Source organism: Sparus aurata, chromosome 22 (assembly GCF_900880675.1).
Source record: "Sparus aurata chromosome 22, fSpaAur1.1, whole genome shotgun sequence".
Lineage (NCBI taxonomy): Eukaryota > Metazoa > Chordata > Actinopteri > Spariformes > Sparidae > Sparus > Sparus aurata.
This window is the reverse complement of record NC_044208.1, coordinates 23,914,980-23,968,760: the sequence shown is the minus strand read 5'-3', so window position 1 is coordinate 23,968,760 and position 53,781 is coordinate 23,914,980. Positions and strand designations below refer to the sequence as shown.

The 53,781-nt window shown below is 43.6% G+C and overlaps 5 protein-coding genes across 9 annotated transcripts; 2 read left to right on the top strand and 3 right to left on the bottom strand.

Annotated features, from left to right (window-relative positions):
* Positions 1-5,438: 5,438 nt before the first annotated feature.
* Positions 5,439-7,937, bottom strand: pigh (phosphatidylinositol glycan anchor biosynthesis, class H). The gene is made up of 4 exons (XM_030404456.1): positions 7,244-7,937; positions 6,191-6,400; positions 6,029-6,112; positions 5,439-5,873 (listed from the first exon to the last, which is right to left on the bottom strand). Exons 1-4 carry the CDS (start codon positions 7,418-7,420, stop codon positions 5,802-5,804), a joined length of 543 nt encoding a protein of 180 aa, XP_030260316.1. The 5' UTR covers positions 7,421-7,937; the 3' UTR covers positions 5,439-5,801.
* A 278-nt stretch (positions 7,938-8,215) lies between these two features.
* Positions 8,216-15,379, top strand: zfyve1 (zinc finger, FYVE domain containing 1). Of its 2 annotated transcripts, none has more exons than XM_030404451.1 (13): positions 8,216-8,465; positions 8,880-9,408; positions 9,499-9,742; positions 9,850-10,110; positions 10,194-10,408; positions 10,519-10,625; positions 11,165-11,273; positions 11,371-11,468; positions 11,746-11,863; positions 12,336-12,506; positions 12,620-12,800; positions 12,903-13,016; positions 13,610-15,379. In XM_030404451.1, the coding sequence occupies exons 2-13, from the start codon at positions 8,920-8,922 to the stop codon at positions 13,840-13,842; spliced, it is 2,340 nt and encodes a 779-aa protein (XP_030260311.1). In that variant the 5' UTR covers positions 8,216-8,465; positions 8,880-8,919; the 3' UTR covers positions 13,843-15,379. The 2 variants fall into 2 exon arrangements, with proteins under 2 accessions (XP_030260311.1, XP_030260310.1); XM_030404450.1 differs by having other exon boundaries at positions 8,217-8,465; positions 9,499-9,748.
* wdr21 (WD repeat domain 21) lies at positions 15,318-21,786 on the bottom strand. The gene is made up of 13 exons (XM_030404452.1): positions 21,016-21,786; positions 20,724-20,884; positions 20,374-20,531; positions 20,023-20,105; positions 18,897-18,999; positions 18,606-18,749; positions 18,417-18,466; positions 18,230-18,309; positions 18,007-18,099; positions 17,600-17,697; positions 17,286-17,462; positions 16,884-16,998; positions 15,318-16,575 (listed from the first exon to the last, which is right to left on the bottom strand). The coding sequence occupies exons 1-13, from the start codon at positions 21,126-21,128 to the stop codon at positions 16,343-16,345; spliced, it is 1,608 nt and encodes a 535-aa protein (XP_030260312.1). The 5' UTR covers positions 21,129-21,786; the 3' UTR covers positions 15,318-16,342.
* Positions 21,787-21,971: 185 nt separating this feature from the next.
* dpf3 (double PHD fingers 3) lies at positions 21,972-46,708 on the top strand. 4 transcript variants are annotated; one of them, XR_003982310.1, is made up of 12 exons: positions 21,972-22,103; positions 31,516-31,676; positions 33,110-33,217; positions 35,846-35,979; positions 36,093-36,188; positions 36,483-36,555; positions 37,066-37,107; positions 38,762-38,899; positions 38,985-39,113; positions 40,829-41,415; positions 42,727-42,839; positions 43,790-43,808. XR_003982310.1 is itself a non-coding variant. In XM_030404453.1 (12 exons), the coding sequence occupies exons 1-12, from the start codon at positions 22,072-22,074 to the stop codon at positions 44,098-44,100; spliced, it is 1,176 nt and encodes a 391-aa protein (XP_030260313.1). In that variant the 5' UTR covers positions 21,973-22,071; the 3' UTR covers positions 44,101-46,708. The 4 variants fall into 4 exon arrangements, 3 of the variants coding, with proteins under 3 accessions (XP_030260315.1, XP_030260313.1, XP_030260314.1); XM_030404453.1 differs by lacking the exon at positions 40,829-41,415 and adding an exon at positions 44,033-46,708 and having other exon boundaries at positions 21,973-22,103; positions 43,790-43,871; XM_030404454.1 differs by lacking the exons at positions 37,066-37,107; positions 40,829-41,415 and adding an exon at positions 44,033-46,708 and having other exon boundaries at positions 21,973-22,103; positions 43,790-43,871.
* Positions 46,709-48,327: 1,619 nt separating this feature from the next.
* On the bottom strand, positions 48,328-52,131 carry LOC115573631 (protein LEG1 homolog). Its single transcript, XM_030404496.1, has 8 exons — positions 51,806-52,131; positions 51,565-51,651; positions 50,718-50,791; positions 49,785-49,889; positions 49,422-49,540; positions 48,988-49,129; positions 48,783-48,879; positions 48,328-48,685 (listed from the first exon to the last, which is right to left on the bottom strand). The coding sequence occupies exons 1-8, from the start codon at positions 52,101-52,103 to the stop codon at positions 48,534-48,536; spliced, it is 1,074 nt and encodes a 357-aa protein (XP_030260356.1). The 5' UTR covers positions 52,104-52,131; the 3' UTR covers positions 48,328-48,533.
* Positions 52,132-53,781: the final 1,650 nt, after the last annotated feature.

Here is a 53,781-nt window from a genome sequence, read left to right as displayed (position 1 = left end):
ACTTAAAAACAGGCCGATTAAAAGCACCAATATGACCAGAGGATTTGAATAGACCAGCCCTCGTAAACTCTTACAAAAACGCATGCTCGCACACACTCACAACAATGGTGTCAAGCGGAGAGAACGGATGTGTGCTTGCACTCTCTGCTGTCAGCTCCCCTGACAGACCTGTAGAGCCGGTCTCCACACTCTCATCTGCTGCCAGCTGGTCCGACGAGAAGTTCGTCTCACTTACCTCACACACACCAGGTGACGCTTTGCGAGGGCGTGGCCTGCCCGGCGTCGGTTTCGTTTGTTTCATTGTGCTTTTTGAAAAAATAATTTGCATTAAAACTGACTGGCAGGCTGACAATAACAAAGAATGGGTGAGGATCAACTTGGATTATTGAGGTAGTATTAACGATATCTTTGAAAGGATTCAGTGAGCAGCAGCAGCACCGGCAGGCCGAAGCTTAGGTAAACACATTTTTGGTTCAACACCGTCGGCTGTGAGAGGACGGAAGGAGGACAGCACTGGACTTTCCCGTCCAGGGAGTAAACTGGTCTCTGGGCAAATAGGAGCACGTCTTCCCCTGAAGGAAAACTATTAATCACACAGGTCGCAGACGTCTAAAGCAAATTAACGTCACTGCCTTTAGTTACAGAGTTCAATGGAAAAGATATATACACACCAGTAAATGGGACTGTGTGACAGCCACACCAGCCCCTCCATCACCTGTGACTTCAGAGTGAGGGCAGGATCACAAATAAGGTCCCCAGAACACTGTCTTAGGCTATAAAAGTGGCAGGGTCCAACACATATAAACAAAGTAAAACAGTGTGATGTTGTGTTGTCTGACAAAGGTCAGTTTGTTTATTCCATTTATTCAGTCATGCAAACACAGACAGTTTGCTTATTTAGTTTGTTTATGCATAAAATAATCAGTCAATGAAGATCTTCCTCTTCTTCATTAAAATGTCTTCCCAAAAAACTAAATAGTGAACCTTTAATCTATCAGGGAAGATTTAATGTAAAATGAATAAACCATATTGAACATCCCCGCCTGAGACACATTTTCTGATGTTTTTTGTTAAACAATGAAGACAACAACTTCCATGATCCCACGCTACACATGTCTTTTGTTTTGATTGGGTAATGACTACCGCCAGAAATGAACATTTAACAGACAGATACAAGTTTTCAACAGATGACATGTTTGTAGTTAGCGCCTACATTACGTCTGACACATTGTTACAGACCTGCGATTTGTATTCACGACAGTGTTGTTACACTCAGAAACTGTGGAAGGAGGGGCCGTATCTTACATAAAGCCAAATTCTACATAATGTTGCTTTAAAGGTGCACCATGTAAAAACTGGCCATACGTCGAACTCATACATACAAATACGAGTAACTGCTGCTGTTTGAACAAAGTGGCTCGGGGCTAGCTCATTAGCATGCTAACTTCAGCAGATATCTCTGCTTGACAATACTAAGAGATCTTTTACATATGGTAATGACGGTTTCTGTTCAAGTTTTTAATACATTCTTGAATGTTTTACATTAAAATGATTACATATTGCATCTTTAGAATGATCGTCTCAAAGGAAATATTTAGGATTTAGCTTTAATTTGAGAACACACGGCAGCAGATGTGCGATATGAGCATGAGGGTGTTTTGTAGTTGGTTGTAAATCACTCACAGACAGCATGATAATACCGTACGTGCAAGCCTGCAGCTAAAAAAAACAAACAAACTAGGGGCTTACAGATTGCAGACATTTGGTTTCCTGTCATAGACTTTTTTTCCATGATGACCTATAACAGCTGCAATCTACTTTTAGTGAGCGGATCATGTTACTAAAAAGGTTCCAAGCAGAGTTTGATAAATGTTCCTTTGTTGCCAAGACCGGTTTTGTCAGTGCCACCCAGCAGACCAGGCTTATCCTTCGAGAGCAGCTCAGTCTTATCTGCACCTGTGTAGTCGTTAACGCGAACGCGCTCTGGTTTAGTGTGGAGGAGGCTGCGCACCGTTGAATACAAATAGATTCTGTGATGTGTCAGTTAGTGAAGGTCTATAAAATGTGCATCTGAAATCAAATCTGAGTATTCTATTGTCATTAAAGGACTCATCCAGACATTTTCTCTATAGCTGCTCTCACAGGCTGCAACAGTATACAAAGAGAAGCGTTTGGACAAAGAGGTAATCGGGTACATTTTGAACGTCAATAGAGAATAACAATAAGGCCCTTCAGTTAGAGTCCCAAAGGTAAGCTCCAATGACAAACAGCCAGGGATCCTCACATTATTACATCCCAAAATGCAAAAAACTTCAGATGTTCTGCTCTAACTGACACAGTAAAGATCCCCATGGAGAAAACAGCTTGCAGGGTAATATGTAAATACACGTTCCTCCCACAGGAAGACACATGCGTTCAATGCTGGGAGAATGAAGTGACCGGTAAAAAAAAAAAAAACTCCCTCTGACGTTTGCCAGTGAGAGATTTTTTTTTGAGATTCAAATCCAAACAGACATCGAGTTACACCTGCCTGTATGGACCGGAAGGTAGAGCGGGGCACAGTTCAAACAACACCACAACACCACCAGGCTGTCGTTTCTTCTTTCTCAATACATAAGAATACAAAGACACAGTACACATACAGTCATGGCTTTATGTGATGACAAGACACTGAGCACTGTTGATATCTGTGAATTGTGTTGGTGTATGTATGTATTCTCAGTTGAGTTCACTGGACCTCTCATGTACCTTGAAGTAAAAGTTTTTTACAGTTCATGTGTGACTTTGATGGCTTTGGAAATACACTTATTCACTTTCTTTCTGGAAGTTTGACGAGAAGACTGATACCAATCCATGTCTGGATGGAAAATATGTGGAAGGGGCTAACAGCTAGTTAGCTTAGCTTAGCATACAGTTTGGAAACTTTGTAGGAACATGACAGAATCACACCTAGCTCATCTAAGCTCACTTATTAACATATTAAAACTTGTTTAAATGTCCATTTTATGTGTATTTAGCATATATCCTGATTGGCAGGCACTCGCTGAGAATCCAGGAAGTGATTGTTCCTGTGTCTGAGACAGTCATTCACAAATTCTCTTTGTATAATTTGTCATTTGTGAGCTTTAGAGGTCTAGGAAGGTGGAGTTTGTTCACTCTGGGCAGCTACACTAGCCAGTCTTTATGCTAAGTTAAAGGTGCAATAGGTAAGAATTCGCCGTCTGTTGAATTCATACTCAAAACAGTCAGAGGGCAGCATATCACAGCAACCACTAACTGCTGCTAGCTGTAGCTGCCAATAGCTAGGTAGCTCAGTTAGCCCTGCAGCTAGCAATCCAGACTAGGTCCGAGTCAGAGAGTGAGGGGGGAAGTCAGCAATGACTTAAAGTAACATGAATAAAACGTCTTGAACATCCCTGCCTGAGTCACACAGACAGATCTTTTCTTTATTGTCGATGGCTTTTGTTTAACAATGAAGACAACAACTCCCATGATCCCACGCTACTTATGTCTTTTGTTCTGTTTTGATTGGGCAATGACTACCGGCAGACATTAACATTTACCAGGCAGATATAAAAGTGGTTTCGATATCCCATGTTACTCTGAGCAAGGGAGAGTCTGTTAGCCTATATTTTAAAATGCTGAACTATTCCTTTAACTGACCTAACAACCTCTGAGTATGTCATTATTGTGCTTTCATGGGTGTGCACGTGCTCACTGCAGGTGGTAAAAGGGCAACTCCCCATCTCAGTAGGGCTCCAATCCCTCATCTCCCTTAGGTCCCTACACCCCAAAACACCATCGGATGCTTTCACACACTCACAAATTGATTAATAACTGCAATTAAAAAACCTAATATTTGATGAAAACCAGCTGTAAAAGAACAGACCGCAGGGGTTCCGTGTTTAGTCCTAAATTCAAATCATCCACAGAAACACTGGAGGTGAACAAAAGTTAATGTGCAATTACAGCCCCATTATAAACAGGGGTAATTAACAGTCCACACCTCTGCCTCAAGAAAGCCTCACTGTGTTTCCAGCCTGCCAAACCTCCACACTACCTATGATTTACACTCAGAGGGGTTTCTACTTTATGAGGCCTATTGAGGAGCCCCGAGGTGTCGCTCCCGGTCACTCCCTGGTTTTCTCCTCTGCCCGGTTCCTGGCTGTTTCGCACCTCCAGGAGGGACTATTATCCTGTCAGAGGGCCACTCTTCACAGCAGCGTAACGCTTCGCCCCGTGAAAATCACACCCTTCTGCTTGTTCTGTTGGCCTGCGGAGGACGGAGTTCACATGACCGGGAAGCTACAGATGGTCATCGAGGGTTAGAGTGGATGGAAAAAAACAAGGCCTGGAGGAGAAACGCAGAGAGGTTCTGAACTTTAAACTGTGGGCCGTGGAGACCCATTAAACCTTTCAACTATATTGTCATGGATTGGTGAAAACCAGGAAGCAGTTTGAGGAGGAAACATTAGGGGGAGGATTTGAGGAGGATCATTAGTTTCGATCACAGTCTCTATGTGTATATTCTCCTCAACTGAATACAGCACTTAGTTTAAAAGGTGAAACCAAGTGCTTTCCAGTAAGCACTGAGCACTTATGCTCCCAACTCAATACGCATTGCTTCTTTGCTTGGGTGTCACCAAAAAGTACTTTGTTCTGCCATCAATAGTGAGTAAAATCTAAACTTCTAAACACAATTATTCCACTTTTAACTTCACAAGAAGGCTGCAATAGAAGAGCAGTGTCAGAGACGAGCATACATTCTTTAACACTTCATAAAATCTAAACAGGACATATCAAACTGTTGGTAGCATCCTTTCACTGTAACATAAACTGTAATTACTGTCACCTGTGAGGCAGTGACATTTTAGAAAAACAGGTCCTGTACATCCACAAGTCACCAGTAAAAACAACTGAGGCACACGTGACCATCTGCATCTCGAGGATGGAGGTGTCTTCTAGTTATGAGGAAGTGAAAATACATTTGGGGAAGAAGGCGTTGATGTTTATTTACTAAAAATGTTCTGCACATGCAGAACATCCGACACTGCACGTATACGTCTCTTTTAATAACTCTGTTGTGAAGTTTGCAAATGTATTCGACACGGTGGGTTAAACAAAGAATAAGATATATTTGTCAGTATATGTGAAGGGTTCTTGTCTGAAGTCATTAATGAATCTAATTTGAAAGTGTGATTGATGTGAGATTTGGTAAGAGTGGTGCTGCCCCCTACTGGGGAAGAAAAGTAGAGCTACTCAAAAACATTACCCTCAAGAATTCAGCAAAACGGAAAACCATTGATATTGTTATGTTTTATTAAAAGTTATTTATATCAAAAATACATTGTGGGGAAGCTTATAAAATACACAAGTTGGCATAATTAGTTGATTTAAAGCTAAATGAATAAATAAGTTACAAAAAAGTTCAATTGTCAAAGGTAATTTCTATTCTTTAATACAAAGGTTTGACTATTAAGGTTTAAACTAGTAGTCTAATACGGTGCCATTAAAATAAGTTCAAGTAATTACACTATAAAGTGCAATATAAAGTCATTATGACGCCAATATTGGTCTTTTAAACATGGCAGCACTTTCTTTTGTATTCACATCATGAGTGTATTCATACAGGTGAGAAAAGGAAAGAAGTCATGAAAAAACAAACAAAACCGAACATACAATTAAATCAAGATGAACCAAAGTAAAACAAGTATTTCCTGCCTGAAAACATGTCTTAAGCAAAGACATTAAAACACATGAGCAAACACACTGCTAGTGTATGTGACATGACATGTGTTTAATCAGCACTTTGAAAGAATCTCCTGACAGCTTTTGTAAACTTTCACCAAGCAGTTCAGCCTTGGCTTGGAACTCTGAGAATTAACAGAAAAAAGGAGGGTTATTAGAAATGTGTTCCAGTGAAGGACACCGAGTGTATTAAAAGCCTTTAAACAGAAGCTAAAAAAGAACTAAACACCACGAGGAAGCTGCTTTATGAGATAAGAATACACTTTGCATCCATTCTCACCTGAAACAATGGCACCACACTTGACACTGCGTCAGGCTCTGAGGGGTCCTTCAACAGCACACAAAGGTAGTAGATGATTTGATGCTAAAAATAAAAGCATTAGTCATCAATCAACATATTTTACAAAAGCATAAACTGAACAATAGAAGGACACGAATGTACCATATAAATAGCTTCGTTGATGACAATATCCTTGATCTTGCTCATCTCAATGAACTTGGTGGTCTCGCGGCCTGAGGCGTAGCTGGAGGACACCTGAATGCCCAAGGAGCCGATGACGAGCAGCGACTCGTGGTCCACCTTCACGAAGTGGATGTGAAGCATCATGCCGAGCAGGGTGATCAGTATGGCGCTGGACAGGACGGCAGTGTTCTGCAAGGAATGGAGGACATTTACGTTTGTGAAAATCATGTGTATATGAAACATTATATCACATTAACAAATTATCCTTTCACAGATCCACAGGCATAACATCAACACTGTGTCCTCTAGAGGTCTCTTGGTCCAGTGGAAGAGTGTCAAGTATTGGCAAACAAAATACACCACAAGAATTCATAAAACTCATTAGATAGATAGATAGATAGATAGATAGATAGATAGATAGATAGATAGATAGATAGATAGATAGATAGATAGATAGAATTACTTTAATGATCCCAGACTGGGAAATTATTTAAATTATATGCCGAAAGGCCACTTTCATAATCATATATTGAATATTAGATACATTTCCATTAGATTATTGACGCACAAATGTGTACATCGCTTTAATGCTGGTAGGGGTAATTATAATTACTTTATATAGTGATGGGTATCTTACCCAGGTTATAAGGTTTTATATCTAATTAGTTCATTCATAATCTTTATAATTGATCTGAGCACTCAAAGTAACTAGTAGCTAAAGATGACAATAAATAGCTGTTTTAACAAACTTAAAATAATCTTGTGGTAGATATTATAACTATTGAAGCTGAAAAATACTGACAAAAAGGGGAAATATTTGACTGAATGCATCAACATGGGTAAGTCACACATACCTTTTGATATGTTCAAGTGCAGTTCAGAAAATTGTAAAAGTTGACTTTCCTACATGCTACCTGTATAGCCATTAAAAACAATCAAAGAAACTGTACATATTGATACTAGACGAAAAGATTACATTGACATTATTGTCTGGGCGTTACTTAGCAATACGTTCATATGACTGTGTCTGACCTCTGTGAAGAAGAACACGGTGTATGCCAGGAGCCAAACACAGCAGGTGTACACCATCACTTTGCCGACGGACACTTTGGGGGAGCTGACAGTGAACTCCCTGCACAGGCCGGAGTGACTCTGACAGTCCAGAGATATGGCTTTGCCATTAATGTCAGTGAAGGCTTCATCCTCCATTATGAACGCAACAAAAATAGGGAGAGTCGAAGAGACGCGAACATTAGCTAAGGGAACTCAAACAGTTAGCTAAGCTAGCTAGATAACACTGAAGACAGGTTAGCATTGAGCTATCTGACAACAGGCAAGGTCAGTCGCATAAAGTGGTTCTTTCTGAGGAGGGAAAAGGCAAATTATGCATCAATACGTATGATGCTAATCCTACCCAGTTAAATACAGAATAAGAAAAACGCGTTACGGCAAAAAAACTGAGATTATTCCCAGGACAAGTGCAGCATAACTGAACTGACGCCAAAATCAATTCTCACTGTAGATGCACTCGTTAAAAACACCGGGTTGTTCGGGTTAGATGTTGTTAGAGAAATATAGCTAAAATAAAACATGTAAGTTGACTGTTTGGCACCATCGAAACGCGTGCTTCACATCAACCAGAGGCTTTTAACTAATTAATACACTTAATAATTACACAAACATGATGAGGCAGTTAATCTGAAATCGTGTGTTCTAATATTAGTTGCTGTCTCCGTCTAACTGTGTAAGCTTCGGCGTACGCCGGTTATCACTAGAAGTGCACCCTATAGCAGCTGGAAGGTGCAAAGCATTATGGGAAGCGGTGAGTATTTTATCGATAACTCTGCTCCTTTTGTTTAAGTTGTCAGGTAGCTATTATCAAACTATGTCGAGAAACCGTGTCAGCAGTGTAGGTTGGTATCAGTTGTATAAAAATAAAGAATATTGTTCAAAACGCTGGTTTAAACTCGCGACTTCCTGTGTAACTCCCAAACACTTCATGTCCCACAATGCATCGTGTTTGAATGACTTTTGAACTCTGGATAAAAACAAGCCGATCAGCTGGTGTAAAAGCAACAACATCTTCAGGAGTCTGACACGAAATAGCTCCGCTAGCTAACTTTCTCACCAACGTTAGCCGTCCGTGGCGGTCGGCGCAATGGTGCCGTGGTGTGTACGTGTCCAGTTTTAGACCGTGATGAGGCAGCATTTCACTGAACGAGTCGTCGTCCGTCGGACTGGTAGCCGCTGCTAGGTCAGTCGATTTAAACGAAGGTTGTTTATGTCTCTTTGTGTCGCTGTAGGCTGTTTAAACTATTTATTTCTGAGTTTCATAACGTATTTTCTGGGGGGGATGTTGTGGTGAGCGCACTGGGGGAGTTTCAAACAGCAACTGAACAACAGAGGAGACGCGGGGCAGCTAATGTTAGCTAGCTAACTGTTGTGGCAAAAATAAAAGTAACTGTTTGTCGGGACAAGTGTTTTTAAACTCCTGCCCGGACAGACTGTATGTCCTCTTTAATGTCCGGTCCTCAGGTGGACATTTCTAGTACTTTCTGACTGTATTGTTCGTGAGTGAGTTGGCTGTTTGGACGGTTGCATCACATCTGGTGACAGATTTTCTCAACCGAGCCATAACTTTGTGTCCTCCGCTGCGTTGCCTTTGCAGTCCTCGTCACTCTGAGTCGTCCTGACTTGTCGGGGCTGAGATGAGCGGTCAGGGTCCTGCTGTAGATAAAGGAATGAACACGGTCCTCGGCTGTCAGGAGAGCTACGCCTGCGGGGGTTCAGACGAGGCCGCGTTCGAGTGCGATGAATGCGGCAGCCTGCAGTGCGCCCGCTGCGAGCTGGAGCTCCACCGCCAGGAGCGGATGAGGAACCACGACCGGGTTCGGATCGCACCGGGCCACGTTCCCTTCTGCGACTCGTGCAAGGGGGACAGCAGCGGCTCCGTCAACGGGGGACGCCTCAGAGCGGTGGTGCGCTGCCAGGGCTGTAAGATCAACCTGTGTTTGGACTGCCAGAAGCGCACCCACAGCGGCATCAACAAGAGGAAGCACCCTCTGACACCTTACCCACCTGCGAGAGCACCCCAGGATAACAGCCTGACTGCCGGGGAGTCCCAGATGGAGATCCTGAAGGCCGAGCTGGAGAAGGTGTGCAGCTTCCTTCTGGTGGACGAGAGAGAGGAGATGCAGGTAAGAGAGGATGTTTTCAGTCTTTAGATGGCAGCTCATTATTGTGATGTGATGTGGTGGTGATGGGGCTGATCCTGTGTGGATGCTCAGGTGAAGGATGAGGAGGACTTTGTGAGCAGACTGAGGTGCAGGCCAGATGAGCTCCTCAAGGTGGTCTCCATCTTTGGGAACACCGGGGAGGGCAAGTCCCACACCCTGAACCACACGTTTTTCCTCGGACGGGAGGTGTTCAAGACCTCGCCCACTCAAGAGTCTTGCACCGTGGGTGTGTGGGCAGCAATGGACCCCGTGCACCGGGTGGTAGTCATCGACACAGAGGGACTGCTCGGGGCTGGTAATGGTACAATAAATGGATTACTTGGCATCCAGTAAACACGGGATAGTGGGATAGGCAGTTTTACTCACTTAACTTTTACTCACTATGATGTTTTCCCTCATCAGGGGCCAATCAGGGTCAGAGAACCCGGCTGCTCCTCAAAGTCCTGGCTATCTCCGATGTGGTCATCTACCGAACCCACGCCGACCGTCTCCACGACGATCTCTTCAAGTTCCTCGGTGATGCATCAGATGCCTACCTGAAACATTTCACCAAGGAGCTGAAGGCGACCACAACCCGGTGTGGTCTGGACGTCCCGTTGTCCACTCTGGGTCCTGGGGTGATCATCTTCCACGAGACCGTCCACACCAAGCTGCTCGGATCAGGTACATGAAATGGATCCCTCTCTTTTGCTTTTTCGGCCGTATGAAGTAGGAATTCGATTAATCTATTCGCTCTCCATCTCTAGACAAACCGACTGAATCAGCCGAGCGTCTTCTCCAGGAGCGTTTCAGGAAGCTGGGTTTGTTCCCGGAGGCTTTCAGCTCCATCCAGTACCGGGGAACTCGGACCTACAATCCTCCCACAGACTTCAGCGGTCTGCTGCGCAGCCTGGAGCAACAGCTGGACAACAACACCACCCGCTCGCCACGCTCCGCCAGCGTCATCTACAAGGCTCTGCAGGTAGGGATGCTTGATTGACAGTCAGGCTCCTAGATATTCGGTGATGTAATGGAGGGAGAACACTTTAACTTAACGACTGTCCCTGTCCCTCCATCCCCTCCTGCCTTCAGGCCCTCAGCGAGAGCTTCAGTGGGGATATTCCAGACGAGCACATGACCAGTAACTCATTCTTTCCAGACGAGTACTTTACCTGCTCTAGCCTCTGCCTCAGCTGTGGGTACGTGTCTCTCTTCTCGCTACAGCATTGTGTATTATAATCCCCTTTATATGTGGTATATAAAAATGTGAGAGAGGATGGCTGAAATGTGACATCCCGTCGTCGGCTGGCTCGACCACAGTGAGCTGAACTTAACATGCCACAGCGAGTGAGTTTGGGCTTTTAGGAGAGGGCAAAAGCACACTGCTCAAAGAGAAGGGGTGTGCTGGGTGTATAACACAAGACCAAATGAGTGCATCATTGCAAAATGGAATGCGGCTCAATAATAATTTGATTTGATTATTTGGTTTCATAAGCGTTGGAAGTAGTAATTGGAAATAGAATTACATTCCAGTAGTTGCCCAGCTCTATCAGAACATTACAGAAAAGATTCCATTTAACTTCACATTGTTTAATCCTTTTGATGGAATATAAAAAGTATGTCAGCCAACTCTATTTACGATGAGGCTACAAAAGACAAAACGCATGAATAAATCCCTTTAAATATTTGCAAACAAGTTCTGGCCTTTGTCTCTGACACGGTGTCCTCCCGCCTTCAGCTCAGGCTGTAAGAGGAGCATGAATCACCTGAAGGAAGGACTCGACCACGAAGCCAAACATCGCTGCCGCTACTCTGCGCAGTATGACAACCGCATCTACACTTGCAAGGCAAGTTAAAAAAAAAAAGACAGCGGACACATGCAGGCGCTGAAGTGCCGTATGCCTGCTGGATGTGTTTCTGAGTGCCTGTGATTAACTTTTTCAGGCCTGCTACGAGGGAGGGAAAGAGGTGGTAGTGGTTCCCAAAACGACGGCCTCGTCTGACTCACCGTGGTTTGGCCTGGCCATCTACGCCTGGTCTGGGTGAGTCCGTCTGCCACAGAACCATTTGGAAGATGATTGGAAATGGCGTCCTTGCTGGCAGAAATAATCGAATACGTCTCTGTTTATTATGGTTAAAACATGGGGAAATGACACAAGTGGTGATCCGCCCTTCTTTAACGTGGAAATATTTCCCTAGCTCAGTGCTGTAAGAAATGTTCTGGATGTGACAATGGACAGAAGCAGCTCCAAGACCAAGAGTCATCGTGAATCTTGTGTTTTCTGTAGTGGAACTGTGACCATTTTAGTCCTTTTCCAGGTACGTGATCGAGTGCCCGAACTGCGCGGTGATCTACAGAAGCAGGCAGTACTGGTACGGAAACCAGGACCCAGTGGAAACAGTGGTCAGAACAGAGATCCAGCACATCTGGCCTGGGGTGAGAACACAGTGGAACAGCCTAAATGAGATTTTGTCTAAACCTATTACGCAAAGTTGCGAGCCAAGATTTCAAAGGTTTTAAGGGGAATTAATGTTGTCATGTCCGCTGTGGGCTGCGAGGGCAGAACGGTCTCGCCAGCCGGTTGTATGTAGATACCCGGGCAAACTAATGCAAAGTATTGTGACCTTTTTTCATTTTACCATGTTTAACAAGGCATATTTAGTCACGTATAGAAGCTTAAATGTCAATCAGAAATCATACTATATGTCAGCTACTGCCTGTTAGCAATATAGAGTGACGCATGACTGTATTTCTGTGAGCATGTTGGCAATTGTCAGTGATAGAAGAAGGTCACGTTTGTATAAACATGACTGAAATATTGTCCTGGAAACAAATAAGGTTAAAGTGGGAACTGAGTGAAAGTCTGTCGGCCGGTGTATTTATTTGTGTCTGTCTGGCTTCTGTTCAGTCTGACGGTTTTTTGAAAGACAACAACAACGCTGCCCAGAGGTTGCTGGATGGAGTTAAATACATTTCTCAGTCCGTGTCTGAACTCAGCGTCAAGCCTGCCAAAGCTGTCACCTCCTGGCTCACCGACCAGATCGCTCCCGCCTACTGGAAACCCAACTCCCTCATCTTGGTATGTAACTCAAAAGCTGGATTTGAAAAAAAAAATTACAGCATTGTGGAGAGAAAACGTCTACGAAAGCTTTATGGATTTATAGCTACAGTGTGACATTGTGTTCGATGCAGAAATGCCATAAATGTGCGGAAGAGTTCCAGCCCAACGACACCAAGCACCACTGCCGCGCCTGCGGGGAGGGCTTCTGCGACTCCTGCTCCTCCAAAACCAGGCCCGTCCCGGAGAGAGGCTGGGGCCTCGCACCTGTGCGGGTCTGCGACGCCTGTTTCCACAACAGGGAAATCTCAACCGGTAAAATATCACCCGCATCAGTTTTAATGGTTTACTGAACGCGTTGCTTCACGGCCGGCGAGTGCCTGATTTTAGTGTACGCTAATGTTTCCCCCGTTCCAGAGTTGCTGGATGCTGCCTTAGAGGAGGAGGGAGGCACCCTGATAGCCAGGAAGGTCGGGGAGGCCGTTCAGAACACGTTGGGAGCTGTGGTCGGTGCCATCGACATACCTCTCGGTGAGAATTACAACCCAGAGCTTATTTGGCAACAAAACTCAGTCTCAAACTGTCTCTGGCCTCAGGCTGTTGTTCAAACTACAGGCTGAACCCACTTTTATGAAAAGACCATCTTTCAAATACTTCTTCAAATATACAAGAAGATTGAGGTAGTTTGTTTTACTTTTATCTGCAGTTGTTCTAATTAGAAAGGATTTATGATCACGACTGATGAATATGCTTGTGACTCGGTAAAAAGCTTTGTAGGATTCAGTTGAAGAATACAATCATGATGTGACACGTGTTGGGTTCTGTACTACAATCATGTTTCCTTACATCTGGAGAATAACATTTGGTAGGTTGTGACTTCATTGTGATTCTGTTTTCTCACAGTTTACCCTTTGTCCGAAAATTGCAGCTCCTGTGACTTTGATATTGCTATTTGCCATATTTTGAATATATCTAAATTAATTGTTCAGCCCTGCTATAATAATATCCTTCAGCCCTAATAATGCAAAGCTTGTGCTGGTTTTTCACAGCAACAGAGATGTCTATTATGTCCCTAATTTTGGTCGTCAAACTACTGACCAGCTTCTTCCATCCTCTGTGTCCAGGTCTGGTGAAGGACGCGGCCCGCCCGGCTTACTGGGTCCCAGATCAGGACATCACCTCCTGCAGCGAGTGCCAGCGGGCGTTCGCCCCGCGCCTCTCCATCCACCACTGTCGCGCTTGCGGCCAGGGCGTGTGCGACGACTGCTCTCAGGAGCGGCGCCCGGTGCCCTCCCGCGGCTGGGACCACCCGGTGAGGGTCTGCAACGGCTGCAGTCAGAAACCAGGGGAGCTCTAGCAGGACGAGGGGGCAGGAGTCAGGGGGTGGGAAAACAGCGAAGGATTGCCACCTCTACGAATACTGGAACGGACGTTTTGACTGAAAGGCTTCCGGTCCCTGTTCTCTTTTTTTAGTGGCATTTTTTTGGTCGCCACCAGACTGTCTGTGGCAGGTTGGACTCAGTTTATTTGTTTTTTAACGCTGTCCACACGTCACTTCAGTCCCATGACGCTATTTTACTTTAATATGCCTATATTTTACACTGTGAATACCAGTCAGAGCGAGACTTGAATATCAACATACAGTAGGTAGGAGAGATGAGACAACTTGACAACATTTTTATCAAAGTGAGTATTGTGTAAGCTTGCTAACGCTTGAGTTCAGGTAAACTACGATGTTCCTTCTTTTGCTCCTTTAACGTTTGTACCGATGCACATGGAACTCTGATCCCCTTTTGACAATCCCCAGTGTTACACACTAGTAATATTAGCACCTTTTGTAGTCTGGGGCTACATGTGTAAACCTTATATTAATAGAAGTACTGAGCATCTTAAACCAATATCCAGGTAAGCACTTTTTATTCTAAGATTGTCTCTGCAGGAGCCCTGGATACACAGTTCAGGGGTGGCTTTAGAGGAAACCTGAAAAAAAAAAAAGAAGAAGCTGCTGCTTGTTTGAATGTGTACAGTCATCTTCCTCCGCTTCAGCCCTGCAAGCTTCAGCTTCCCTGCCTCTCTTCGGCTCCAGGAGGATTCAAACTGTCAGAAGCCAACGACGCACTGTAGCACAGAGATGCATTCCGACTTCCAACTGTAATTACTTAGTAATAACTACTTACATAATCCCCTTAATCCTTAGTGGTTGTTTGTGCATTTAAATGGGCAGCCATTAATATAGCAGCCTTAACAATGCTGTCCACGTGGACTGTTTAAATTTTACATAGAATATACATATATGGGAAAAAAAAAGTTTACTTTATTATTAGGGAAATTTTTAAATGGCCTCGTTTTTCTTTGTTTTTGAAAATGTCAAAACTACTATCAAGATAAAAGTGAGTGCAGTGGGAGGAAACGCAACAAACTGCTTTTTATAGAGTGGCTGGCTCACAGTAGCAATACGATGTAGAAAAAGGAAAGGTCAAAACCATCTTTTGAGGCTGGCCCCTCAAAACAGGAGATACTAATCAGAAGAGTAATCCATTACTCTTGTCTACTCAGGCTGTGTAGCTAGTTAGCTAGGAGCACCAAGTGAGCAACGCTTAGAGGTTGCTTTCGTTGCAACAAGCCGCAGTTCGGCTTTCTAACGATCGCCCGGGCATCGTTGGATCCGACTGCAGCGACGGGTAACCTGGGAGTTTATTTTATTTTGCGATGACTGACTGGAAGAATTTGATTGTCGACAAATAAGCTGACACCACGCGTTGACCTGAGTCGGTGAACCATCTCATCACTGTCCCTATCTCAGAGGGAGACGCTCAATGAATATCACAAGGAACAAATCAATGCTTTTATGTTCATGTATGCTCATACAGTATGTATTAAACTGCAGAAACTCAGTCGGTTTGTGTGTGTCATTCAGGAGCAAATAAGATGAAGTAGATCACTTGTGTTTTCTAGGGCTGCAACTAACAGTCATTTTCTAGATTAATTGATTAGTTGTTTGGTTATAAAATCTCAGAAAAAGGTGGAAACTGTTGATAAATATTCGGTATTTTCCCAAATCCCAAAGATATTCAGTTTACTGTCTTAGACAAGAAAAGAAACCAGGAAATATTCACATTGAAGGCGCTTTAAGACTTTTTACCTTAAAAGTACTAAAATCAATTGATGTTTTAAAATAAGTTGTGATTAATTGAATCACTGACAACTAATCAGTTAATGTTGCAGCTCTAGTGTTAACTCATTCAATAACAATTAGAAAACATGTTACAGTGTGAACACAGTATTGTCCTTTTAAGAATCAAAGAATCATAAGTGCACTTTTTATTGTAAAGGTCACACAAAGCACCGTTTTAAAGGTCCAGTGTACGGGATGTATCGGCAGAAATGAAATATAACTTTCATACTTTACAATGAGCCTTTTATACCTACAGAGGAAGTGAGTCCACCATGCTTCTACGGTTGCCCATGATGGACAAAACAGTGGCTCTACAGCCTTTGCATTTTTCTCAGCCATCGCAGAGGAGGGTGGGATTACGGGGAATTGATTGCAATCTGCAACCACACCGCTGGATGCCACTAAATTCCACACACTGGACCTTTGACTGCAGTAATTGTGTGCACTCATATGTAGCACTTCCATTTCGTTTTGGCACAAAAAAGTCTTTCAAAAATAACATTCCCCTGAGACGTCACTGTATCTCCTCTTCCCAACCAAAAGTTCAGTACAACCATATGGAAATCAACTGCATTCAGGCCAAACCCCTCTCAAATATAAATACCTGAAGATTTTGCATATAAATGTTACTCCGTTGACATATTTGGCGTCCTTGTCTTCAGAAACGCTTTCAGTCTTTTTCCTAAAACCCGGCCTGCTGCTCTCCTCCTTCCTGGTAGTCTGTGTTGTACGGGAAGTAGTAAAGGTCGTGTTTGACGGCCATGAGGAGGCCAGGGAGCCCTCTGCAGCCGCCCAGCTTGGAGGAGAAGACGACGCTCGGGATCTGGTCGTTCGCGGTCGGGTGGGGTGATGGGATAGTCCTTAGGAGGTGGCCGTCTTTTAGGCTCCATAACCTTGTGTAGCAATCCTGACCGACTGAGGACGAAACAGAGGAGGAGGGAACGCACGATTAGTGTTTCGGTTTTCCACTCACGAGAGGGAAAGACTTGAAGAGCACCTAAGGAGGGACATGAGACATCTCTGGCAGGCAGGCTTCAAACTCTCTCTGTAACACCTTATCGGGCCGTAGTGTATTTTTATCTGCTATTGTGCCACGGCTCGATCTTGAAGCTTGTGCCGTCTTACACAGAGTATGTCAAAGCATAGCGACGGTAAACCTGGCATCTCTTTGAGTGTTAAAGATTAGTCACAGTGTTGATTACGCATGTGTGGTCCTCTCTTACCTGCCAACAAAAGCCCCTCAGGCTCATTGACGTGGATGGGAAGGTAGGCGTGTTCATTGTGGTGTCCTTTGTACTCCTGTACTGGCTTTGTCACTCGAACATCCCACAACTTAATCTGCACATGAACAAGAAAAGAGCGCAACAGTTAAAGCTTTGATAGTAATACTTTTATTTATCTTCTGAATTTAGGTAAGCACAAGCTATTTATCAATATGCAGTTGTGTGATTTAATGTCTCTAAAGCTTTGAAATTAGCTAGTGAAACGTTATGATTAGGAGTTGTCTACCATCTGAAAGAGACAAACTTTCGCTAGCTGCTTCAATTTAGGAAGACTCATCTCTGGACAAAAACACCGTCAACAAGCCTGTAAATAAATGAGTGAGGCTGAACCCTTTTCCTGACCTGGCCCAGCATGTCGGCAGCCAGCAGGTAGTTCTCGTCCTGCAGGACGCGTACGGAGGTGATGGCCGACTCTTGATGGAAGCGGCTGGCCTTCCAGCTCTGATCCCTGCGGCCGCGCTGACGCAGGTCGATGCTGAAGATCTCCCCTGATCGGCAGCCGTTAAACAGCACAGGGACCTGTGGAAAAAAAAAACAAAAGAGCCGATTTACTTTTTCTGTCTTTCTTTCTTTCTTAGATTAAAGAGAGATCCGTAGTACGCTGTGTTAGAAGTGAACTCAAACATGCTTTAATAACTTCATGTAACATGACTCACCCTGAGGGCAAACTGCTGAGCCAACACATCGCTGCCAGTGCTGTACGTCTGTGTTCGGCCCGTTTCTGCATCCTTCACGATCACCCTGCGAGACAGGCCTGCAGACACAGGCAAGAACACAATGATGAAGATTTATAAAGTTTGAAGACGGAATGTACTCATGCAAACTTGAAGCCCAACAGCAATGTTTTTTTTTATTTTTTATTGAGCAAATACATTTTTATGAACAACTGAAAATTCACTCTATAATTTGATTCAAGCAGGTTTTTTCTATCCAAACCACACAGACTGTTTCATACCCCAAAACTAAACTCAAGCCAACAAACTCAATACTTTACAGAGGCCAAAGATGTAGGATAATAAATATAATTTGATTATAAATTACTGGACAAATGGTGTTGACAAACCAGTGCTGAAGGTCTTGTCAAACTGGGGGTTGAGACACCAAGCACAAGACCAGGCTGACGATATCTTAAAGCTACACAGCATCCCGGGCTGGTCTGAGGAGAGAGGAGCACAAAGGAGAGAGGATACAGGTTAAAATCATGCCAAATATTTGGATCTACCTTTAAGAATAACAAGCAATTGTAGTCTTGGGTGAATGAGAACCGGGGAGGGTTCTAATACAACCTGGGTTTGAGTTGCTGAAGAGGGAAGCGGGAAGTAAACTGACGCAGCCGGGGGTGTCTGCCACTCCAACCAGACACAATCTGACAGTCAGCTCGGTCAAGGAAAAACAATGGTAATGTCTGAGCAGCACCTGAGTTTACAAATAGTCCTATAAAGATGAAGCAATGCAAAAGCTCGGGAAGGATACAGCACGTGGGAGTCCGGGTAGTTGACTGAGGCCCAGCAGATGGAGTTGACCTGAGACACATTTTCCAACGTTTTAACTTTTTCTGACAAAAAAATGATTGTTCTGTGCAGGCAGTCATTGAAACGTTCAGTGGAACACGGGGACAGTCAGGTATGTGAATGTCTACATATTCAGAGTCACCGCTCCCACCTTTCGGTTGGTGAAGTAGAGGTTGTCACACATTTCCACAGACAGAGATCCCCGGCTGCTGCTGCTGAAGTTCATGATGCCGTACTTGCAGCCTCCGTGCGACACGTCGTTGACTGTGAACACTCGCTCACACGCAGAGTCCCCCTGAGAAAGACGAAAGGAAAAAAAAAGGCTTGAGTTTACACACGGAAAAAATATTCTACGAAACGATTCATGATTTTTCCAACTCTTAATTGAGTTGGACAATGTTTTGCGATGGTGTGTTGTGTGTCTGCGTGTGTGTGTTCTCACCACTATGAGTCTGAAGTTGTCAGTGTTGGGGTTGCTGTTGTCCGTGCTTTGGATCTCCAGTTTGTGGCGTCTCATTCCGCCGACCTTCACCTCGTGGACCAGCCTGGAGACACACAGTAACCATGGGAACAGCTACTAGAACCACATGTGGACAATCCACTTAACCACAATCACTGATTGAACTCCTCTCAGCTATCTAACAATGTGCAGATCTTTGTATTTATTTATTCACAGAAATGTTTGCCAGTAGGATGAATGTATAATTATTGGGATCTCTCTCTACAATGATGAGTTTGGTTCATATAATTCAAATGGTCAGGCAGCAGCATTTTTCTATGTTTTAGTATGTTTTTCAAACCCATGTCAGAAGGGATTAGCATCATTATTAGAGGCCGCCAATGCTCCAAAGAAAACTCACTCTACACATACAGAACTGATTATCATTAAAGCTAAACTTTTTTTTTTTTTTTACTGTTTTCTGTCTGTAATGTATTACAGCTGTGGGTGTTTGTCTTGTGTGTATGTGTGTTTGTCTTGTGTGTATGTGTGTTTAGAGTGCTGCTGGAATGAGACCTAAAACCTAGAAACAAAAAGCAATCTTAAGAATTTTTCTCGTTTTGCACGACAACCATCAAAGATGTACATGTCCAGATACATGCTGCTGCTAACAAGTAGCCTAAAGAAACTACAGAGGTCGTCATGGATATAAAATGTCATCATCCCTAATGCAGATAATCATCCACACACTAATCCTCCAGCACAAAGTTTAGATGGGGTGACGCGGAAGTCATGTGACCATGGGGTAGTTCATTTATAGCTTAACATTAGCTTTATACCTCTGGTGATCAGATTTATGCTTCAAAAATTATATAAGTGGTGATTGTCTTGCTGAACAAAATGTGTAAGTATCTTAAACTTTTGTTTGTCACAGAGCTGCCTATTTTTTCTGCAATAATCCAAAAACCTATTAAAAAACCCCACATGCTTTTTGTCAAGGGAACGCGAGCGATGCTAACTTTCGGGGGGGCCTACACAAATAAGTCGTCCCTGGAGCACTGTATAGAATACAAGGTAAACACCTCTATTTCTATGTATGCACATGCACACATTCAGCATGATACAGTACCTGCAGTAGGAGTTCTCAGGTAACAGGCCAAGGTGTCGTTTCTGCAGCAGTAGCGAAGTATTCAGTCCAGTTCTTGGTGCTTTCTATAAGGAAGATAATACGTGTCTGATCATTAAAAAAGCATGAAACCCACAGAGCATGTGAGCCTAACAAAGACCATTCCCAGCACAGTTAAATATGTGCAACAGAGCAGGGCAAGAAGATAAAAATCCCCCCTGAATATTTTAGGCTTTATGTCATATTTGAGATATTCATGTGTTACGATTGACTGGTTGTCTTTGATGGTGAGGAAAAGAAGTCATAATCATCTGTTTTCATTTTACAACAGAAATAACTACACAACGGACTCACTTTTCTAAGTTTTTCATCCTCTGCGAGCATCTTGTTCCTCTGTTTCTCCCTTTCTTTCTCCTGCAACTGCTCTCTGGTCAGTGGGTTACAGTTGTTGTGTCCGGGCAACAGGCGGAAGTAACGATTTTTCTCCGGGTCAAAGTAGAAACCAGGCAGCTCTGGATACAGGACAGGTTGTAAAGTTAAGCATGGACATGTTTCTTCTTGCTTCTCAAGCTACATCTCTGGGGATCTCGTTTACAGTAGGAATAACCAGATCTAAGGTAGTGATCTGTGGATAATATATAGAAACTCTCTTTAAATCTGTGTTTATTATTCAGTTATGTAGAGGGATGGTATCTGACACTGACCTGGTGCAGCACTGCTGGCCTTAGAGGATGAAGAGGACGATGAGGAGGCGGATGAGGAGGAAGGAGGAGAGGAAGATGAGGAGGTGGAGGAAGAGGCAGACTGGTTGTCATGTCTCCTCTGAGGTGCTCTGAATGATGGACCGTCATCATAATGTCCAGACCTGTGAACAGACAACCTGATATTATTGCTAAGCTAAGGACAAGTGGATCGTGGCAAACACTGTCTGACAGAGAAACACATATATTTTTAACTAGATACCTCAAACATGTATCAACATGTCAGTGAACATACCACTGGTCGTCCTGTGTTGATCTCTGCCGGTTGCCTCGGTACCAGCTGTGCCGTTGACCACCACCTCTTCGCCGGTAGGGTCGCTGCCCTTCTCGCCAGTTCCACTTCTTCATGTCTGCTAGTAGCTCGGATCCTCACACTACGTTTTCTTTCATTCACGTCTATCTGTACACGCGTGTTAGACTAGTTAGTTCCGCATGTTTACTTGTTTGCTAACTTACCTTGCCAAAGCATTAGCATTATGAGCTAACGTTAGCTAAACATCTTTTTCGACATCTTTTATATCAATATTTGACATTAAAACACGAGCAGACGCAAAGAAAGTTTTAATAGGTTGATTAATAGGCCTTCCTTCGGAGGCAAACTGTGTTAAATTCCTTAATAAACAGACAAAACTGACAGTTTTTACACCTCATGAGCTAAATACTTCTGTACAGTGAGTTCCTGCCATGTTGTCCCGCCCCGGAGTGAAATTCATTGGCTAGGCGCTAACAATAGTGTATGACGTAACAGGCGTTCATTGGTTGTTTTCCTTGTCAGTCACGCATCGGAATAATAAAGGAGGAATTTCTTTTATTTGATTTGATTGACAGAAAAAAATTACTTTTAAAGTACAAACACGACACATATACATCCCAAACTCGGTTCGTTTAAATGTACAACTTATTAATACTGATGATTTAAATATAAATGGTTGTTTACAGGCTGAGGCTTTATTGTTATGACCGCCAACCCAACCACAACAATCGATGGCATTATGACAGAGCTCATTATATTTCATAGTCTCATTTCAAATCGTGCTGTTTCCACTAAAATGAGGAACAAGCAGGGTGTAATCTGATGAAATGATAACCACTCTGAGGACTGGCACATTGATCTTGACACATTTCCATGAAGCCACGCCTCGTGTCTTGATGCTGCTGTTGTATTGGTAGGGCGCACAGAGTCCAGGACCGCATTGGCTGTTGTGTTTCTTCTGTTTTTTTTTTTTTTTTTTCCATAAGGGTCCCAAACTACACCGAGATTTAGAATATTACGTTACAGTCCAGCAGGAAAATGGCGACTGTCATTCATAATCCTCTAAAATCGTAAGTACATTTTTTTTCCTATTTCAAATTAAGAAACGCTTGCATTGTTCGCGTGCATGCGGCGATGCGCGCAAGATGTGTGCAGGCTGAAACGCGCAAAATGAAACACTTTTGCCTTGTGCTCGGACCTTCTCCGTGTGTGTTATCTGCTGTTACCGTTGGCTGTGTGTGTTTGTGTGTGTCTGTGTGTCAGTGTGTGTGTGTTGTGTAAGACTGATATGAAAGCATGCACAGTCTGCAGAGGAAACATCTTTTAAAAAAAAAAAACTCCGCGCGTAAATGTCCGCCCGTGCACTTTTGATGAAAGTTGCCATCGTCCCCATTCTGTTTTTTTTTTTTTCTTTTATTACAAACGCTGGTTGACAGAAGTTTTGCACGCCGGGGCTCTTTGTCAGCGTTTGACGGGCGAATTTGCATAGATAATTTCATGCAATTAATGTCACAAAGCGCACATTGAGAGGGCGACTCTTGCTGCTGCTGCCGAATGCACAATGCACAGCCCATTATTACATGGTATGATACAGTGTTAATCTGCTTTCATGCGTGTAGAGAAGGAAAAAAAAACCTGCATGGTAAGACAGAATCAAAGGAGGGCGTGCAGTTCTCCCTCAAGTTTTACATTTTTAATCCATTAACGGAGCCAGGGTCTGATCTTCGCATCAGCGTTGTGTCACCTTTGAGGAAAAAAATGCACACACAAAAAAAGCAGATGTGTTCAATCTAACCAGTTGGATAGACCCCCCCTTCGTGTGTGTGTGTGTGTGTGTGTGTGTGTGTGTGTGTACGTGCGTGCGTGCACCCATAACTCTCAGCTCGCTCCATATTAGTGAATGCATGTTTGTCTTGCTGCTGGCTGACAGCAGATGTTTACCACTGGTCATGTGGAATGTGCAGAGACTGAGACAGTTATCCCTCCTAAAATCTGTTGTGCAAGAGATACATATGAGTGTTTCAAACAATCCAAGAGATTTTTTTATTGTTTTTTTTTTTTACACATTTGGATGTGATGCTGCTGATAAATCCAAGACGTTTATTGTCAATCCGGTTGCCCAAATACACTCCTGTGACGGAGAAGTCCCACCACAGGAGTAAAGTCAATATGTACATACTGAGCGTTACAGCAGCAACAGCAAACACTGAGAGTGTAAACAAATAAAAAGGGTATTCAAACAGCGGGAATGAGGTGCAATATGTAAATGCAAACATGGAATGTTATAGAAATTAAAAGGCAAAACAAAGGCAAAAGCAACACGTGCAAACTGAATATAAACAGCAGAAGAGTGCATAAGGCAACACTGGGGCGTAAGCGAGGCATATAACATCATTTTGCTTCCACTTCTGCATCCGTCCTTATCAGCTTTACATCCTCTCAGAGCCATTAATGTGCTTGATTTCATTATGTGTATTAATACCGAGATCGAGCCGGGCAGAAAGGCAGGATGAGAGAACTCGTGATGCTCTTGTTTTGTGGAGCTCTTTGTTGACAACCAAAAATATCTTACCGTACACCCGGGACTGGGTTGGGGGGGGGGGGGGGGGACAAAACGTCTCTAAGCTGCTGCTGTATTCTGCTAAAACAGATTAGGCTTCGGAGAATGTGGATATATATGTGTATTATTGTGTGTGTGGGTGGGTGTGTGTGTGTGCGTGTGTGTGTGCAGCAGATTAGGAGCGTCCCAGTATTCTCCGGGGTCCATCTGTTGAGAGAGGGAGAGAGGTACATGTAAAGACAGACAGACTGATGCTGAGGTAGAGATGGAGGGATGGAGGGATGGAGGGGAGGAGGAGGGGGGGAACCCATCTGCCCATCATACAGCCCCCTGACCCCATTCAATATCTGCAAAAAATGTAAATGTATGCATGTGTGGGTTGGATCCAGGCCTCCGCCCACTCAACCATAACACGAGTACATACCATAATACAAGAGATAACTTGTAATGTATGTGAGCTGATCTCCTGTAACATGATGAGTTACGGCCATGGGAAAGGCGGCTGCGGTCTACTTCTTCCAGGCTGTTTGAGTCCACTGTCTGCTTGAAACAATAGGGCCGGCTTGTCATCTGTCCCCGGGATGCGGACGGTAAATCATATGCACTCAATAATCATAATCTCGCCCCACGCTCGGCTCTGAGAGGGGCATTACAGCCGCCATCATCTGGCAGTAAATACGTCGGGCTCTCCAGACACCGCCGCGCATATTTACTTGATTTATTTAAAAAAAAAGAAAAAACGCTCGTTGTTACTACAAGGACTGCTTTGTGATCCGCCGCGCCACGGGGACCTGACGAGAAGCTGACACGAGAGGTATTCAAATGAGCGGTGTTAATTCCATGCGGGGGTGCGTTTACGTGCGCGTGACGTGTCCTCTCTTTACCTCCTGTCATTAGTTTCAATGGACAAAAGGAGCTCAGGTTGGAAAGTGGTTTGTCTGTGTTTGTGTAAGGACTGAAAGGACTGAGGTTTAAAGGAGATGGTGGAGCGGGGAGGGGGTCAACGTGTGTGTGTGTGTGTGTTTTTGTTGCGTGTGTTTGTTGCATGCGTGGGCGGTTGTGTAGCTGCCCGCCCTTCCCCCAATTTGCGTGAGAGGGAACATAAGTGAGTGATGGAGGTTTGGAGGGGGGGGGCGGTGTGTGAGTGTGTGTATGTGTGTGTGAGTGTGTGTATGTGTGTGTGTGTGTGGGGGGGGGTTTGTCTGTCTGGCTGCATTTACTGCATACATTTATACTACACCCTCAGCACAGGGGCGAACTCTGGCCTTTGTCTACCCGAGCCCTGGGGACTGGGAATGTCCGGGAATGGTTTCCAGGCACGGGGAATTAAATGGCCAGGAACATTTTTTTTTTTTTTTTTTTTAATAGAAGCTCCATGCAGTGATCAATCCTTTTTTTTTTCCCTTTTCTTTTTCTCCCCCCCTCCTCTGCACATGGAGCTGGCACATGTTTCTCTCTTTATGTGGAGGGATGAGATATGGATGTTATCCCTCACATATAAAAATCATAGCTTTTCCTTTGGAGACACGTCCACCCCCCGCCCCCGTCTCCACGTTGACTCGAAGAGAGTTATCATTCAGCCCGGGTCTCCAGCTTCCACTCCTTCACCTCGCAAGCGTCTCTACATCCTCCACCAATCGACACCACCTCCCCCTCCGGGCCACAACAACAGCAGCAGCATCTGAATCAGGGTTTCCCCTTTGCAACACCCTTTTCCTATTCTGCTCGCTCTACCTCTCCCCGTCTCCCCCCCCCCCCCCTCCATCTCCGACCGCACTCTGCACCTTTCCCTTTCATTCCCTTTGTGTGTCCGCTTGCGCACGGATGGGCGCGCGTGTGTGTGCGAGTGCGCTCGTGCGTACACACATCCGTGCGTTTGAGAGAAAATGAGTGTGACAGGGTTTGAAAGGGAACACGTGTGCCCCGGGACATATCGGACCCCTCCTCTTCCCTCCCATTCTGCCTCCTCGGCTCCTCCTCCTCCTCCTCCTCATCGTCCCCCCTCCTCTTCTCGCCCTGCAAAGTGCCACAAAGACGCCTATCAGTGCCCACATACCGTTGCCCGGCCCTGCACTTCCTTTGGGGGCCTCTTTACATATTCCTCAACCAAAAGTGAACTTCCCTTTCCTCGCCATCTTCTGCCTTATCTGAAGCAAACCTCTGTCCTTCCTCGACACAATGAGATGTGTTGAAGTTTTTCCTTGTAGACTCTGTCTGCTTGTTAGAACGATGTATCTGTGAGAAGTGATACATGCCAGGCTTGTATTGTGGCGGAGTTCTCTGCCTGTACAGTTGAGCTCTGACTCAGTGAGCTGAATGAGGTCACGTAAACAAAATGTAAACAGTGCTACACGCTAAGAAATGATGTGCCTGTAAAGTCTGCCATACAGGCTGCTATCAGCTCAGCAGTGGGACTTTTTCTAACTTTTGTGTTTTTTTGAAATTGACCAGGGCGAGACGAGACGAGCCCCACGCTCATATGACACACTCCAGATAAAATGCGGTGTGGGACATGCAAACCAAAGGCCCTCCTCAAATTTATCAGAGTGATCCAGATTTCCATTAAAGCACACACAGAAAACAAGAAATCGAAAAAGTGGTCAATGATCTCATGTACTATAACACAAAAACCACTTGGTTAAGTTTAGGAACGGCACGTTTTTTGCTAACCCGGTGTTTTCGCCGCAAACATGGCTGGAACAGGTCCCACCGTGGTTTCCTCGGTTGAACAGTGGTCTTTGTCAGTTACCGCGTGTCAGGCTGCAGTGCCTAATGTGTGAAATCCAACAAGTCACACGTTCTTTTCTCGTGCATATCATAGTTTCAAAGAAAGCTTAAAAAAAATCTTTGCATCTCCTTCATCTGTCGTATTAAATCTGTTGCGGACGCACCTGCAGGAATCCCAGCACGCGCCTGACACTTATTACCGAAAGCAAAGTCTGACCAGCTGATCTAACTTGAGGTTTGACTTTTTTGCGCTGAAGAACTAAAACCAGAATAAGTTCAGCTTATTCTTCAGCGGCCGATGAATTTCACGATGTCCTCACGTCAGCACACATTACAGCAACAAAACATAAATAGAATATGTTTTTTTTATATTTACAGATCTGCGTGTGTCGTCTCCGGTGGTCTCGCGGTTGCTACAGTACAAACCTCAGCCTTCAGCCTTGAAGCGGCTTCAAAGCGGAGAGCTCATTTAAATGATTGACAAAGATGTGATTGTGGTTTGCTGAGGCGAGGAGGACGAGACGGACAAAACAGCTCCTGCGCGAGGCAAATCGGTCAAGGCTTCATTGACTCATTTATTTACTGCTTTCACCCACTGAAGACACAGATGAAAAATAAAACCCCCAAATCAGTCAACACAATTTTTCTACATAATGTTTAGCAAAAACGTTGAAAAAAAATAGTCAAAATGTCTATTAAAATGTTTCAGAATTGGCCAACGATCTAAAACCACCAAATGTTTAGTTAACGTTTGTATACGATCAAAATCATCACAGTGGAAAAGCTGGGACCGGTGAACGTTTGGCCTTTTCAGCTTGACATATGACCCATATGCCTTATGATGATCACAATTGCCTAATTTTTCTGTAAACTGAACTAAACTACTAAAATATCGCAGTGCACGAGGCGTTTAAACACTTCAGATCTTGTTGAAATGGGGAGGAACGCGGTGTAGACGAAGAGCGCGGAGAGACGTAGGACAGCGATTTAGTATGCCACTGATGAGTGCTTGCGGTGATTAATTATTCTATTTAGCAAGGAGAAAGAGAAGGTGCTGCGAGCAATATATTACCGACAGACATACGCGACGGGATAATGGCGAGATTGATTGGGTTGAATGACAGCAGGCGTCCAAACAGAGGAGACTGATTTGTCAAGCTGCCTCTGCTGAGTGTGAGTTTAAGTATTTATGCTCCGTCCCTGTGACCTTTTACCTGGAATCATTGACCATCAGTGCCTCAGTGCTGTGAGCGTCACACACACACACAAAGCTCCTCTGTGCTAGTATGGGAGCAATTGAGACAATCACAGTGGTACACACACATATGCACACACACACACAGCAACTGCAGATTCCATCAGTATCCAGGAAGCTGTTGGCCGAGAGGAATGCGCTCTCGACATGCAAAACTCGACTTACATAAGCGCCATCACTCGGATCAGACATGAAAGTCGACTAATGGGTACAAACAGGAGCACAGCGCAATCTCTGGTGGTTGAGTCGGGTTCGGAGGAGGGGGTGGTGGGGGAAGGTAGGCGGGGGTCTCAGGACACGCATGGACAGATGGTCTCCCAGTCATACAGATACACACACACGGAACACACCTCTCAAACAAGCAGCAGGCACACTCGCTTATGTAAGACTTTATAAAGCCAGGGCCCAGGGGACGCTGCACAGACGCTTTGTAGTCGGACAGAAACGTACGGGCGATACGGGATGACACATGCGGGGAAGGAAAGTGGGGAAGACAGGATGAGGAGGAAAAAGGCCTGGAGTTCAAGGCAACAAATAGTAAAAGCAGAAGACTGCGCTTCACCTCGAGGGAATGTGAGTTATGTGACAGGAAGTCTCCTGGATTTGTCCGGATCGCGGTGACTGGTGGTTGGTCATACTGTAAAAACACGCATCACCAAAAAACACCAGCTGCTGTGGGTTCCCCCGACAAAAAAACCTCAGCCAGCAAATGCCAGACGTGTTTGAGCCCAGATCTTGTACTGTGAACATACAGTGTGGCTCTGATGGTGCACATGAAGCCACTGTAGAGATGTGTGCCAACTGCCTCCTCACCACTGTGATAATTCATGGAAACACATATTACACGGTTTTGAAGGCTTGTGGTCCAAAGTCAGTAGCACTTGTTTCTCAGCTCACTCCAAAAAGTTAACCGAGTGAGAGAACGATATTGATACCTTGTAGCAATAGCTTGACATTTAGCTTAGTCGCTTTCTTGCTTGTAAGATGAGAAGATAACAACAGTATCCCACAGTATTTTTAGCCTGCTGGTGCTGGAGCATGGGAAGAATAGCTTATATTAGCTTAAAGACAGCTGGCAGGGGGGAAACAGTTAGCCTAGCTCTGTCCAAAGGTTAAAAAAAACCCACCTACTAACACCTATTAGATTCAACTAGCATACTGCACCCGTATGGCAAATATGAAACTGGAGCCAGGAGGCACTTAGCGTAGCTTAGCATAAAGACTATAAGCGGGGAAGCAGCTAGCCTGGCTCTGATGAAGGTATACAATTATACTTATTATTAAAGTATTAATAAAGGGATTATTAAAGTATTTCTGATTCAGATTCTGATAAAATCTGCTTTACAGCACCTAATACATACCACTATCATACTGTATCTGATCATACTGCACAGAAGAAGGTGGAGCTGGCAGGAAGCAGTTAGCGTAGCTTAGCATAAAGAGTGTAAGCAGGGGGAAACGTCTAGCCTGACAGCGATTAGAAAAACATCCACCAGCACTAAATAGATACCACTACTTTATCTGTATAGCAAATAAGAAGCTACAGCCATCAGACAGTTCACTTAGCTTAGCATAAAGTTTGTTAGCAGAGATAAAAAAGCAAGCCTGGCTCTGTCCAAAAATAGAAAAAAAAACACCTACCAGCATCTAATAGATACCACTACCATATTGTACGCTGTCTGAACAGCAAATATGAAGCAGGTGCCAGGAGACACTTAGCTTAGCTTAGCATAAAGACTGGAAGCAGAGGGAAACAGCTAGCCTGGCTCTGACAAAGGTATAAAGTCTGCCTAACAGCACCTAATACATACCACTATCATACTGTACCTGATTGGCACAGATGAAGGTGGAGCTGGCAGGACGTAGTTAGCTTAGCTTAGCTTAGCATAAAGACTATAAACAGGGGGAAACAGCTAGCCTGACTCTGTACAAAAGCTGAGTAAAACAAAAGTTTGTGGTTTCATGCAAGCTTTTGTGGGTGACTTCAGGGAATTTGGTCTGTATGACGTGTCCGAGATAGCTGTGCTGTCTTATCATGTCATATTTTCATCCAGTAGACGAAATACAGCCACATTTTGTCATAATCGTTGCTTCATTAAGGTGTAGAATACTCTCTGTGGATTTAAGAGAGTCATGGTTTCAAATTAAACTTGTCCTTCAGTGGAGAAAGAGTCTTTTTTTTCTGTTTATCACTATTTTATAGCCTTTCCTCTTGCAAGTGTTAACTTTAAGAGATTCATGAGCTGCTGTCATTTCAGAAAATATAGCCCAGAATGTATTTCCAACTCTTTTTTATTCCCTCCACATTGTTCACTTTGAGTCCCCACCCATCAACCAATGTCAAAAGCAACAAATCTCCAAGACATGTCTGATCTTTGTCCAGATGCGGCAGTCGGTAGCCAAAATTGAAATGTAATTCACATTATAGACGTGTGAGGACAATTCTATAACGCAGCGATAGAGATGGGAGCCTTCATCTGCTCTCCACATGTTCGATGCTGCCACTCTCCCTCTTTTTTAATCAGGTTTTCGTTTCCTCTTTTCAACCACAAATCAAGTATCCTCCTCATACGTGTCTCCTCCTCCAATCTCCCTCATCCATACATCCACCCCCGGTCGCTATACTCACTCCCAACCTCTCACCCTCGTCCCACCCCTCTCATCCTCTTCCTCGTCCATCCACCCTCTGCTCCCCCCCTCAAAAAATCTCCAAACACTGCACATCTTTGTGAGATTCAGTGTGACCAGAGCGCTGGTCTTTGTCCAGCTTGGCATTCTTAACATATCTTTGTAGAGAATCCACAGAGCCAGTCAGAGAGACAGGATGATGGGCAGGCAGATAGACATGTATGCGCATAAACAGATAGGAGAAAATCCCCAAGAGCAAGAGATCTTATTGGCATTCTTTCTTTTTTTTCCCCCACTTTCCTGTCCCCGATTAAGTTGGCTTCATTGCGTACATAGGCGATACTATACGACTAGTTCCTTACTGCAGAGCTGAGCCATGTGTGCCCCTGTTGGCTGAAGGAACAGACCGTTAGAGCTATCTGTCCTCTATCTTTTCAGCTATGTAATTTAATAAACAATAACCCACTCAAGGTTCATACTTTATCTCCCGCGAAGATGAGTTCGTTTTGGTTCGTTCCATCTGTTTCTAACGATCTCAGCGGCAAAAAAATTCCTGCCTCTAGACAGAGGCCGCAGATTATTGATGGCTCACGTCCTGATTTATATTCTCATGTTGGTCGATAGTGTGTGTGTGTGTGGCTCATCTGCCGTGTGGACCTTGAGCCGGCGCTCTCACTTATCTATCAGTTTGACAGGATGAAACATGTCTTCTAATCACGCAGTTACCATCATTACCTTCTTGTGTCCCCCATGTTCCCTCGCTGTGCTCGGCCTGTTGTGGATGTTCCTGTCTGTGCTGCATCTGATGGAGGCAGCAAATCCAGACTTTACACAACAAACTGAGCCAAAATACTGAGAGAGAAGTCCGGGCTCGTTATATTAAGCTGAAGCACTAAACAGGCCCCGGCTCATTCTTGATTTGCAGACCGTACCAAATCACCGGCCGCCCAGCACATGTTATTGCCATTAACCGTCGCCAGAAAAATGTGAACGTTTAGCTGATAGGACTCGCGCAGCAGGAACGACTCAGCGCAACACAAAGCAGAAATCGAAACAGCATGCTGCAAAATAGCTTGGATCAATGGCAGAAATGCGACTATAATGTTACATGTGGGTATTGTGAGTTCGGCAATGAAATAAACTGCACATTTGGGTCAGATGTCGAACGAATGGGGCAGGTTATGTAGACACAGATGATAATGAGCGATGCATTGAGTTGAATAAATCACAACAGGTCTTTTTTGTTGCGTCTTCTCGTCTCTTTCAACCGTTTACCTGCTTGTTCTCTGACCGTCTCTCTGTCCTTGCTCAGGCTCGGCGACCAGTTCTACAGGGAGGCTATCGAACACTGCCGCAGCTACAATGCTCGCCTCTGTGCCGAGCGCAGCGTCCGCATGCCCTTCCTGGACTCGCAGACCGGCGTGGCGCAGAACAACTGCTACATCTGGATGGAGAAGCGCCACCGCCAGCCAGGTGATCCTCTCACGCAACACTGTAGTTCTGTTTATTTTGTTAAATGTTACACCGCAGTAATTACTACTTTAACCTATATTTAAAGGCACAGTGTGTAATTTTTTTTAGGTTTCTCAATCAAACAAAACAAGAAAACATTCGTAGCGCGGGATTATGGGAGTTGTTGTCTGGAAATGAGACTCAACAATCAACCATCTCTCTCCAGAGTTACTTAAAGAGTTAAGCAGTGTTGATTTATCTCTCTCCCGGAGGCTAGCACCACAGTCGAACATATGAAACGCACGTTAACTTGAAAAAAAGATAATGTAAGTTTACAACTCAACAAAAAAGATAAAAACGTTCCTGTCGTTTTTAATGCAGGAATGTTGGACAGAATATCTTTCAGGAATAGTTCGACATTTTAGAAGCACACATATACCTTTCTTGTCCAGACTTGGATGGGAAGATCGACTCCACTCTGTGTAGCTGTAGCTAGCAGCTGGCTAGCTTAGCTTAGCATATAGGACAGGGAGGAAACAGCTCGGCTAAGTGAAGCATTTACAGGCTGTAGCTCATCTTGATTGCACACAGCGCTATATCAATCTTTCATGTCACTCTCAGCGGGCAAGCGAATAAGCAGAAATGCATGAATATGGATGGATAGAGAATTTGAAGGCCCACCACCACCACCACCACCACCTTCTGTATATTCTTTCAGCTACCATTTGCTGATTTATCCAGAGACAAGCAGTCAGAATGCTTTATGCACATCTGGGTCGCCTGTAGAGCCAAAGGGAACAATCTGCTCTTTAGTGAGTGCTGGACACAAATAGCCTGCACTCCATCTCATATGCAAAGCCCTTCAGGCCACACCCTATACTTTGTGGCAGACCTAACACACATTATATGCATTTATTCTAGGTTCTATCCCTCCCCCCTCATTCTCTAGATTTTTCCTTTTTTTTCTCCGCTGGTGCTGAAAAAAAACAAAACACTTCTTTCTGTCCATCTTGGTCAAAACTAATGGCAGAGACATGATCAGAGACAAGGGCCAGGATATTCAGTGTCTGCTTTACTGACATAATGACAAGGCAGCAGCCATCCTCATGATACGCTACGTTACATTTACACGGACGTGTCTGATAAGATAGGTGAGAGTTCAGGTTGTGTGTGATATAAGAGCAGGATTTTCATGAATTGCAGTCGGGACATATTAGTTGACAGGAATATAAGACCGGTCCACTACAGTGTGTGTGTGTGTGTGTGTGTGTGTGTGTGTGTGTACATGAGTACCTGTGTGTGTGTACATGAGTACGTGTGTGTGTGTGTGTACTTGGTTATGTCTGCTCAGGGGTCTCAATGCAAGTTTTGTTAAAGTTGTCCGCTCGCCAGTGGTTGTTAAAGTTCTTCCTGTGTGCCTGTGTGTGTGTGTGTGGGTGTGTGTGTGTGTCCAGGCCAGGCAGCAGGACAGATGTATACCTACCCCGCTCGCTGCTGGAGAAAGAAGAGGCGACTCCACCCACCCCTGGATCCCCAGCTCCGCCTGTGCGAGCTCCGGCTAGGTAAGACAAACGGCGCACACATTGACGTGCGTGCACAGTGAACCCGCGTGGCCGGGTTCACTTTAACTGTCGCAACCCACCCACCCGACCCGCCTTCATCTGAATGCACTTATACATTGTGTTGCGCGGAGCTTTAGGCGTGATCGGGCGACGTTAACGTTCGCTATCTGACCATCTGGCTCTGGTTAGCCCGTCTCTCTCGCCAGGTCTCCAGGTTCATTCTCTCCCCTGAATCAATGCCTCCTCTCTCTATTCTTTGGCACACACACATACACACGCACACACACACACACACACACACACAACACCCCCACACATGACTCCGGCTCTCCGTTGCAGCACAGAAGCACCCTAACTGGGCCTCTATAATCATTTGTCCATGAGGCATTAGAATGTAAGTGAGTCTTATGAGGTGGGAGCGTGTGGGTGTGTGTGTGTGTGTGGGTGTGTGTGTGCATCCATCCATGCATATGTGTGTGTTATAGGGGATTTTTTTGCAAAGGAATGCCCCAGGAACCTGATAAGGGGGAGAAATGAAGGCGAGTCTTTGTTTCGGCTTTGCCACACTATTGTTTCCCCCCTCGCTGTCTTCCAGAAGCAATATAATACTCCAGAGCTTCGAACCACTCGGCTTTAAGCAGACGACATTTTCTGCGGGAAACAAAATGAAGAGAAAGTCCCCGAACAAAGCACGTACGAGGACAGAAAGCCCAGCGATAGACTGTAGCTAACAAGAGCAGGAAAGCCTTTTGTAGCCGAGAGTAAAAGAGAGGAGAAGTCTCCAGTTTTGTTTTCCAGAGATCCGATTCTGCAGTTTGGCCCAGATATCTATCATAACACGACAGAGGAATGTGAGTGCTCCCCTTTCAGGCTTTTGGAAATGCTTTATGTTTATTTAATGCTTCCTGAGCAGAGAGGTTTGTCTCTGTGTGTGTGCGTGTGTGTGTGTGTGTGTGTGTGTGATACACAGAGGCTTTGTCGTGCAGTTTGAAACCAGAATCGAAATCCCTTTTGTTTTGTAGATCTTCATGTCACAGCTCAACATCTGAGTGGCCTTCTCTCAGCAGCCATTTTGCTTCCCTCTGCGTAAACTCCCAGTTCGAGAAGACGGTGAATACGCTGCAGGCGATTCAGCGATGCCACGCACGTTCGCGTGTTTTTTATCGAGCAGGGCCGTACAGAAACAGGTCGAAGCTTCATTCATAGTGTTGAAACTCTTGCAGCTTTTTTTTTTTTATCCTATTCACTGCCAAGTTGTAGATTTACAACCCTGTGGCGGAAGCGTCTGATTGTTTCTGACTCGTGTGATCCAAACATTTCAAACAACCCCAGTTAAGTCCGAAGGTCGCCACACCAACATGTTTTTATCTCATTGAATATTCAGCTTGAGTCCATTTTTTTCTGATGGATTGCTTCTCAAAAACAACATTTTTCGTGCAGACGCAAAACTGTATACGCACCTGAATTATCTCGTGTCTGCTACTCATCGTTAAACGGACACTCCAGAGATTTATTATTGCTTTCCTATAAGGTAATCTCCTGATTTATCATCCTAAGTATGGGTCAAGCTTTAAAAAGTATGGATTCTACATTTCCCATAATTCAACTCAACAGAATACAGCTGTCTCCTTAATGCGTACGCCTTTCAGCTGCCACACCCCCAGTGTAAAACACAGAACCAAGCCCAGCTGACATCACTATGACATCATCAACGTCAGTTTTACAAGCGGTCTCCAGAGAGCCACATAAGACATTATTGAGAAGAAAAAAAAATCATAGGCTGAATAGCAATCAAATAAAAAAACCTGTAAACACTTCATGTGTAAAATGGGTGGCGTGGCCCTTTAAGGTTAGCTGTGGATTCAGATCAATATGAATCGTGTGAGAGTGCATGGGCGTTTGTTCTTATGGGGTTGAGGGGGGGGGGGGGTCTTTTTTGCTGGCAGAGCACATTCAGTTGGCCCCCAAAGAGTGGAGGGAGAGGTCTCTGGGACTGTGGGGAGGGAGGAAATGTCTGTGTCAACGTCGAGCTCAACAAAGAAATAAGAGGAGAAGGGGGAGGAGGAGGAGGAGGGTGAAGAGGAGACGCAGAGGTATAGCAGCTCTGTGTTCAATAAGAACAGTACCCCTGCTCCCTCCTTCCCTTTCTTATCATATCCCCACTCTCATTGTGTTTTTTTTTATCCGGGTGTTAGAGTTCAAAGACGAGGACAGAGAGTCAACGCTGCAGCGAGTTCATCTCCCGGGAAATGAAAAGAGGGAGAGGATAAAAGAGTAGTGAGATACCGGAGATGTAGTTTAGACCTATGAGCAGTGTGTTTTTGTTTTTTTTTTCTTTACTCTTGGTTCATCATTTCCTCCTGACTTACTGTGAACCTTCATTTTTATTGATGTTGAATCTGTAAAACTCCACACAGAGGGGACACGTCGGTGCTGATACATCATCTTGAGCGCTTTATAAATCAGATTATGTGATCTGGCACGAAACTAGCCAGAAGAACGACTGCTTTAACCTTTTTTGTTTAAGATATTCAGCCAGAAAGTGTCTTTGAGGGTGGAGAACTGTAAGCTGTCATCTCAAATGGTGTTTTCATTCTCTTTCTCTCTCTTTTGCCGCCACCTCCAAAGAAGCCGAGCTGGCCCCGAAGCGTGAGGGTCCCCCGGGGGAGGCCACAGCCTTGGAGGCCCTCCTGAGGGCCGACAATCTGCTGGAGAAAAAAAACAACATCTGCAAGGAGGAGGAGACGTTGCTGGAGATACAGGTATGTTTTTATTCCGTGAATTATGTCCACTGTCATCCAAATATTAGCCATCTTTTCTGAGCTCAACTTTCCTCCAGCTTGAGCCTCTCTCTTTCTGCATGTTTGCCCTGCAGAGAGTTCTGGAGGCGGAGGAAAATGGGGACGGATTCCACGATGACGACGACTTTGAACTGGATACTCCGAAGAGAAAGAACAGAAACAGAGGCAAAGTGAGTGTTTACACAGACGTGCGTATATATTTGTGCGTGTGGTGTAAAAGAGAATGATTACAGAAGTTTCCTCAATACACAATCTGATTTATTAAGTGTATTATGTGACGATTGTTTCCCCAGCTGTTAAACTTGAGCTACATGGCAAGAGCTTTGCTTCATCTGAAACGCTTTTTAAGGTTACAGTCTTTGATTAAATGAAATGTAAAATAAAAGTACTGCACTCTTTGTTAAATATCCAAATATCAAATATCTTTGTGTTCATCCGTCGGATCATGTGTTCTCTCCTCTCAGAACAGAGGATCCACTCGCAGAAGGACAGAGCCCGTTAACACGGAAGACCAGGACAAACCTTTCGTCTGCGACAGTAAGGGAAAAGAAAACGTTGTGCCTTTTAGTTTACACGTTTAAATTAAAAATCAGTGTTTCACAAAGAAGAAGAAGAAGAAAAGCCTCCTTAGATCTCCTTAGATCTGGCTACACTTTACTTTATTCATTTATTATTCCTTGTCAGGTAACATTTCTCTACATGGCTGCTCCAAATTCTTATATTTTGTTTTCAGACACAGAGAGAAAACCAGCAGGCTAGTCATTTTCTCTCATCTGTCAGTGAGACCCCCCCCCCCCCCCCCCATCCTCTCCTTCTCTTCTAAGAACAGTCCTCTGCAGCATGAAGAAAGAGTTTGCTGTTAATCCAGACCTGACTAGCATGCCACTTACGTACTTGGGCAGAATCCCCCAGGAATGGATTGCCATGGGGATGTGGACAGAGATAGGGGCCCCCCTTCGCTCGAACAACTGAATCTCATCCTCATTTTGTGTCTTGTTCTGTTCTGTCTTTTCCTTTATTGTTTGCTTTGTGTCTTCTCTGTTCCAGATAGATACAAACAAAAGCATAACTCAAAAAAGGCTGAAGAAGGTATCGAACCTGTCGCCATCTTGTCTTTCTAAGGGCTTTTTTTTTTTTTTTTTTGCTAATGGGCATCTGGCTGTGGGAATGGCTAGCTGAATGCTAACCCCTTGGAGATGCCTAAATGCTTTAGATGCTTTATGCTAGCTCAAGCGTCCGCTCCTCCGTTCAGTGCAAGCATTGCATGACACTAGCGCGACGCCATCTGCCTTAATGCTTCCTCTTTGCAAGGCATGCGCCACGTGATGCTTAAGCAGCAGCAGTCGCTCTGACAGATGCATGTTTCTTAAGGCCTCACTAGCTGTGACGTGATCCACAGATGTAGCCATTGTAGAAGTCTTTACACGGGGTAGATTCCTGAAATTTTCCATATGGAGTTTTCTAACCACAGGATTCGATTGGCAGTGAGTTCACAGGGGAATGTTGAAGCTCTGCTGCTTCGCGGGAAAAAAAGATCCAAATTTGGCTGAGACAGAAATGACTTTAACTTTCAACTTCTATGATGGCTACAGCTCCAGTGTGCTTATTAATAACCCAAATAACTACGACAATATTAGACTATAGATTCTAGAGGTTTACATTTTTAGTAGAAAGAATCTGTGTGACTTTCCTTGGCTTCCCAGTAGAGTACAGCAGGGTAAAACGGTGTCTGTCAAGCTCTCGTCTTGTGTTGATTTGCTTGATTGTAATCTGTTTTTGAAATCAGGTCTGAGCAGATACGGAACCTCTGACACACCTTTTGTATCCTGTCCCCATATCTATACACTAGACCTCCATGTGCATAGCATTTTTAGCAAATAAAGGGGTAATTTGTAGGATATGGCCAGAATTTTACTTTTTACTATCAACTGAATGTGATGAAACAACAGTGTCAAAGACATCTGTTGTGTTGCAGAGATGCCTCCTGAAGTTAGCATTCTAACAAGCCAGCCCACACTATCACGTAATACCAGTTTGTAACTAAGGGCAGTGGTCTAATAGCCCTCATAGTTTCAGCTGGGAGACTTACTACTTACTTTAATCCTTAAAATTTAATGAGAATTAATATTTTTAACTTTCTTTTCTGCCTCAATAGAAAAATGCACGTCTGAATTAAAGCTAGTTGTCGTTACAATTTAACGTTAAAAGACACTCAACAGAAACAAGTTGAATTTCACCAAAACGGCTGTGGTTTGTCTTCCCATAATCCCCTCTGGTTTGGTTTGAATAAATGCAAAAATATCCAGACTGTCCGCACGATTTTCACCCTACTCTCTCTCTCTCCTCTCCGCCTCATGCCACTGTAAATCACCTCCATACCTGTCTTCAAAGCGGCATCTGTCAGTCTCAGAGCTTGTTTTCATTGCTGCTGGCTAGTAAGCTAACGGCAGCTAGCTACAGCCAAATATAGCTGAAGCAATGAGTGTAGAGAGCAGCAGTTAGCCGTTACGATTCCCCTTATATTCTTTTGAGCTACCTTAATTTTCTGGCCATATTTTACAAGTTACACCTTTAGATATGCAGCAGTTAAAGCCTCTTCTTAGTGAATTAGCAGCAGTAATACATCCTCTCAACAACGCTGTCTTTTACGAATCCCACTATGTGCTTTTGTTGGCTTATATGGTAAAGGTTTCTGAGGTTTCTGCAAATTGTTTCTAATGGGACTGTGACGTTTTATCTGTAGTCTGCGGAAAGCGCTACAAGAACCGGCCCGGCCTGAGCTACCACTACACCCACACTCACCTGGCCGAGGAGGAGGGTGAGGAGGAAAAGGAAACAGAGATGCCCCCGTCTCCTCCACGTTATTCAGACAACCACAAACGTAAGTTGCCGGAGACCATTTAATCACACGCAACTACAGAAGGATGTGAGAGCGGCTCATATATCCTTCTCCTTACATGTAACAGCTCAGAAGGGCCCTGACGGCTCCATCATCCCCAATGACTACTGTGACTTCTGCCTGGGAGACCAGGACTCCAACAGGAAGACGGGCCAAGCCGAGGAGCTGGTGTCCTGCTCCGACTGTGGACGCTCCGGTGAGTCCACAGTCTCCACAACATGGAGGGCTCCATTAAAGCTTTAGCCTCTTTGATGATTTTAGCATTAATGGTAGACCACAAGCTAATGGCTTTGTTTTCCTGCCAGTTGAATTAGACGAATGTCATGTGAGTGTTTTCAATGGGAACAGCAAGAAACCACTCCTATAAATCACTCTCTTATCAAGGGTAATAGTTTGATATTTTGGGAAATATTCCTAATCGCTTTCCTGCCAAGATTCAGATGAGAAGTTTGATACCACTCTGACGTTTGTATGTTAAGTACAAAGCCACTGCCAGCAGATGGTTAACCTAGCTTAGCATAAAGACTGAAAAACAAGAGGACAGCTGGCTCCGTCCAAAGACAACAAGATCCTCTTAACAGCACTTCTGCAATTTAACAACATGTTATATCTTGTTTGTTTAGTCTGAATTGTCAAAACAACAAGCTTACAGGAGGTTAAACGTACTGGACTGCGTGGCGGCGGGTTGCAGTGACTTCCTGGAGGCTTGTTGTCACCAAGAGTTTTTTGTATGCAGTAAACAAAACAAGGCATAACATGTTAGTCAGTAATCTTTAAAGGTGCTGGTAGGAAGAGTTTGTTGCCCTTGGACAGAACTGTGCTCGCTGTTTCACCCTGCTTCCAGTCTTCTGGCTCAGCTAAGCTAAGCTAAGCTAACTAATCACCTCTGGTTGTAGCTTCTTATTTAACACACAAATATAAGAGTGGTATAAATCCTCTGATCTAACTCTCAGCCAGAATATAAATAAGCGCATTTCCCCAAAATATCAAAGTATTTCTCGACTGGATTTTCAGACATTAGTCTTTCGCTAGTCCGACTCTTTAATTTGTGTCTACTACACATCTCATTTTTGTTTCCCTTTACTTCCTTTTTATCCACAATCTTGTTCATGTCTGTTCCTTCGCTTCCTTGCGATGTTTATTAGGACGAAAAGTGGCCACAGATGCGATGCAGTTTAACTCCCTGCATCAAACTTCTATTTGGATTAAGAGATAATGATTAATTCGATATATATCTTTTGGATCAGTAAACTGTGGTATTATTACAAAGTTTGCAGTAATGTACACACAGTTCATTTTAGCCTGTGACAGCTTCATTTCATTCCTAGTCATCCTTGTGCACACAGGTCGATTTCTGTGTCTCTCCCTGACGATGTGGATGTGATTACACATTTCACGGCGTGCAAAGAATCGAGCTTTTCATGATGCAGTGTCTCTTCAAGGGGTTATCAATGAGCCATGTAGACCATAAGAAGTGAGCGCCAACTCCAGGGAAACCTTTGCCGCTTCCCTTCTTAGAAACAGTATTGATCGATAGGCTCCGCTGCTTGCTTCCATCCTGCATGCTTCTCCATGTCAGCCTCGTCCAATCAGTAAGGACCTCTGCCTTTTTAGACGACATGCATTCACTCTTTCGTTTTTTTCATGCATTACTTTTATGGCACATCTGGCTGCATTTTTGTTTCATTTCCCCACCCTTGTTTTTTTTTTCCTCCTCACACTACCCAAAGACGCCTCTGCTGGATATCACGAGCAACATAAAACCTTTTTTTTTTTTTTTTTTAAATCAGCGCCTTGTGCTCAATTCGGCGAGTGAGGTGTTTTCTTGCTACGGTAGAGTTTGTTAGAACAGCTGCGAGAGTGTGTGGACTTTGTGTCTGTGTTGCTCTGACGCTGATGTTTTCATGGTAGCTGGAAGAGGAGGAGGAGGAGGAGGAGGAGTGAAGAAGGATGGGAGGAAGCCGAGTGCTCTCGAAGAATTGTTCGGCGGCGCGTCGGACAGCGACGCCTCCACGTTTCATGGCTTTGAAGAAGCAGAGCTGGAAGACGTTTTGTTTTCAGACGATGATGATGAAGATGATGATGACGATGCGGACGGCTGATAACAGGACGTCCTGGCGAGCTGGACTTCGTGGCAATAAGAGGCATTTTCTGAGCAAACGTTTTCATTGATTGAACACTGAAAGAAGCAAAGAGTGGACTACAGCAGCTCCCCTTGAAAGCCATCGTTTTCTGGAAATTTGTTGTCTAAATCTAAATGTTTTTCCCCTGATGGATACAGGGGCATCTTTTTTTTTTTACCATGCACATGTGGATTAAGACATTTTTCCATTTCCCCATAAACAAACACTAACCTCCTTCGCTTGCGTGAGATAATCAGCACGATAGACTAAACTTCACGGCTACATCCTATTATATTCTGGACTAAAAATAGCAAGACCAGTGGAACGTGGACTCTTAAGTCACTCCATTGGCTAAAGAGGACAGGTAGCCGAGAGGTAAGAGCCAATTGGCACCCCCATTGCTCCTCTCTCTAGATCCTTTCTTTCATCGGTAGTTGAAACACTTACTCCTGCCTGCTGCAAAGTGGTGTCTGTTTAAGCTGGTAGGCCCCACTTTGAAACTGCCACGGCTAATTTCATCCCTGACTCTAATTCCTCCATTTGTTCGGGAAAGGCAGGCAGCAGCTTAAAGTCGAACTGCTTTAGATTTAATCAAGTTTCTCTTTGTCTCCCCATCACAGGCTGATAGGGAGGGTTTTTCACTGTTTCTGGCCGCCTTCCCAGTTCAGAAGTAAATCACTTCATCCTTGATTATGGCTCATTCATGGCTCGTTGATACCCCGTTGATACCAGGGCGACGCAGATAACTGCGCTCCGACAGAGCTGCGAAGCTCTTATTGTCGTCGCAGCTGTAGATTTATGGGCAGCTGATAACGTTTTTCCTGCACACTCCACTGCTTGTGTTTTGTTTTTCCAGATATGTAATCACTCGTCTTTTGTGGTTAGGTTGCCTTTGATGCTACGTTTCATACAGCTGAGTTGACTGATGTTTGAATCACACACAAGTAACACCAGGGCTGCGAGTAATCTGTCAAAAACATGTGGAAAATGAGTTCAAAGTGATGTCTTCAAATGGCTTATTTTACTCCAACTGTCAGTCCAAAACTCAAATATTAACATTATTTCTTCATTTATTTTTTATAAATGGGAAAGATAAGCAGACAGTCCTTACACTGAAGGAGCTGGAACAAAACAGTGTTTGCTTAAAAAAATAAAAGAAATGACTGGAGCAATTACTCTATTACCAGAATTGTGCCTCTAGTTCATTATAGTCATTATTCGCTCTCATAATGACACAACAGTCTTATCCTGAGGGGAGAAATCATTTTGTCTTAATTTGCATCTTATTTATCTCAAGGGCAAAACATTTTATTGAATCACTCAAGCAAAGAGATTTTCTCTCTACAGCATAAACTAAAAGGAGAATTTCAAAATCGGAGCACGGTGGAAATACTGTCGAAAATCCATTCATTTTAATCAACACAGGAGATACATTATTGCTGCACTTACACCAGCTACAGCTGCAGATGATGTAAATGAGCTTTTGATGGATTATGTAAATATGTTTAGATGTGTCCGTCCGTCTGCGTCTGCTGTCAGCTCCAGTTCAGGACCGCCTCGTAAACAGGCGTCTCCAACCGGTTACATAAGAGAAACATGACTGCATTTGTTTTGTTCATCCTCTGGCTATCCATTCTTTTGCTTCTTCCTCATTTCTCTTGCTTCTTCTCGTCGTTCCCCCCGCAGGTCACCCCACATGTCTGCAGTTCACTGACAACATGATGCAGGCGGTGAGGACGTACCAGTGGCAGTGCATAGAGTGCAAGTCCTGCAGCATCTGCGGCACCTCAGAGAACGATGTACGTATGATGTAGGAGACGGGAGCAATACGTGACGTCCGTGTTCGGATAATACGACCGGACCGCCGTTTGAATTTGCTTTGAAGTGCACATAATTCAACTTGCTTTCTGTTTAATGTCGTGACCTTTCCACCATCAGCATTCAGCCTGTCAGAGGCGATACATTACACTGATTTTAAACTCACTATATGTGACAAGCAGATAAGATACTCCAGATGATTCAGTCCACAGAAATCTACAAGATGATAAAACAAGAAAACAAACAATAATAAGAACACAAAAAGGCTTAAAAGGTCCACTATGTAGTTGTGGGTAAGAAATTTTAATCAGAAGCGAAAAATCATCATTGACTGATTTTTTTATGCCTAAACAAACTAAAAAAAAACAACAATCTTTGTTTTCATGCCTGAATAAACTCTAAAAACAAACTGACCTTTAAGGAAAACACAGTTATATTACTCTGTTTTACATGTGGCGGACCCTGCCACCTTTCTAGCTTCAGACAGTGTTGTGGGGACTTTATTTTCCTCTGAGAACAGCTTGTTTATCAGGTGTGGTAATATTAAACATCTCTAACTTTGCACCTCATTAATAATGTAAACACTAAAATTCTCTTTCTTCTTCTTCAAAACTACGTACTGCCCCTTTAAAGCAAAAAGAAAAAAAAACATTGCGACAAAGGTGGATTATATAAGGTTTCATGCTACCTAAAATCTCTTTTTCATTCTCTGTACCTCTATAATATAATCATAATTATAATTTTATCATAATTGACAAATGTGTTCTCTTTGAAACTTCATCAGCTGCCTCACGATGCTCTGAAATCTCACAGTCCTACTTGCCAGACCCTTTTTTAAACTCTGATTTACTCTTTTCCAGACAGGGTATATATCGACTTTTCTTCCCTCTTATCCTAAATGTAATATATTGATTGTGTGTTGCAAATGTAGGACCAGCTGCTGTTCTGCGATGACTGCGACAGAGGATACCACATGTACTGCCTGAAGCCTCCGATGACGGCGCCGCCAGAAGGTACGGCGTTTACGCTCATAAGTTTTATTATACGTCAGCCGGTTGGTACTATATATATGTCGTGTGCTGCATATGTGACAGAGGCTATAAACAAAGGCTATACATGGAAAGGAGCAAGGGGGGGACTAACGTTTCAGCCTCTCTTTCTCCGTCTTTCTCAGGGAGCTGGAGCTGCCACGTGTGTCTGGACCTGTTAAAAGACAAAGCCTCAGCCTACGGAGAAGCGTAACTTCCTGGACATTCACACACGTACACACAATATATATATATATATTTGTATAACTGTTTGACAAACCCACTCATTAGCAAAAAAAACAAACACTTTCTCTCGGATAGAATCGAACACACACACACGGATGCAGACGCTCTCCACACACACTCCAGTGCATTAACAGGCTCAGGGCAGTTTTCCTATGTGAGATCCTCGAGCTCTCACACAGACGAGCGAACACTCCCAGGTGCAAAACGCCATCAGCATGCAATCTCGACCGTTAAGTCAGCTGACGGCAGGCCTGCCATGCAGTCATTTCTCTACCTCACCACTCGGCAGACGGCGGACAAGCCAAAGCAACACAACGGCCAATACTGTGTAGCGCATGTGAACGTGAAACACATGCTGGTTTGAAACCAAACATCTGAAAGTCCCTGGATGTTTTCCCCCCCCAATGATTTAAACGTATTTGAGTTGGAAGTCATTGGTCCAAGAGTTTGTGCTCGAGCTCTACAGCGCGGGGGGAACCTGACCGGGTTTGACTGATGTTTGTTTAAGTTTCTCCTTCCAGCTCCGCTCCTCTCCTGTGTTTAGACTTTACAGTGACATCCCTTTTTCATATATCTGGACAGACTCAGTGTAAGTCATGCCATCTCTCACTGGTTTTGTCAAGCTCGGCGAGAGTTATGTCCAGCGCGAAGAGGAAACGGGGGCGATAAAACAGCCCCGACGATCATTCCTGCCGGCGCGTGGTGACATTTCGAATCCGCGTCTGTGTTTTGTATCTTTACAGTTACTACGATACCATGGTGCTCAATTTGACACTTTACAAAAAAAAAGATTATAACATTTCTTTACACGGAATGAAACGCTTATTTATTTATTGTTGATAATGGTCCAATGTTACTGCCAAGGAGATCATTGTTACTGTAAATCAGTGGTTCCCAAACTTTTCCATATGGCCCCCCCAAAAATGGCTTCCACCTTAACGTGTGACTTGAATGCATTTTCATCCGCTAGTGGGGAATTAGTAGGAAAAGGAGCTGAAATGTATTGAAATATCTTAATATAAACATGTTTTCATTTATTTTCTCATTATGTCCTGGTGTTCAACCGAGACGCAAGCTTGAGCTCTTAGCCTATATTAAGCATGAATTAATGCTAACTACATGCTGTCTTGCTAGCATGAATATTGAGCCTTGCTAGCATCCGAGCACTTTTGCTTCCTGTTTGGGAACAACAGGAAACAAACGTGCTTTTTCTGCAAGCACGAGTGGACCTAACAACTATCACCCCTCTTGGTTAGCTTGGCCACTTTTGCTATGTCCGTCAAACTTCCCATTCTCGGACAAGTCAAGTCAAATTAATTTGAAACATATATAGTTGACAGTGACAATTGGGGCAGATTTAGCACTTACAATTCTCTGCATGCTGGCTACACGCAGTACATGATACAGCTAAAGCACCTCGATAGGCTAGCTAACATAAAGGAAAATAAACTGCATTCTTGTATTGCAGGGTACAGCTAGTTAGCCCTAGCATTAGCGCTATTATTGCATTGGCTTTTATGCACCCTGTAATCCCACATAATATCTTAACACAGCTGGGAAGTGGCGTTAGATAACAGCTCTAGATAACAGCTAGGTGGTAGCTGAGCATGCTAACATTTGTAGTTTACGTGAAAAGCAGCAGATTAAAACACAGTTTTATCAGTTCTGTACCCTGAGACAGCTGTGTTTTTGTTTTTTCTAAGATTTCTTTAACAGAAGACACTCACAAATCTTTAGATGCTAAGAAAAGATAAAGATAAATAAGATAAGATTGTAAGATTTATTCACCTTTTTGTGGATTCGTGCCCCCTGCTGTACCTCTTTGCCCCTCCAGAGGGCCTCACCCCTCAGTTTGGGAACCACTGCTGTATTTTAACCAGTACAGTGTGTTTATTAACAAAAACCTTGATTCATAAGTATATAACTGGCAGTGTGGTGAATCATATACATGTCCTGAGGAAACAGTATTTAGTCCTGTCTGGAAGTTGACGCCGTTTTTTTTTTTTCATATTTGTTTTTTTTTGTTTGTTTGTTTTTTAAATGCAGTCGCAAACAGATATTTTTTCTGGATGTTTTCAATTTTTATGTGGGTAGGGCTGATATTGGAAATTGTTTTTTTTATTTAGAATTTTTTAAAAGCCCCATCAATGTTATTTATGTTTCTGTTCTGAGCAAAAAATATGTGGTAGCAGTCACCTCCTGCTCTCTAAAAACAAGGATCACCGAGAACAAGCTCAAAATAAAAGAATTAAGAACAAGTATCTTAAAGTACACATAGTGTGCAAGCTTCGACACGATATCACAATCTGCATTTTCTGCTTTTGTTTGTATTTGATATTTCTTTTTCCACAGACAATCATGAGCTAGCATAGATACAGTACATGATGTTAATAATATGCAGAGTTTTATTGTGCTTTTCCATGGTGGGTTTAATGACCCTTTGTGTCTTCCTTTTAAAAACAAAAAAAAAAGTCTTAGATATCATTTTTATTTGATGCCATCACCTACAGTGATTCAACATGTGTTGTTAAAGTAAATGTTATGTTTTGTGTTGAAATAAAGACTTTTTCCATAAATCTCGTTCCCTCGCGCGTCAGATTTATCGTCAATCGACTGTGAAATGTATTTACAGAAAGAAGCTTAATACATTACCAGGAAAGCCTAATGTCATAAACACAAACTGAAAAAAAAAGGCATTCAGTGTATGTTTGGCTCTGGCCAAGATGGCCGTGACTGATATGAACCCATTATAATCTATTGGGGAGATAAACCATCAATTCCCACTGAAGACATGTCTGCCTGTCTGTTTATCTGCCAGCATCTCTGTGTATTCATGTTTTCAGAACCCCCACAGAATTTTTCAAAGAATACATATTTCAAAATATTATAGATATTATTTCAGACATCTATCATCACATTATTATGGCCCATGGTTTGTGCTTTGTCATTTGACATTTCATAAATGGTTAGTACTTTCATCAGATGACCACTAGAGAGCACTATTGTACTAAAGTAAAGCTGTAATGACACAATACTACATGATTTAACATGATTTAACATGAGGATGTGTTCGCTGAATGTCTTTACAATCACAACTAAATAACTCAGATACATTTAGGCATTTGTCAAAAAGTGGATACAGTCGTATCTTTAAACCCATCTGCCTGCCAGAGAAAAGTCCTGTATTCTACTAAATATTATCTATGAAACATACTTAAAGCTGCTGCACGAATATCTTTTAATTCATTAAAATAAGTGTTTAATAGCTCTATATTCCAACAGTAATTATTGTGTATTGTGTTTGGTCTCTCATCCCCCAGTGCTCACAGCAGCTTTAAGTATCAAAGGTAAAAAGTATCAGGTTTTATGAAAAATATCCAAATATCAGTGTATATAATTTGTTATTGATAATGCACACATGTGTAAGAAAGATTTTGATGGAATAGTTGGTTGAGGTGGAGTTATTGAATTACTTTATGTTAGATCTGTAGTGACAGAGCTGCAACAGATTTGTCCATTGCATGACAGTAAGCTGCCAATTATTTTGATAATTGGTTAATTATTTAAGTCATTAACAACATTAAAAAAAAGATAATGATGGAGTAGAAGATTAAGAGATTAATCAACAATGAAAATAATTGTAGGTTGCTATCTTATAAACTCCCGGGCCAGAAAAAAAAAAAGTCACACACTCTAAAACTGTTTGACCGCCTTTAGCTTTGATTATATCACGTGTTTGCCATGACATCATTTTTAATGAGCTTCTGCAGTGTCACAACATTTATTTACGTCCAGACTTGCATTATATTTCTGAAACTGATCACTTATTTTCTAGGTAGCCACTAACAACTGCTGTCAGGTAAATAAAGTGGAATAAAAGTGACATTTTCCCTGTAGAAATATAAAGAATGCTTATAGAGAACAGAAATACTCAAGTGAATTTAAAGGGCCACTATGTAGTTTTTAGAGAAGAAATTCAAACTAAGAATTGTAAAAGGTAATAATACAAATTCAGCCATATCTATTTTTCTCATGACTGAGTAAACAAGCTGTTTTCAGAGGAATATAACCAGAACACTGTATGAAGCTAGAAAGGTGGCAGGGTCCGCCACGTATAAACAAAGTAAAACTGTATGACATTGTGTTGTCCTTTTGTTTATGCAGTTAATTGAGTCACGGAAACATGGAATCAGTCTGCGCTGCACACATTGTGACATACTCAACTTTATTGCAGTTGTAAGTTTTAAGATGTTCTGTGGAAACAAAGACCTCCCTTACATTCACAAGTAATCCGAGATGTCAGCTTTGCCGTTTTGTATTAAAAATCTCCTGGCATTGACTCTTAGCAAAAAAGTTGCATTGCCCTGAGTGATATGTATAAAAGCAATCTTGTATTTTCTCTTAGCAGCTCCTAGTTATTTGAGTGACGACGGAGATGAAGTTGGTCATTGCTTCGGTGGGATTCGTCATCAGCTGCTCCATCATCACCCTGCCTTTCTCTCTGGTCTCGAAGGTACACATGGCTCTTTTCCACATGGTCACCAGCGACCCACCTGGAAGATGACATGATTAGGATCAGCCTTAAAAAGCTTAAAGTGTGTGTCTGTGTGTGTGTGTGTGTGTGTGTGTGGGTGTGTGTATCTGCCATACCCAGTAGAGTGTTGATTCTGTCCAGCCAGGAGAAAGTACTCAGAGTGCTGTTCTCCTCCAGGCTCAAATCGGCAATATTGGGTGCAACGTCGGCCTCCTAGATGTACCGATGTGACAGGCAGGACAAAACTCAGATGAAGTAAAAACATGATTTAGGCTCAGAGAAGAATGGATTGATTGATTGATGGAGATGTGGTGGACGTACCTGTAAAATACGACTCGGCAGAGGTTCCAGGAAAACCTTTGATTTTTCCAAACTGGATTGGAAACGGGACGCGGAAACGTACTCTGCCGAGTTGAGCCAGCTCCTCATGAAATTCTTCTCTGTGGAGGAGTAGGAGACCTTCCTGAAGGAGAGGAAAGGGACAACAGAGATGAGAAGGTTTAAAGGAATAGTTCGACATTTTGGGAAATATGCTTATCTGCTTTGATGCTGAGAGTTGCATGAGAGGATTGATGATGCTCTATAGCGATATCTTTACAGTATGCCATTTTCAACAGTACCTCGCTAATAATCCCACAATGCAATGCTTGAACTGTACAGATGAGAACAGTTTGGGGCAAACTACCTGTTGGTTGCAGCCTTATATGTGGCAGAAAGACAGATAGATGAACCCTAACCCTCCACAGATAGATTACCTGTCGTTGCATGCGGCAGTGGCATGAGTTGAAGACGTTTGGGCATCCCAGTAGAGACCGAGGAGATTGTCTTTCTTCTCGTTGTCGGAGACAGAAGGGTCAGTCTCAGCAGAGAGGCCCTGTAACCACACACATTGAAGACTCTCTTCAGGGAACAGGTCGAGATATCTTGATTTGTAGACCCCCCGCCTGGTACCATGTATACCCTTGTTTTTTATACAATTGTTCGAGTTTTGCTGCACATAACAAGTGAACTGATGTTAAAGTGAAAGATCAGTGCAGTGTCCCTATTTTCACTGTGTGTATTCAAAAGGGTGTGTGTGTGTGTGTGTGTGTGTGTGTGTGTGTGTGTACTGCATGTACCTGGAAGAAGGCATCCCACTTAGTCATGGGGTCGGCGTATTTAGCTGCGCAGTCAGTATATGTGGTGCAGTAGTCCGTTACGCCTTCAGGCACCATCATCTGGACCTGATAAGATCAATAACAATAATTACAACAATCATCATCGTCATCATCATCATCATCAAAACCAAAACAATAGGCAAGTGTCTCATTTGTGTGGGGACACATATAACATCATTTCTTTTTGCCGTGCTAGCAGCACAAATAGCGCCTCGACCACTTTGATCCAGACTGAAATATCATTGGCTAATTGGCGCCTCTCATTTCTACATAGTGTTGCTTTAACGGTGCCTATTGGATGACCCCTAATGACTCTGGTGATCCACTGACGTTTCTCCTAGCGCCATCATGAGGTTTGAAAATGTGCACAATTTATTAAAATACCTTCCAATTGTATGACTTCAGCCTCAATTGCACTTTAACAAATGTTAGCATGCTAACCTTCTAAACCAAGATGACGAACACGGTAAAGCATCTTAACTGCTGAACATTAGCATGTTAGCATCCTTATTGGGAGCATTGTTTAGCTTGTTGGTGTTAGCATTTAGCTCAAAGCGCTGCTGACATCCCTGTGTGAGTGCTGAGCGATCATGTTTTCGTCAAGTCATAGCTTTGCAACTCAAAAGAAAGGATGTGCGTCACAGGACCACTGTGCAGTTTTGGAGAAGACATTTTCTCACATTACACATTAACACATTCATTTTTTTTCCTATATATGATTTAACAAGTTGTTCTCAGAGGTAAATAAGCTCCCCAGAACACTGTTTGAAGCTAGAAATATAGACAAAGTCAGTGTGTGTATTCGGTTCATCGGTCATGAAAACAAAGACAGTTTGTTCATTTAGTTTGTTTATCAGTTATGATCTTTCTCTTCGGAAAAACTGCAGAAAGTACCTGAACTCCAGGTCCCATGAAGCCTTGCTGTGCAGCAGACAGGAAGGGCAGAACAGAGGTAAAGTAGTTCACACCTGGAGGAGGAAGAAGTGGTTAAGTGTTTAGTGTTCTCTTTGTATTTGTATGTAAGTGTGTGTGTGTGTGTGTGTTAGGGCTGGGTATCGCCAGGTACCTCCCGATACGATAATATCACGATATTTTGCCCACGATAAAGATAATATCACGATACAGCGATTCTGCGATAATCGATATATTGCAAGAAATTTCATCCACAATACATCACGATATCTGTGTCACTGAAGAAATTCTGAATTTATTGACTGCACTGAATCCATTTCACAGGAATTACAAAACATTGTCAATCAATTTCACATGAATGACAGCCAAGTAAACAAAGAGTATATTGCACAGTGTCTCTTCTTAACACACACACTGACTACAACTATCATTAAATATCTATATGTGTGGGTTTCAGAGTTACTTAAACCATTTTTTAAATTTTATTTGGTTGTATACCTATGTTTGAATAAAGATAAAGTTGTCCTCCGAAGAGGGGAGGTGGGCCAAAAAAAATAAAAATAAATATATATTTTTTTTTTTACATTTTTAAATATTGATATTGGCACCAGTGTATCGATAACGTACCTCAAGACGAAATATCGCGATATATCGTAGTATCGATATTTTGGCATTATTATTATTATTATTTATTTTATTTTTTTTACATTTTTAAATATCGATATTTGGCACCAGTGTATCGATAACGTACCTCAAGACGAAATATCGCGATATATCGTAGTATCGATATTTTGGCTCACCCCTAGTGTGTGTGTGTTGTACAACTTACAGCCCCACCAGCTCTGAGGGGAAATGCACATAGTATCTCCAGTTTGCAGGCCACAGGTTGTCGTACCGGTGGGGTCAGCGAGGCGACCTGTGGATCAACATGTTGAACATGACAACATGAGCTGACGGGCTGAAAATGTTCAGTCAGTTTAGGGCAAGAGAAAGGATCCTATTGTTTATGTAATGCTTTTTAGGGAAACATGTTATAGATAAATGAGGAAATAAAGTAATTTTGATCTTACCTGAGGTCAACATCCACCCAAGCTGCAGTGCCAGTCCCCACAGAGGACTGTCTGTGGCATTTCCCCCCATGCAGCCCAGGAATGGGTCTGTAGCAGATATCGTCAGCCGGAGCAGACTCATGCGCTGGAGGTAGTTCCAGGGGTCTGGAGTCAGGATGCCTTCCTGTATCGGCATGTCGGTCACCTGGCCGGCTGTGTGGGCCCACAGGATGGGCATGCCGTTCTCTAAAACGACGGCAGAGCTGCTGAGAGACACCGCACATGCCAGGAGGAGGCCGAGGACCGTTGGATGGAGCATGACTGCGGAGAGTGTCAGAGTCAAGAGGACTGAGAGTCGTTGCACAGATACGAGGCTTATATACTCTCTGCCCACATTCACGTGTTCCGACCCACACGAGCAAACACACAGATACACCCGCTCACCTTTGGCCATGTGACAGGTCGTTCACTGGACCCTCAATCACGGACAGATAAGATAATGTGTTTACATAGAGAGCAGCACTGTACAAATCCTTCAAAACAGAACACACACACACACACACACACACGATCAAATGAAGACAACACAAAAGGCCGATCGTTTCACTCAGTGCTTCACTGTTGTTCAATCACTCACTCGGGTTGTTCACACGGCACATTGGATGTAAATTAAAATGTGATTTGCAGAAACTTTGAAGTTATTAACAACGATCCATTTCACGTAATGCCCAAGATCCCCTTTGCTTTCACTGTCTGTCTGACATAAAGAGTGTACTGTATATAAAGAGCCTTTACCCTTTACCCAGTACTTAGTTGAGGCAGCTTTGGCAGCGATTACAGCTTAAAGTCTTCTTGGGTATGACGCGGAAAGCTTTGCACATCTGGATTTGGGGTTTTTCTGCCATTGTTCGCTGCAGACCCTCTCAAGCTCTGTCAGGTTTGATGGGGGCCGTCGGTGGACAGCCATTTCGTTTTCAGGTCTCTCCAGAGATATGTGATTGGATTCAAGTCAGGGCTCTGTCTGGGCCTCTCAAGGATATCCACAGAGTCGTCCCTAGGCCACTCCTGCGTTGTCTTTGCTGTTTGTTTAGGGTCACTGTCCTATTGGAAGGTGAACCTTAGGCCACGTCTGAGGCCCTGGGTGCCCTCTACGCGGTTTTTGTTGAGGATATCTCTGTACTTCGCTCTGTTCAATCTTCCCTCAACCCTGACCAGTCGCCCAGTCCCAGCGGTTTCCTCCAGACATGATGCTTAGAATTGAGGCCAAACAGTTCAATCTTGGTTTTATCAGACTAGAGTATCATGTTTCTCACAGTCCGAGTGTCCTTTACATGCTCTTTTGTGAACTCCAGATTGGCTTTCATGTGTCTATCACTGATGAGAGGCTTCCGTCTGGCCACTCTGCATTAAAGTGTGCAGTGATGGTTGTCCTTCTGGATGCTTCTCCCATCTCCACACAGCTCAGCAGTCATAGTGACCCTCAGGGTCTTGGCCACCTCTCTAACCAAGGCTCTTCTCCCCCCGATTGCTCAGTTTGGCCGGGCGGCCAGTTCTAAGAAAAGCCCTGGTTGATCCGAACGTCTTACATTTCAGAATCATGGAGGTCACTGTGCTCCTGGGGACCTTCGATGCAGCAAATATTTTCTTTTATAGCCTTCCCCAGATCTGTGCCTCGACTCAACCCCGTCTCTGAGCACTGCAGGCAGTTGCTTCGACCTCATTCGACCCTTATTTCAGTTTTACTCTTTTAATCGATTTCAAAGTGCTCTGAAATTCTGTTTCTGCTTTGTCATGATGTTGTATATGATTAAAAGGGGAAATAAAGTCAGATTAAGTCACTCGAATCTCCACAGCACGCTCTCAAAAACCTCAAGAACTCAAGTCTGATAACAAGATAAGAACTACTGTATGTCTGGTCGATGTGTATCCACATCTGCACATGTATAGTAAGTGACCACCATGTCCTTTTTGCAAACAGTCTCTGTTAGAGCTGTGCA

Excerpts from the sequence above, each read along its gene's own strand:
- pigh (XM_030404456.1), bottom strand. The coding sequence starts at position 7,420 with ATGGAGGATGAAGCCTTCACTGACATTAATGGCAAAGCCATATCTCTG. Across the intron at positions 6,401-7,243 it reads CCGTGTTCTTCTTCACAGAG|AACACTGCCGTCCTGTCCAG; the intron begins GTCAGACACAGT and ends CATTCCTTGCAG. Across the intron at positions 6,113-6,190 it reads TCAACGAAGCTATTTATATG|CATCAAATCATCTACTACCT; the intron begins GTACATTCGTGT and ends TTTTATTTTTAG.
- zfyve1 (XM_030404450.1), top strand. The coding sequence starts at position 8,920 with ATGAGCGGTCAGGGTCCTGCTGTAGATAAAGGAATGAACACGGTCCTC. Across the intron at positions 10,626-11,164 it reads AGCCTCTGCCTCAGCTGTGG|CTCAGGCTGTAAGAGGAGCA; the intron begins GTACGTGTCTCT and ends TCCCGCCTTCAG. Across the intron at positions 12,801-12,902 it reads CAACAGGGAAATCTCAACCG|AGTTGCTGGATGCTGCCTTA; the intron begins GTAAAATATCAC and ends CCCCCGTTCCAG.
- wdr21 (XM_030404452.1), bottom strand. The coding sequence starts at position 21,128 with ATGAAGAAGTGGAACTGGCGAGAAGGGCAGCGACCCTACCGGCGAAGA. Across the intron at positions 18,750-18,896 it reads ACAACTTCAGACTCATAGTG|GGGGACTCTGCGTGTGAGCG; the intron begins GTGAGAACACAC and ends CGTCTTTCTCAG. Across the intron at positions 17,463-17,599 it reads CTCAGCAGTTTGCCCTCAGG|GTCCCTGTGCTGTTTAACGG; the intron begins GTGAGTCATGTT and ends TTTTTTCCACAG.
- dpf3 (XM_030404453.1), top strand. The coding sequence starts at position 22,072 with ATGGCGACTGTCATTCATAATCCTCTAAAATC. Across the intron at positions 22,104-31,515 it reads ATTCATAATCCTCTAAAATC|GCTCGGCGACCAGTTCTACA; the intron begins GTAAGTACATTT and ends GTCCTTGCTCAG. Across the intron at positions 38,900-38,984 it reads TTATTCAGACAACCACAAAC|CTCAGAAGGGCCCTGACGGC; the intron begins GTAAGTTGCCGG and ends TACATGTAACAG.
- LOC115573631 (XM_030404496.1), bottom strand. The coding sequence starts at position 52,103 with ATGCTCCATCCAACGGTCCTCGGCCTCCTCCTGGCATGTGCGGTGTCT. Across the intron at positions 50,792-51,564 it reads CCCTCAGAGCTGGTGGGGCT|GTGTGAACTACTTTACCTCT; the intron begins GTAAGTTGTACA and ends TTCCTCCTCCAG. Across the intron at positions 49,890-50,717 it reads TCATGGGACCTGGAGTTCAG|GTCCAGATGATGGTGCCTGA; the intron begins GTACTTTCTGCA and ends TGATCTTATCAG.